The sequence below is a fragment of the Thrips palmi genome, unplaced genomic scaffold, assembly GCF_012932325.1.
Source record: "Thrips palmi isolate BJ-2018 unplaced genomic scaffold, TpBJ-2018v1 HiC_scaffold_19, whole genome shotgun sequence".
Lineage (NCBI taxonomy): Eukaryota > Metazoa > Arthropoda > Insecta > Thysanoptera > Thripidae > Thrips > Thrips palmi.
Window position 1 is genome coordinate 13,229,447 of NW_023144628.1, and position 71,328 is coordinate 13,300,774.

General features: G+C 45.9%; 4 protein-coding genes across 4 annotated transcripts in view; 3 read left to right on the plus strand and 1 right to left on the minus strand.

Moving 5' to 3' along the window:
- Window positions 1–5,559: 5,559 nt before the first annotated feature.
- Window positions 5,560–6,709, plus strand: LOC117646562 (lysine-specific demethylase 4D-like). Its single transcript, XM_034387602.1, has 3 exons — window positions 5,560–6,034; window positions 6,114–6,221; window positions 6,355–6,709. The coding sequence occupies exons 1-3, from the start codon at window positions 5,726–5,728 to the stop codon at window positions 6,505–6,507; spliced, it is 570 nt and encodes a 189-aa protein (XP_034243493.1). The 5' UTR covers window positions 5,560–5,725; the 3' UTR covers window positions 6,508–6,709.
- A 24,710-nt stretch (window positions 6,710–31,419) lies between these two features.
- Window positions 31,420–39,406, plus strand: LOC117646563. The gene is made up of 4 exons (XM_034387603.1): window positions 31,420–31,463; window positions 34,759–34,900; window positions 37,537–37,822; window positions 38,984–39,406. The coding sequence occupies exons 1-4, from the start codon at window positions 31,427–31,429 to the stop codon at window positions 39,404–39,406; spliced, it is 888 nt and encodes a 295-aa protein (XP_034243494.1). The 5' UTR covers window positions 31,420–31,426.
- A 14,777-nt stretch (window positions 39,407–54,183) lies between these two features.
- Window positions 54,184–57,169, minus strand: LOC117646380. The gene is made up of 2 exons (XM_034387265.1): window positions 57,045–57,169; window positions 54,184–54,963 (listed from the first exon to the last, which is right to left on the minus strand). The coding sequence occupies exons 1-2, from the start codon at window positions 57,074–57,076 to the stop codon at window positions 54,678–54,680; spliced, it is 318 nt and encodes a 105-aa protein (XP_034243156.1). The 5' UTR covers window positions 57,077–57,169; the 3' UTR covers window positions 54,184–54,677.
- A 13,652-nt stretch (window positions 57,170–70,821) lies between these two features.
- LOC117646564 overlaps window positions 70,822–71,328 on the plus strand; it is an 11,243-nt gene continuing 10,736 nt past the window's right edge. Inside the window, exon 1 of the mRNA XM_034387605.1 lies at window positions 70,822–70,895. The gene's annotated coding sequence lies outside the window, so the exon portion shown is untranslated. The remainder of the gene's footprint in view (window positions 70,896–71,328) is intronic.

Below are 71,328 nucleotides of genomic sequence, written 5' to 3' on the forward strand. Positions count from 1 at the left end.
GTTCCGGAATTGAGGTTATGTCGGCTCAAATCATTCCCTGTTGTTTCTTTACAGAAATACTTGTTTTAGTGGGCGTTCGAGCTTTGCAATAGTCTCTCTACCAGGGAAAAAAATGTGATCTTTCGATTGCAAGTGACCGTTTTCCTCTAGCTGCTTCAGTTTGTTTACATTAACACTCGGCAAATATGAGACGAGCTGATACGAGCGAGCCGACGCCGTAATATGAACATAATCCGTGATTATTTCCGCAATCCTTCGTCTTTTTGCAAAAGTGCAGAATCATAATCTACGTGAAATTTTACGTTGCCCTGATGTACTCGTTATGTGGCAATCAAATAGATTCTATTAGCTTTATTCGTTTAAAAGTTGGAAAACGGAGCCACTCCGCTTCCGAGCCTGGTTTCAGCCGGGCAAGGGGAGTTGCCACCGGCTGGAAAGATCCATCTCATCCTCATCGGGAAGTCGTCCATCTGGAGCAGAGAATCATCCTTCATCCGAAAGACGTCCAATACCCATCCAGAGCAGACAACACATCCAACAAGCATCCCTATCATCCGTCTCATCAACAACACACCCGAATCACATCTGATCACATCGGATGTAAAATGGATGCGATCTGGACACGATTCGAATCTTTTGGACGTGGTTTGGATGCGTTCTGAATGAATACTGTCATCCCCAAAATAATCCACCTAAGATTTGAGCTTTTGCTTTTGTAGCTTATGTGGAACTGTTGCACCTAGGGACTACATATTAATTGTTTATTAGAGAAGAGGAAGTGAAATGAGACCCACCAGGTTCAAATCTCAGGTGGATTATTTTGGGGATGACAGTTTCGATGATTTCGACAAAATTCCTTGAGTAGCCCAAACCAAGCAACGTTCAAATCTTGGTCGGCACCATTTTTCTTCTCTTTTTATGACTAGAAAGAAGAAATACAATCCAGTACTGAGCAAACAACTTAAACTATCATAAGATCAAAAAGCGACATTTTCCCACTAAATTTGTCAAATGTAGAAAAATGTAAATATCTCAGGTGTTGTTTGTGCTGGCCAACCTCCCTCTTAGTGTTGATAGGTCCTAATGGTAACTGTTGAGCCCACAATGTTTAAACCGATTCCGTGACCCAATCTCTCACCTCAGACCACCTTGGGCTGTAGATATTTTGACAAGAGCGGCTTTGTTGCAGGGTTTGAACTTCGCTGAGATGAGTGATTTTTCAAACTTAACCAAATAGACATTACCTTACAGATTTAGATTCGTCTCGAGAAGACCAACAAAAAATGTCAACACATGTTATGGGTTAAAATAGAAAATGAAAGAGTTATTGGACTTTTAGAGTGCAAAAATGGTCAAAAAGACATTAGAAGTTCAATAATTCTTTCATTTTCCATTTTAACCCATGATATGTGTTGACATTTTTTGTTTGTCTTCTTGAGACGAATCTTATTCTGTAGGGTGATGTGTATTCGGTCAAGTTTGAAATTTGGCTCCAGGCGCTGCCCTGCGGAAGTCTGCAGGGAGTTCCCCACCACCTTGCGCTGTGTTCCTGAAGCAGCGTGCGCCGTTTTGATAGGGTGTACTTGTTTTGCACTCCGCATCAGACCCGCGGCCTGCGCGCGCTTTGCACACCCTATGCCCAGGTTAGGGGTACCGTGTGGGTTCTCTGTCGTCCGGGCGTTCTGATGGACGCGGGTAGGGCGGCCTCGGGCGGCCTGCACTACGTTTGCGCTGCACGCGCTGCGAATGCACTACGCTAGCGCTAAATCGCTCTACGAATGCACTGCGCTTGCGCTGCCACTGCACTTCATTCGCACTAAAATGCTCTACGAATGCTCTATGATTGCACGAAATTGCACTACGGCGGCTCCATGTTCGCAATAAAACGCACTGTGAATGCCCTTCGATTGCACGATAGTGCACTACGGTCGCACCAGAAAAGCACGAGAACGCGCTAAAATTTTTTTACAGGGGTACTGCTGCTGCGCGTGCGCACTGCGCCTGTGCCTCAGTCTCTCACTCACTCCATCACTCACTCACTCCGCTCCAGTCCGCTCTGCTCCGCTGCTCCGCCGCGACGGACTAAACTGGAAGGGAGCAACAACTTTGGCACCTGGAAGCTGCAGGTAAAGTTTGCGCTCATGGGCGTTGGTTTGTGGGAATGCACCAAAACCACACCAACGGTATCTGGTCTTGACAACCGGGCTCTGGCTGTCATTGGGCTGAGTCTCAAGCCCCAATGCAGCCTTGTGATACAGTCTTCGGAGACTGCCAAAGAGGCCCTGGAGTTTGCTGTGCAATGCTTACGAATCGAAAAGTGGATCGCCTAGAAGTGCATTGACCAGAAGACTGATTAACATCCGTCTTAGTCAGTACAAGAGCCTCACTGACTATGTTAATGCAGTCAAGAATTTGCAATAAATAATTCACAAATGGAATCATTAAAAGCTACTATTTTGCATCAGTTGGCTAGACGAGATTATTTAAGAAAAAGAATTCTAAAAATGAAGGAATGGGGTGCTGCAACTTTAAAAAAGTGAGTTCATTGCGCGGGATTTTGGTGTTTTGTTCATTTTGAGGGGGACATCAACAAGCCAGTTGATGACGAATTATTGGCTGATATCATCATTAATGGTCTGCCAGACAAGTTAGAGCCCTTGTTGATGGGTCTGCAAGGAGCTAATGAGGAGATAAAGAGCCAGACTGCACACTAAATTACTATGTAGGTTTTTCTGCGCGCTAATGCACGAAATTGTACATGCACTTCCTAACGCACGAATTTGTGCGCGACAATGCACGATTTCCTGCATACTTGCGCACGAAATCGTGCATTATCGCGCACAAATTCGTGCGTTACGAAGTGCATGTACAATTTCGTGCATTAGCGCGCAGAAAAACCTACATAGTAATTTAGTGTGTGCTGCAGCTTAGTCCTGTCCTCAATCTCAATAGGAATGCTCTGAACCCTACTTAATTTGAATAAGGGAGGGTGGGGCACCATGACCACTTTTTTTTTGTGCCTCCCTCTACTCCACCGTGTGGTTCGAACAGTTAAGTTTCTAGCATGAGGGGATTCTTTGGACCTCCAAGGACCTCTTCCACCCATTGGAACTTGTCTGCAATGCACGGCAGGCTCACAGAACACTTTGGAAAATAAAACGCAAAGTGGTCATGGTGCCCCACCTATGGGGCACCATGACCACCCCGTGGGGCACCATGACCATAGTAATTTTTTGGCCCTAAAAAGTGTACTTTCTACCAGTATTCTCATTGAAATTGTTTATATCGCTGTCATTACCATCAGGCCAGTCAACTAAACTAAAAAACACTGTAAAAACCTTCGAAGTATCAAACGTTCTAAGATGCCTTGAAATGGACGGTTTAAAACAGTTAACGCTCTAAGGCTTTCAAATTTCACATCCAAAGCTATGACATGTGTTGACATTTTATGTTTGTCTTGCTAAGACGAGTCCAAATTCGTATGCAGATTTCAATTTGGTAAATTTTAAGAAAATTATCGCGGTTACTACACTGCAAACAAGTGAATTAAATGCTGTTTCTCATAATGCCAGAGCCATCTTGGTGCAAAGTAGCCACGGATCGCCTTCGCGGCCAACTTTTGCGGTTTGGAGCTCATTTAGTGCAAGAGAAACCACCATTTCAAGTCTCAGTTTCAGAACCATTCTTAATCATCTTGGTGATTCACAAATTATCACAAATTTGTGATAAAACTATCTATTCTGCAGCAATTATTCAACCTTTATACATTTTCAGAAGCAAAAAGCAAATTTTCGACGAAAATAAATCATTATCAGGCCAAAATATGAGAAAAAACACTCAAATATGTGTGGTCATGGTGCCCCACTAAAAAGTGGTCATGGTGCCCCACAGTGCAGTTTACGACTCTAAGGCTCCCCGAGCAAGCAAACAACTACTTAGAATTAAATGTGAAGTTGGATATTTTGCCGAAGAGCCGACATTTTGAGAAAAACCTAGGACATCGAACCTATCTTCTCAAATGTGAGAGTGAGAAAAAATATCCCAGATTTGAAAAACGCCCAATTTAGCCAAAACGCTGTAACAAAAATTTTGGCGAGGTGCTATGGTCGTACCCTTGAAGCTAGAAGGTAGGGCTCTGGCTGAAAATAGTTAGAATTCTATTCTCTCGAAAGTCCGGTCGACCGGTTGCCGTCGGCAAAGTAGTTCCCGAGAGCGAGGGGGGTGGTCATGGTGCCCCAGTGGTCATGGTGCCCCACCCTCCCTTAGATGAGGGTGCCCGTGGCTTTGAGATTATTTTCTGAAAAGCTTGGACATGCCATGATCACTGCGTCAGACCAGGGTTTGATTTCCAAAGCTGCAAAAACAACTGGGTGGTTTATTCTTGCCGCCGCAGAATCGTACATTAGAAAACACTGGGAATAGATGTGAAAAATATTGTATTTCAGTGATGGCTGTGCCGCCCAATATAAAAACAAAAAGGCTGTGGCTACTATTGGGTTCCACCAACGTGATTTTGCTATTGTTACAGTGGCATTATTTTGCAACGAGGCATGGTAAATCTGCCTGCGACGGAGTTGGTGGAATGATAAAACACCTATGCACGTTGTGTCGCTTGCGCCTTTCTGCAAATGACCCACAGATAACAAGTGCCCGAGCTTTTTTTGAATGGGTAGATGCTGGGTACATTTTGAGCCATAGAACGCCTGTTTTGATTCGGGTCGAAAAAGGTAGTAGCCATAAATGAGCAAGTGTCCTACATCTTTGCAAATATGAAGGTTGGCAAAGCTGACTGGAAGCCTGCGTCTTATCTGAACACGCGGTTCAAGCCGTTCGAGCGGAGTTTCAGACCACGAAGAGGCAGGAAGAGGCCCCACTTCTACGAGATACCGCTCCCCGACGGCAAACTGAGCGTCACCCTCAAGAACGTGTCTGTGGCCTTCCCTGGGTGGTCGGGCCTTGATCCTGCAGCGCGCCGACAACAGCTGCAGGAAAGGCTCGACGACCGGTGTCCAGGACAGTGTGTCGCAGTGAACGAGGAGGGCTCCGACGAGAGCGACGAAGCGGAAGACGTTGTTCGTCGAGCGAGGTTCGACCGCTGCTGGTCGTGCACGATGTTCAGGAACCGCCATGCTGTGCCCGACGAGAGGGGCCCCACCGACCTGGAACAATTTTAAATCCACCCAGGTTCCAGCCAGTGTCTTAGTTGGAAGAGGGTGGGGAGACGGGGAGTGGGGAGCGCGTGTGCAGTGCAGTCGCCCTGTGCTGCTGTGGCTGTCAGTCACGTTGTGTTCACAGTACATGCAGCACTGACACAAACTCAGCCAGCTACAGCTCCGTGGCTGCTTTAGACATGAAAGTAAGTTTACAAAAGAATCTCCCTTTTGGTATGATAATGTCTTGATTTTGACCAATTTTTTTTATAATTCAATAGGTTAAACTGGCTGAGGGAGTCATGTGCGAGGGCTTCGCTAACAAAACACAGCGAGCCCCACCTCAAGCCCTTCCCCAAACGTTTTAGGGGCGTTGCTGTGTGTAAGTTCTTTCTCTCTCTTCTGCGCTGGATCTTCAACAACCATGGTAACAGGAAAAATAGATTTTGTCAAAACCGGTCCTCACTAACTGTGCATCGTACTTTGCAGTACTTTATGGGGACTTCCTCGCCCGGGAGAAGGGAGAGAGGCCCAGCCAGAGGGAGGCAAAGAAAGTTCTTAGGGATAAGAGGCCGATGGTGGAGAAGGACAGTGGCTGTGGCTGTGCTAATGACAGGGAAGCATCACAATTGGATCTGCTGAAGGGCCAGTGTGGCGTTGTCTATGGCAGTGGCATTCTAGTGACAGGAACCACTCTTAGCATGGCACCACATTTTGGACTGTACGCTGTTGCTGCTACATCCCTACTGAGATACCTCCCTGCAAAGTTCGACGGGGTAACTGCGCCCATGCTGTACTTTGGAAGCACATACAGCTTCTTTCCTGCACATGTAGAGGACAGCTCATTGTTCTCGGTGAATTACCTTCACTACGGTCAGCCAAAGGTTTGGTGAGCTGATGTTGCCACCAGGCACTGCCACCCTCAGTGTATTTTGCAACTGATAAACCGTCTCTTTATTGCAGGTTCGTTGTGCAGCCGTCAGCTGTGAGGACCCTGAGCTATGCCCTAGGCTACGAGGCACGAGTAGTGGGCACATTCCACGGATAATGCAAGAATGTGTTGGGACACAAGTATTTCATGCTGCATCCGGAATACCTCACTGCCAGAAACATCCCATTCACCACTGTGAGTGCTGCAGCATAGGGGTGCGAGTGATTACCTTATATAGGCACACACTGACTGCCTGTTGTTGACTCACACCAGGTTATACAGAGGGCTGGCGAGGCAGTTGTTGTGACTCCAAATGCTGTGCATTTCGGATTCAACTCGGGGCACAACTGTGCAGAGGCCATCAACTTTGCAATAGAGTCATGGATTCCCTACGGGATAGTGGCTGAGATATGCAACTGCTTGTGAGTACAGCATAATTATGCCGCATTTGGAACTGATAAGTCCATAGCCATGCCTGTACCAACATTGTCTGTTCTGCCAGGGGCCAGGATGTTCACATGGATCTCGGAAGAGTTATCCAGCTGTCAAGACCAGACCTGCTCCGATCGTACATTGAGGGCAGGATGCCTTACGTCAAGGATGACAGAGACTTTTATGACTGCATCGTGAGGACAGGACAACGCCCTTGTGCTGATGAGGGTGATAACCAGGCTAGCTATGGTGACCAGGAGCAGTTACACCAGGTACGGATGTCACTTCATACATGAAGGGGGAGAAGGTGTAATATTGAGTTGTACCCTTTGTACGTGTGGATTTTCTCCTAGAAGTTGAGTCAGTTAATTTGGTGTAGTGATGTTAACCGTTCTGAGGCACAGTATTATAGATTTGGGGATAAGTGACGTGATTCCTCTCATCCGCTTCTTAAGATTATATTTATGTGTGTGCGATGTGATTATGTGTTATACATCTGTTCTGTATATAATATATGTTATCATTCCTTGCAGGACGATGGAAGCATTGATGACGCCTACCCTGAGGTACAGCAGCCAAGCAGTGAGAAACCAGATCGCAGATGCCCACAATTTGGGTGCAATTACTTCACGACCAGACGTTCGAAGATGGCCAGGCACATCAATGCAGTGCACAACAGTGACCAGGGCCTTCTTACGAAGGGGAGCCAATTGTTTGGTCCAGAGAGGGTGCCCAAGGGAGAAAGCCAGAAGTGTCCTGAGTGCAGCAAGGGCATCATCAGTGGATCTTCAAAGATGAAGCGACACAGAGCTGCAATGCATGGGGATGGAGGAGGAGGAGGAGGGGGAAGGGGGAGCCTCTCGGTAGAGTGTGTGTTTTCTGCTACCTACAATACTTATAAGTGTTTTGTGTTTCCAGGGAGTGAATGGGATGTTAAGGGAAAGAAATGTGCCCCTTTTGTGCTTCAGGGCAGATGTTTACGTTGTTTCATCTGCCAAGCCAAAGTCCAGGTCGTTTTGGCGACTGGACTTTATTAAGGCATACCCAAACCGGACCAATTCATTACCTGAAACTAATTGCAAAATGACCCAGAAGTTGAAGAATGCTTTGTCAGTAAGTTGGTAATCCTTAAGCATTCACTACGATACATAGTGTAGTTCTCCTGGTTCTTCTGGATTATAATTATTAATCTATCCACATTGCAACTGCTTGAACTCTTATCAGTATGTACACTGTGCAGTGAAGCACCTCAGTGGCTTATGGTGGCTTGTTGATGAGTTTTAAAAGTGGGCTGTGAACACCAATACAACACTGTGGCAAAAAGCTACGGAAAATTCTGTAAGCAGCTTGTGGTAATTCTCCGTAGCCCCCTTATCAATATTCTCTGTAGGCTCTTACAGCATTTTCCGTAGGATCGCACAGTATTCTCCGTAGGACCTTACAGTGATCTCCGTAGGACTAAACAGTCTTCCAGGTCCTACGGAGAAGACTGTGTGGACTTACAGAGAATATTGTACGGCCCTACGGAGAATACTGTAAGAGCTTACGGAGAATATTGATAAGAGGGCTACGGAGAATCCTGGCAAAAAAATTAACAGAATTTTCCGTACCTTTTTGCCACATCGAATGGCAATGGGATGCGATAAATATGTCTACTTGCCACACTGAAACCTCACTTAACATGTACTTGTCCACATTGCACCTGCATGGACTACATGCACTTAGTTTAGAGTGCCATAAAGCACTTTGGTCTGCTGGTGTGGCTTGTTGATGGGTTTTAGTCGAGTGCCTGAGGAAGGGACTGGGATGGTAAGAGTGTTGCAGGTCGTAGTCTGTATGGGCTTCAAACGTTGGTGACAATGCACATTGCGTTCTGTTGCACCTTTGATGTATAGTCTCTGCGTAATGTTATGCCGCTTTCAATTAACAACATGGGATATTTGTGGGTTTACGGCAAGGGGCTGCACTACTGTTCTCTGAGCCAACTCATTTTGCTGCATGCTTTGTATGTCTTTACCTGCCAACACGGACCTCAAAAAACAAGTTCTCTCTCTGTGCACAGAACCTGCTGGCTGGTGCTTCTCTGGAAGCCACACAATCAGTCGGCTTTGCCCCCGCCGAAAAAGTGTTATTCGCTTCCGTGGAAGTACCCTGGTGCGTCTCTCTAAGAGCAACAACACCCAGAGCTGCTGGAACGACCCGTGCACCTGGGGTTCGCGGACGACGTCGCCATAGTCGCGGAGACCAAGGAGGAGCTGGTGGAGGCGTGCGCGAGGTTAGAGGACAATGCAGCGAAGTACGGGCTCAAGATATCGCCAAAAACGGAGTTCATGGGGTGTCGAGGAACCACACGGGGACGGCCTGCAAGTGGCTGACACAACCTTCCGCCGGGTGGAGAACTTCAAGTACCTGGGCTCCACCATCAACGAATAGAACAGCATCGACCTGGAGGTCAGGGCACGCACCATGGCGGGGATGGCGTCGTACTTCTCCTTGGACGCAGTCTACAAGTCGAGAAGCGACGCCAAATAGTATGCGCAAGGAGATTTTTTAAGATACAGCCAAATTAGGCTCAAAAAGACTCTTCGACTGGGTTCAGAGCCTGGGATGTGCTTTCAAAAGTCAAATTTTAGTCTCCTCAAAGAAAGATTTTATATTCCGAACAAATTATGACAGTGGGATCTATTTGGAAAATGGCAAGATTTTCACCAGAACCTCCCCTCAACTGTCCCTTCCGCTTACGCAGACGCAGGTTTAACGTTGCGGTGGAACGGGAATGTGAACTGCTACTGCTGGACCTGCGAAAGGCCGTCATCGCTGCGCGATCTGGAAAGGAAAAGTGAGTGTCCGGTCAAGAATGGGCGACTCCCTTGATGGTCGGCGCGGCGGTCAGCCAATTGGCCAACCGGCCCCGAGAAAGCGTATTTCAACTTCCTTTTCTTCTTCCAGTGTGAGGCAGACTCATTCCCGCCGGTTCGCTCAAGGCTGCGCACGCGCGGTTACGAAAATAGAGGACCTGTGCCGCGAGGTCGAGAGGTGAGCTGGACTGATCGTTTGCTAGCTGAATGTGTGAGGTCTTTCTGAACTTTGTGAGCTTATTGCGCTTCTTCCACAGGGCGAACGCACCGCCACCACCACCGCCAGGAGGTCCCCGCGGCACCAGCACGGCCGACCAGCCGCGGCAGGAGCAGGCCGAGCCTAACAGTGGGATGTTGTCAGTGGGATGTCGTATGAGGGCAGGACCCTCCACACTGCCCTGCACAAAGGGGCACTGCCTGCTCTCCTAAAAGGACGGAAGGGGGAAGGGCAGAGGGTGCCCTCCTTCATCCGAAACTTGCTCATCCACTGTAGGATGACTTCTAGCCGTACTCCTTACCAGGCCATCATGAAGGGGATGGCCCAGGAGGGATTTTATGAGCCCAAGGAGTTGCTTCAGAAGAAGCTCAAGGGCCTCAAGCAGTACTACGAACAGTTGAGGGACAACTGCATGGAGCGACGGACTGAAACCTGGCCCCACTATTATGCAATGGCCAGGTTTTATGAGGATGATGTTGATCCTGACATAGATGGTAGTTGTTTCTCTTCATATTTTCTGTGATCTTGCTTTTACACTGGGTTCCTATTCATTGACAAATTTATTTTTCAGATGAACTATGGTCCAGTGTGGCAGTCCATAGGCTCATAGACGCTTATGCGCAGAAGAAGGAGATGAAGGCTCACCGGCCTCAACAGTTTTGGGTATTGATCAAGCAAGAGCTGAACGACATACCGAATTTCAAATGGACTCAGTGCCGTGGCAAAAGGCAGAGGCTGAAGAAGGCAGAGGCTGAAGAAGACATAGAATGAAAAATGTGATGAGTTAAATCAGTTTGGTAAGGTCTTTCTTCGTCATTGGCTGCCCTTTTAGGGCAGCCAAGTTCATGGCGATCAAGCCCTCGAATTTGGAATAATTTTACTTTTATCCTACCTTAAGTGTACATTTATTGTCTGACTGTTTTATTATTTTTTAAATGACAACGAATGTTCAACTTAATTGCTCTATTAGTTGTTAAGTCTGTAAGTGTTAAGAATATCTTTCATGCTCCATTAAAACAAATTTTACTGTCAACAAATTATCATTTAAGAATAATTCCTCATACGCTCTGTGAGTATTCGCCAAATGATCGGCAAATGATCAAGACACACCACAGTACCTTTATGTTGTAGTTATTTAGCAGTTCTCCACTGACAGTTTTGTGGATGTTGGGCGATGAAGGCAGAGCAAGGATAAATAAGCACGTCTACACACAGCAAGTACTGGAGAGGAAGTGAAGAGTCTTTTATTTTTATCAATATGGCTGGAGTCCAGTTTCCGTGTGCACTGCTAGAGTGCAGTGATGCATGTACCAGTATTTACAGGCGGTGACTATGATAATTACCTAGTTACTCTATTTACATGGTATGAGAAATATATACAGCGGGAGAATATGAATGAGAGAGCATTATGTTATGTGGTAGGATTAAATTATTACAACACTCCCCCTTAATCCGGGAACATAAAATTTCTTACATTTGATAGTTAGCTTCTTTTTCTTTTTTCTTTGCAGCCAATTTTTCTTTCAGAATTTCGATCCTCAATTCCCTTTGATTTTGCTCGGCAGTTTCTGAATTATCTGAAAGAATTAAGCATTTGTCATCAGAGATAAAAGTAAATAATTCCCTAATTGAATTATTAAAAGGTAGTATTATTCATCAAGTCGCTAGACGAGATTATCTCAAAATAAGAATTCAAAAAATGAAGGAGTGGGCTGTTGCAACTTTAAAAAAAATCGAAGTAATGCACTACCCAAACGTTTCCATTGTGCCCAAGTTTCACTACACAATCCACCTTCCTACTCAACTTTCAGAACTTGGTCCAACCCGTGACACCTAGACCATTCAAGATGAGGCAATGCACCCGTATTTTAAACGACATATGCTCTATTTTAAAGCAGTTCTTCGGACATCTCGAAACGAAGCGCTGTCGCAAGCCTGTCGCCAGAGTTGGTCAAACCCCAACTTCAGCGACGTGCGACAGCCTTGCGACGAGTTACGGCTGACTAAATCTTACCACTCCCCCACCACACACTAAGCTTACGCTGAGTTGTTTCGTGCGGTTGTGTCTGTTGTGGCGTGGTATTTTCGTATTATTTTTCGTATTATTGTTATTGCAAATAATCGGAAATCACCATAATGGGTGATGATGAGGTGCTGTACGCAGAGGGTGACGGAGATGAGGACACTGAGTTAGACGATGCGGATTACCTCAATTCTTTAGAATTAGTGAGGTTAGTGGAGAACACTCCCGCTGTGTGGGATACTCGTCATTCATCCTTTTGCAAAAATAAGAATGATAAGATGCTGTTATGGACCAGCATTGGAACAACCCTCACAGCGGAACTTGATGGTAAGTTATGAATATTGAATTTAGTCCCATGCAAATGTGTCCTTGTTCCTCACTTGTAACGGAGTTTCCTTTCAGGCGAAGCTGCGCAAACAAAATTCAAGCACCTCCGCACTACGTTCTGCAGACTCAATAAAAAGATAAAAGAATAAGAAAATGCTGCGAGGATCCAGAATAACAATTAGAGAGGATTTAACCAGGGCAAGACTCTCTCTCTTCTGAAGGAGGCTGTATCCAACTACACAACGAAAGCGGTTTGGTCAAGTGATGGGGTGATCCTAGTCAACGTTGGGAAAGCCAGGCCTTTCAAAGTCAACACGGAAGGGGACCTCAAGAATCTGCTGGACATCCTCCTGTCAACAAGTAGCCTTGGCTAACTATATAACTATATAACTTTTACTTTTCAATACTTTTATATTTTTTTATTATTCTTCTCATTCTCCTGGGATGGCTTTACTGTATCCCCGTGCGCCTGAACCAAATCGTTCTTTATCAATATTATCATTAACACAAAATAATCATCAAAATTACAAAAATATCTGAAATAATTAGAAAATCTTGCTAATTAATTGAAATGAATCACTATTCACAAGCCCTCCTTTCAGGTGATTTGGATTACAAATGAATCTTTTTTGTTTCAGCTTGCCCCCACCATTGTTGTGAGTGCAGCTATTGCTGCCTCAATGCACAACACCAGAGATCACACAGAGTACGCCAACCTCCTGCTAAGGGGGGTTTTTAAGGAAAAGGCTGCTCTCCAGAGGCTGAATCACAGCTCAAAGGAGGGGGTGCAGACAGAAGTCATGTCGGAAGACTTCAAACATGATGCCAAACGTAAGCAGCATTTGTAGTGATGCACTTCTATTGTAAGTCAAACAGGAGATGAGAGGTAGCAATCTCACATTCTGAAAGTTTGAATCTGTGAAGGCGTAGCAGTTTTATGTTAACTGAACTGTAATCTTATGTGATGCCGCAGAATTTGTTCATACTTGCAGAATAATAGAGGGTGTATCTCTACTTTGTTTTCTGTTTGATTTAAGGTAGAAACGTTCAAGTAAAATTAACTAACTTTGTTCTCCGTTTACAGTTATCTTCAAACATTGGCTGAAACAATTTAAAAATGAGCAGGGTGAGCCCCTCCACTCAAAAGAGGAAATAAGGGCGTATGTCGATGCTTTTCCACGACAGCTGCCGTCGAAATGCATCGACATGCAACCTAGGGGTGTAAACAGGGCGGTCCCGAAGGCCCGACAGGAAGAGCGCTCCGTCAAGGAGGCCATATGGCAAAACATGCCGTGGAGAGACAGGCCGCGAAGGCCAAACAGTTGCGAGAAAGCGGTGGGGTTTCTGAGTTGGCACCCACAACACCAAAAACTAGGCGCCCGTACACTAAGCGAGGACCGCCGGGCACGATGCTGAATAGGAATGCAGCTGTAAGGGCTGCCAAGCTCCTGAGACAAGAAAAGGAAACTGAGACAGCGAACGAGCTTGCAAGGAATGTGGCTAAGCTAGAGGAGTTCGTTTCTGTGGTGGTTAGCGGCTGGATACTCCGACCCTCGTCTTCCCAGTTTGTCTCGATTCGCATTAGCTGCAGTATCCTACATTGAGGGATACGTCGCCACGGCGGTCTCTCAAAACTACAGTGGCAGCGATCTGTGTTAGTGCTGCACGCGGCCCACCAGACTCTGGCTGGAGTGGTTCGCCCAGCATCCTCATGTTGTCCGCGTGGTGTCTCCGCCGAATTCGCAAGATCTTAATCCAATTGAGCACGTGTGGGCGCTAATGGTGCGCGAATGGAACCCTCGGAGAGAGAGGACAAAAGAGGCCCTCCACGTCCACGTCCAAGAAGTGTGGGCTTCCCTCCAGCGCAGGCCTGTCATGCGTCGCCTAATAAAGCTGGTCTACCGGATAAGCAAGTTGTTGTTTGGAGACGACGAGGTGAAAGCATTTATCATGCTGGTTCAAATGCTCCTGATGTGCACTAATTGCGAGGGATACACGAAGGATGAAGTACATGACAAGCCTTTCCCGGCGGAAGGGACCTGCGTCGCCTTGTGGCACGTACGTAATTAACCAAGTTTCAACTCGACTAATTAACCATGATGTACCCTACCTAATTAGTCAGATTGACTTTTATTTAATATCCGTTTTTAATTGCACTAAATTCTGTTGACAGTTGTGGCCTGAAGACTACTTTCTGCACAAGGACACTATCTGCCGAACAAGAGTTCGTAGATTTCCCTATGAAAACATCTATTTCGGGAAGAAGACGCTGGCCCCCGTGGACGTAAAGGGGGAAGATTCGGAGCTTCCCTCCTCGGTCAATGGCCCAAACTTCTTGGCAGTACGTCTCAGCTACGTGTTGGCATGTCTGCCATGTCTTCAGCCCAAAGATTTAGTCTAGACGGAAGCGTGTCTTGGAGAAGAGGAGCATGAGTTCTGGTGAACACCGAAGGCAAGCAGAACTGGATGCTACCCTCCGAGAAGACAACCATGAAGGTAGTTATAGAGTCCAAAAAACAGATACAAGAGTGGGACGGTAGTAGCATGACTCTAACCCAAGCTGTCATAGCGATGCTTGCTGCCCATTATGTGTTTGACCTTTACTTTGGAGATAAAGTAGCGCAAACCTGTAAATTTTTGGGAGAATATGTTTGCAAACTGACCAGACCAACGGCTCCGGCTATCCTGAAGCAGGAAAAAAGGAACAAGGAAACGTACCGTTACATTGTCAATTTCTTAGAGGAAGGTGAAAATCAAAATTAGTTGGTGTGGTGGTAGTGTGTAATTTGGATTCAATTTATATTTCAATGTGGAAATACTTTATTGTCATTGTAACTAAAGCATTTTACTTTATTGTCGTTGTTTATATCTAATATGTTTCTGATGGGTCACTTTATGTACATTATGTGATGCGCCCGGGCAGAGGCGGCCGCGGCCAAATCTATCTATATGGCAGGGCCGTCCGCCTCGTGATGGCCGTGTGTGTTTTCGGGCCCTTCAACACAGTTCGACCATGGGTTAACTGCTGACGACTCCGTTCTCCAGCAGTCCCCGCACGCCCCGCGGGTGTCTTGTCTGGGACCATCTTATTATACATGTTTGTTTCCAGCACCGCATTACTGGCGCTTCCGTGTCTTAAGTGGGATTTGGCGACCAGGCGCCACAGTGGCGTATTCTGAGACAGTGGCCTGCAGTCCTGCGCAGCCCCACTTACAAGAGGGTCCCCACCAGGGTTGTTAATGTTAAATTCGTAAAAATTCGCCATTTTTCAAATGGATGCCCCAAATATAATTTGTTCGGAATTATAAAATTTTTCTTGGGAACTAAAATTTTGAATTTTAAATGGCCACATGAGCAGGCTTAAAACGTTAAGGTCGAAAGTTTTTTTGAGCCTTTGTGTGGTGTATCTTACAAAATCTCCGAAGGGGGGGCAAAAAACTATGAAAAATGTGGGTAAAGAGTTGAGTATGACCATGGTTTGCACTCACATCGACTCAAGTTCAACAACATTCCGGCCATAACATAAACTAGAAACAATACGATTATATTATAATTATTTTATGCATCTTAAGTGAAAGTCCCCAAAATTTGTCTATTTTGTACATTTTGATCATTTTAGTGAACGGTTAGAAAGCTTGCGAATAAAAATGCAATTCACATTTTGAGATGGGCATGCCGGCATTTTTAAAAAATGAATCGAAGAAGTGAAAAATGTCTAAGCCAACCTTTTACGACAAAATAGTATGCGCAAGAAGATTTTTAAAGTTACAGCCTAAATGGGACAAAAAGGCTCTGCGACTGGATTCAGGGCATAGAATGTGCCTCCCCAATGAAAAATTTTAATAAATACTTGATAAGACATCAAATTTTTAACAAATTTTCACAGTGGGACCTATTTAGGAGAAAATAGCATTTTCACCAGAACCTCCCCTTAAATTCAATGAAATTGCGCACATTTATTCAAAATGATGAATGAAAAACACCAAATATAACTTGAATGTTTGTCTTTTGGTTGAAATCTACTCACAAAGGTTCAAATATTCTAAAACAAAATTCAGTCCCATGAAATTTGTGATGCTGTGGTCCACAGGAGGACGAGAAGTCAAAATTAACTTTAACGTTTAACGGCGTTAAAGTTAAAGTTAATTTGGAATTTTTGTCCTCCTGTGTGTAAGTGTCAGCTTACACCAAGCGTCTAAACGAAGAGGCAGAGAGGAACAACAAAAACAATGACAAAAATGACGGTAAGAGTAGTAGTGGTAGTAGTGGTAGCCATGGCGGATCGAGAGTGTGGCAGCTCAGGGCCAAGATAGCGAAACTAAAGGTCAACAACACCCCTGCGTCTTCTGCTGAAACCAATAACAAAAACCATAAAGACAATACGATGTATGGCATGACATCATCTACTCTCTTATTGCACTGCCAATCCAAGTGTGAGACAGTCTCACACTTGTAGGTGTGGGACAATTTGTCTCACACTTGAAGGTGTGGGACAATTTGTCTCACACTTGAAGGTGTGGGACAATTTGTCTCACGCTTACATGTGTCAGCCACGCTTGTCTCACGCTTGCAAGTGTGAGACATCGATGTCTCACGCTTGCAAGTGTGAGACGCAGTTTGTCCTACACTTGCAGACGTGGGACCCGTGGCATTGAACCACTGAGCTAGAATAGGCAGCAAGTGTGGGACAAACCGTGTCTCACACTTGCAAGCGTGGGACAAACCGTGTCTCACACTTGCAAGCGTGAGACAAACGCGGCTCACACTTATAAGCATGAGACAAACGTGGCTCACACTTATAAGCGTGAGACAAACCGTCCCACACTTACAAGTGTGAGACTGTACCACACTTGGATTGGCAGTGGGGGTTTGCCGGTTTGCTTGCTGCTTAGTTTGACTGGTTGCAATGTCGAACGTCTTCATGAGTCGGCCAGCCGCGCTGCCATGGGACGGCGCCAAGGCAGGCAACACAACGCACACACCTGAGTGTTGTCAACTTTAAGAGTTTTATTAAGTGTATGTAACTACTATAATTTTGAGTTAGAACAGTTAGATGTTAAGAATGCATTTCTAAATGGAGATCACAATGAACAGAGCCTGTTGCTTGTGAGGCCAGCAGCAGAGCTGCAGTGCAGAGCAGTCAGTCGTCATCGTCGCCAGCCGTTTGACTGTAGCCGCGGTTCCGGACCCCAACGCGGACCGTCGCAACGACGCGGGGCTCGCGGGGTACTGCCCCTGAGCGTCGGAGAACGGCCACGCTCTTTCGCGAACGGAGGTCAAAAGGTTTGCTTCTCATCTGAACACGCGGTTCAAGACGTTCGAGCGGAGTTTCAGACCACGAAGAGGCAGGAAGAGGCCCCACTTCCACGTGATACCGCTCCCCGACGGCAAACTGAGCGTCACCCTCAACAACGTGTCTGTGGCCTTCCCTGGGTGGTCGGGCCTTGATCCTGCAGCGCGCCGACAACAGCTGCAGGAAAGGCTTGACGACCGGTGCCCAGGACAGTGTGTCGCAGTGAACGAGGAGGGCTCCGACGAGAGCGACGAAGCGGAAGACGTTGTTCGTCGAGGTTCGACCGCTGCTGGTCGTGCACGATGTTCAGGAACCGCCATGATGTGCCCGACGAGAGGGGCCCCACCGACCGAGAACAATTTTAAATCCACCCAGGCTCAGCGGCAGCTTTAAGTAAGTTTACAAAAGAATTTCCTTTTTGGTATGATAATGTCTTGCAGGAAAGGCTTGACGACCGGTGCCCAGGACAGTGTGCCGCAGTGAACGAGGAGGGCTCCGACGAGAGCGACGAAGCGGAAGACGTTGTTCGTCGAGGTTCGACCGCTGCTGGTCGTGCACGATGTTCAGGAACCGCCATGATGTGCCCGACGAGAGGGGCCCCACCGACCGAGAACAATTTTAAATCCACCCAGGCTCAGCGGCTGCTTTAAGTAAGTTTACAAAAGAATTTCCTTTTTGGTATGATAATGTCTTGCATGAAAGGCTTGACGACCGGTGCCCAGGACAGTGTGCCGCAGTGAACGAAGAGGGCTCCGACGAGAGCGACGAAGCGGAAGACGTTGTTCGTCGAGGTTCGACCGCTGCTGGTCGTGCACGATGTTCAGGAACCGCCATGATGTGCCCGACGAGAGGGGCCCCACCGACCGAGAACAATTTTAAATCCACCCAGGCTCAGCGGCTGCTTTAAATAAGTTTACAAAAGAATTTCCTTTTTGGTATGATAATGTCTTGATTTTGACCAATATTTTTTTACAGTCCAAATGCAGTGCACTTTGGATTTAAAGCAGGCTTCAACTGTGCCGAAGCTGTCAACTTTGGCACTGTTGATTGGGTGCCATATGGTATGGTGAGACCACCTCCAGAGAAAACACCGGGGGTGCAAATTTTAGACATAAACTTGTGTTCAAAAATTTCAGGGTGGCAACATATTTTTTTTTTTTTTTTGGAAACTGTAAGGCTTTGCTTGTACTTTCATTATTTCAAACTTGGTTATATTTTTTCTGTTTTCCGTATTTTACGACGAGTGGCTTCAGAAGCGTAGGGTGTTGGATCAAGGAACTGGCAGCGCGGTCACTCTCCCAGCTGAGCCAAGCAAAATACGCTGCAATTTTAGTGCTACGCCGCTCAATTCCCTGGCACACTACTCAATACATGTGCGTCGTGGGTGCCAGCGGTTTGACCGAAACAAGTTAGTGACCTGTAAGCCGGAAGATTACAATAGTGTTGTAACTTCAATGAGAGCAATAGCCTCGACCAGTGCTTTGACGGTCATAGATCAGACAGTATATTGAAGAATTTGAAAAACAGAGACCAACAAAGAAGACAAGAACAACAAACTTCCAACCTTCAGATGTCTCTAGACTCCACGGGAGAAGTCCTTGAAAGAAAGGATCTTTTTTTTTCTTGGCCGCCTCTGCACGCCTTTTCAACTGTTTTTATGAAATACTTGGAACGACCGACTTGTATGATCTTATTCTCCAGAATGCTCCGAAACTGAGACTCCATAAAACTGTCATTTGGGGCATCTAACATGACGGAAGCAAACACTTGGCATGTCTTAATGTTGCTTCATGTTCCAGTTTCTGATGAAATAAGGAAAAAAATGGCTAGAGCTTCAATTTCTGTATAGAGAAGCTCCAGACAAAAAAAGCCACTTGGTCGGCGACATCATAGGACCGGACACCTTTGGTGTTTTATCGGTTCCTTGTATGCATACGAACTGCCGAAAAGACATTTGGACGAAATTCGAACCCCCCTCTGGATTTGGCAGGGGTCAAAACACCCCAAAAATGGCCGTTTTCGACGTTTTGGGACTAGATGGGTTCTCCTAAACCAAAGCCCAAAAAAGTACCCAAATGGGTCATGGGCATAGAAAAAAGTGCGATCTTTCGATTGCCGGTCCGCAAAATGAGCTTGGACAAGCCGTTTAGGCGCTATGGGACGCCAAAGTTGACAAATTTCACTAATTTCGCAAATTTTTCGAAAAATATATTCTTTATCCCCCTTAAATGCAGTTTTCATGGTCCTGATGTAACAGAAATGTGTCCTTACCCTCCTTTCGTCAGTATTTACTTGATACAACCCCGCTTCTGCTAACTTTTACACTCATTTTCACGCTGTGCAAGCTTTTAAGCAACTTGAACGCTTGGCCGTTAGAGGCGTTACACCAAAAAGGCCACTTGGCCGGCGACCATCTCGGATCGGGCTCAAACTTTTTTTCTGGATTCCTTTCACCCATGGACTAGTAAAACACCATAGGAGCGACTTCCGACTCGAACTCCGGAATTTATAGCGGTCGAAAACCCCCAAAAATAGCTGTGTTTGGGGGTTTGGGACTCTTTGGGTTGGTGGAACCGGCTGGCCAGAAAATCTACCCTGTAAGTTTTGCTTGAAGAAAAAAATGCGCTCTTTCGAATGGCGTGCCGCAAGAGGCTCTACGACGAAGGGTTAGGACGCTACAGGCTCTCATAGTCGCTAAGTTTCACTATCTTCACTGAATTTTTCAGTATAGGGGCCGTTTGAGGTAGACCATTGGCGATTTCGCTCCTCTTGGGCTTAAATGGTGCCTACCCATAACACCCCAACAAAATTTTAGTCATCTCAGGCAATTATTAGAAAAACGGCGAACAATCAAAATTTACGAGCATTTCATCACTAAGCTTAGGTGGAAGAGGAGCGAAGTCGCTGATGGTCTACCTCAAACGGCCCCTATGCTGAAAAATTCAGTGAAAATAGTGAAACTGACCGACTTTGAGAGCCCGTAGCGTCCTAACCCTTCGTCGTAGAGCCTCGTGCGGCACGCCATTCGAAAGAGCGCATTTTTTTCTTCAAGCAAAACCTACAGGGTAGATTTTCTGGCCAGCCGGTTCCACCAACCCAAAGAGTCCCAAACCCCCAAACACAGCTATTTTTGGGGGTTTTCGACCGCTATAAATTCCGGAGTTCGAGTCGGAAGTCGCTCCTATGGTGTTTCACTAGTCCGTATGGGTGAAAGGAACCCAGAAAAAAAGTTTGAGCCCGATCCGAGATGGTCGCCGGCCAAGTGGCCTTTTTGGTGTAACGCCTCTAACGGCCAAGCGTTCAAGTTGCTTAAAAGCTTGCACAGCGTGAAAATGAGTGTAAAAGTTAGCAGAAGCGGGGTTGTATCAAGTAAATACTGACGAAAGGAGGGTAAGGACACATTTCTGTTACATCAGGACCATGAAAACTGCTTTTAAGGGGGGATAAAAATATTTTTTTCGAAAAATTTGCGAAATTAGTGAAATTGTCAACTTTGGCGCCCCATAGGCCTAAACGGCTTGTCCAAGCTCATTTTGCGGACCGGCAATCGAAAGATCGCACTTTTTTCTATGCCCAGACCCTTTTGGGGGATTTTTTTGGGCTTTGGTTTAGGAGAACCCATCTAGTCCCAAAACGTCGAAAACGGCCATTTTTGGGGTGTTTTGACCCCTGCCAAATCCAGAGGGGGGTTCGAATTTCGTCCAAATGTCTTTTCGGCAGTTCGTATGCATACAAGGAACCGATAAAACACCAAAGGTGTCCGGTCCTATGATGTCGCCGACCAAGTGGCTTTTTTTGTCTGGAGCTTCTCATAGTTGAGACAGTGAGAAACTAGGCGCAAGGACACTATGTCTTGTGTATCAGGGTAGCAACAAGGCCACGGCAAAGCAGAAGTTGCCATTGCTTTGCTACAATGCTCGGTTTCAACAAACTGGGAAAGTGTCGAAGAAAGTGAGAGGGCGATGGCGCCTCTCTTTCAAGAATGCATTCCCCGGGGGAATGCTATTTGTTTCCAACTCTACTTAGCTTTGGTTACCTCTCTGCCATTTGTAGACTACTCTTCAATTTTCCTTTTTTTTATACTTACACAGGGTTGTACCAGTGGTGGGATTCTGACGGACGTGTGCGTTTGTCCAGACCCATCACCAGGGTACAAAGTACTAAAAAAGTTCTCCGCCCCTTTTGATGAACTGCGCCACAAGAAGGTATGGGAGATGCGAAAGGTTGGGTGGCACTGGAGGTGGCCTCCAACTCTTTCGATAACAGGGCGTACTTCAAACAGGTCGCACTGTGGCATATGCCAAAAAGGATTTTAAATTTAAATCGTGAATAATTGTTAGTATTCTACCTTCCTCTGGCCTGTTGTTCACATCGGCGCCCCGTGGCGCCACCATTCGGAATCCCGACGAACTACTGGGTCATTCCACACTAATTCACCGAGGTCGAGGGATCGACCACCTCAGAACTGTCTGAATTTTTGTGTTTCGCCACCAATTAGGGTCCTTATGAACGGTGTAAAACGGTTTTGGTCTGAGTCAAGTGGTTTGGGAGATATAGACATGGCTCTTTTTGGTACTTTTAAAAAAAAAAATTCTTAGTTTCACAAAAGTGCGCATAACTTTTGAACCGTTTGAGATATCAAAAAAACCGAGCAAAGCGCGTGAAAGAGGGTAAAATTCCGCTTCGAATGACGTAAAAAACATGCACATCGAGTCAAAATTCATTTTCTTGTTATTTTTCATTTTAATTAACTTTTTTAAACCCCAAAAACACCAATTTCGTATTTTTTGATATTTTTGAAACTTTGCACAGACCTTCCCTTAACATCCCTAAACAACCCCTTAAAATATTGAGCTGTGTATTTGAGAGGCCTGGGAGATATGGAGGGGCATGTCCACATCTGCACCCTTGGACCGCCCTGAGAGCCCGTTTCTTTGCGGTCCTGATCAGCCCGCGGCGGAAGTAACCCAGATCGGTCATGAGGAGTTGGCATAGTGAATGAATATCAATGACCACTGCGATAAGAAGCTTCGTTTAAGTCACAGGTGAACGGAAACAAACTATTTTCTTGGCCGGACCGGGTGCGCCTGCACCTACAAGGCTGCATAGGCAACCCACAGCGCGTGCACTAGGTGTGGCCACCATCTCCGGCCACAGGCGTCCCGTCCTCGGCGTGCGGGCCCGGCAGTGGCAGTCTGCAGTAGTACCGTGCAGTAGTACCCCCCGGGGGAGGAGGGGGGGAGACCCTCTTCCCCCTAAGGCACTGGATAGATGCCTGGTAGGCAGGCTATTTGCGGCACCCTGTTAGTAGGGCAAAATGGGTCGCCTGACACCCCCTCCCCTTTCCAAATTTCTGCTCAAGCCAGGGCTAGAGGGGACTCAACTAGGTGGTGAAACAGACCTGATAACATCTGATATCAACAAGTCTTACTCGCTGGGGCGCTAGGAGTCACTAGGTCAATATGGTGGCATTGGTCAAAACTAACCTCAAACGAATTAGGATAGTCTGCCGGCTTCCACGCGAGTGAGGATGGCCTCCTAGCGCCCCAGCGAGTTAGGATTGTTTCCTTGCGCCCAGGCCAGTAAGGATGGTTTTTCCCCGGAAGGGTTGAACCCCAAATAATATTAAAACTGATCTTTGTACACATAGGAAGTAACAAGTTGAAATCAGGTCTGTTTTACCACATATGTAGTTAAGTTTCCCCCAGCCTAGTGGCGTGAGCAGAGATTTGGGGAAAGGGGGGGGGGTTGCAGGCGACGCATTTTGCCTACTTGCAGGCTGCTGCAAATTGCCCACGTTCTACACTCTCAGACTCGTATTGACTATTTACCTCTTGCCATAAAGGTTTTTGTGCAAACGTAATATGTACTATTTTCTCTTTGGCTATGCACTATTTTTTCCATTGTGTAATGTTTTTAGTCCATTAAACCGGACTTTTTTTCATTTGCAATGTACTTTCCAATTTCTACGTAATCTATTGACAATCCTGAAAACGATCAAAATTGTGCATAGTTAAGGATAAAATAGCACTTTTACGTTTGCTCAAAAAATGCTATAAGCAAAAGAAAAAAGTCCATATTTGGGCTGAGCGTGTACGGAGCTATCTAGTGCCTTGGGGGGGGGGGAGTATCCCCCTGTACCACTTCCGACGCGCCTAATGTGAAAACTTAAGTCCATGATCAAAATTTCACTTTGGAGGTTCAAAAAAACTATGCAGAATTCAAATCCAGCATCGGTTTCCCGATAGAGAGCTTCATCTATTTTCAGGAAGGCTCGATAGTCTAAGGTTTCATTTTTCTGTTGCTTTCCCTTAAAATATTGTGGACTTTGTAATTAAAATGTGCTTTTCGCTGTCCACGTAAAGAAAAACTGAGCACAGGTCCGACTAGAGCACTTTCTGGCGATTCTAAAACCGTTCTTGGATTGTATTTTGGCCTACAAAGACCAATATGCAGCCATTTTGGGAAAGGCGAAAATCGTAATTTTTCGGTTTCTCTCGGCGGCATCAAAAGCCCTACAGAGCTCCCTCCGCACTAGGCTGAATCGATAGAAAAAATGTGTCCCCCTTTACGATGGAGCAAAAATTAGATATTCCATTCCACTCTGCCCTTTTTTGGGAACCTAATTTTTATCTGTTAACAGAGCAAAAAAGCAGTTATTCGCCATTTTGTCGCGCGTGCGCGGTGCTTCGCATGGCTGTAAGTCTGTCATTTTCCATTCAAACCTATAGCATGCGCAGACATGTCTGGTTTGTCTTGTCAAGACGAATCCATTTCTATAAAGAATTGTCGATTTGGACGATTTTGAAAATTCACTCCAACCCCTTGCAAATATTTAAAAAGGCATTCCATTGAATTATAAGACAGATTTCAATGAAATTTATTTCAAAGTATGAACGACGTTTCTAGCTGCCCTCAGAACCTACGGGATAATTTCAGACTTGCAAAGCAAAAACAAGACTCTTTCACGTGGAAAGGGGGTTTCCGCCCCGGGGTGTGCCGGGCCCCCACGCCGAGGACGGGACGCCTGTGGACGGAGATGGTGGGCCACCCCACCCAGACCGACCTGTCACGCCTTGGGTTCCAATATTTAGGGCCCCCCTCCGGCGAAAATTTTTTTTCCCTTTATTACAAAAACCTTGGAGATTTGATGCATGGTTTGGTTTCCCTTTCCCCCCTTTGACCGACTTTTTTTCCGCCCGGGGGCCGGGCCGAAAGAAAACCCTCGGGCGGTCCAAAGGGTAATGGGACTGCCCCTCCATTCTCCCAGGTTAAATACACGCTCAAATTTTAAGGGGGTTTTTAGGGGGAAAAAGGTCTTCTTTCAAAAAAATCAAAAAATACGAAAATTTGGTTTGGGTTAAAAAAGTTAATTAAAATGAAAAATAAAAGAAAATGAATTTTGACTCGAGTATGTTTTATCGTCCGAAGCGGAATTGTACCCTCTTTACGGCTTTTCGGTTTTTAATATTTAAGGTTTAAAAATTAGCGCACTTTTTTAAATAAGAAATTTTTTTTATTTGTCCAAAAAAACTATTCTTATCTCCCAAACCCGACTCAGACCAAAAAAGTTTTCCCGTTCAAAGGCCCTTTTGGTGGGGAAACACAAAAATTCAGGCAGTTCTGAGGTGGTCAATCCCTCGACCTCGGTGAATTAGTGTGGAATGACCCTCCTCTATTTGGTCGCCTTCACATGTCGCAGCAGTGGCGTTTCTCTTTGAGTACTGGGAGAGGTATGCAGAAAGCCAGTCCTGCACAGATGCTTTGTATGAGATGTTGCCACCTGCGCTGAAAGTGGGCGCCATGAAAGAGATTAGAGATGTGGATTTCACATCTGCAGTAACCCGAATAAAACGTATGGGCTCTGCTGTAGAAGCTCAAGATGTCTTCCTGGGCCAATTTCAAGCCTCCTGCATCATTTGCCAACACAAGAAGAGTTCCAAGGGACACCGGAGTGACATGTGGGGGGAGCATTGCGTGGGAGGGGTCCCCGCTCCCTGGTTTCTCCCCATGCCACCGGTGTCTCTTAGCATCCACCAATGCCAGCTGCGGCGGCGCCTGGTACGGTCCTGGGTCATGGTGGCCCGGGACCACGACGGCTGGCCGGACCAGCTGGAACTACACTTGGAAGAAGGGGAGGAGAGGTTTTTGTTCGAGTGGGCCCGCCGCCGAATGAGGACGGCGGTTACGACGACGTTCGACGAGACGCGGTCCTACAGGGAGGGCTGCGTGGTTTACTCGTGGAGGGGTAACTGCTGCTGACTGTGCGGGCGGAGGGGGGGTGTTATTGTGAATTATATTGAAAATTGATGAATTTCTGTTGTCATTTCTTTTCCTTCCATGTTGAAAAATTGAGAGAGCAAGAGGCGGCCGGAAAAAGGCGGTAATGATCCAGTCCGGGTCACTGTCACAAATGGGCTACGTCACAGATGGCACGGACTGGCGTAACCACTTGACATACGGCGTCTTCGGTGATAACGCCAAAAAATACCGCTTGAAGCTGCCCAAGGATTGCATCAAGTTCTCTGAGCAATTCAAGAGAGCGGTACGAGGTGTGTAGTGTCTCTACAAAGTGTCTGTTTGCAATGTATATATTTGTTTCACTAAGAGGCGTATTAAAAATTTTTTGTTCCATTCCTTTGAAGCACGATTTCGGCAGTACCTCAAGAGGCTGGGCACGGACCCAGCACTCATGGAGGGAGAGGTGGCTTCTATCCTTCCTTACGTGACGCGTGAAGCGTTCTGGAACGCAGTAAGCGCGCCAAGAAAAACGCCAGGGCAAAGGTTGCAAACGAGGAAAGTCCGGTTACGGTCGGGCCGAGCGGCCGAGCCGAGCCGGGGAGACCACTGGCTCGCGCAGCACGGCAGACCACTTCGACTGGCCACGCGCACGCACGCACTCGCTCGCTCACCACGCACCGTGACCACCAACCACGACGACCAGGAACGACCTCGGGGCACCAGCCACCTGCCAACGACCGGTTCCTGCTGAGAGAAGACATCCTCTGCCAAAGGCCGCCCTAGGACGGTTTACCGCCACCCTGAACCTGTACTTCCGGCAGACGCTCTCGGGTGCCCGGGTTCATGGCGGTGCGGGACGACCGAGATGGACGAGCCACGCCGAGGGACCGGACGTCTTCGCCCTGGAGCTGCAGAAGCCCGTCCGTGTGTTAGTCGACTGGGAAGACTGGACGCCGCTCCAGCGGGCTGAAGGACTCCGTCTCTGGTGGTCGAACATGTACATGGAGCAGTTCCGGCCGGAGTTTCCCGTTCATCGGCAGGTGAAGAGTCGCGGCACTGTGATCAGCAAGTTCACGTTCTGCCGGGGATGCGTCAGGATCGGGGAGAATCCTGGGCCACCCGACTCTGGCGTACCCGAACCCGACCTGGATGACGAGTAGCAAGCAGCACGGAACCTCGCGTCCCTGCTGGGCGTGCCTGTGCCCTTCGTGCAGATGTGGCATCTGGTTCACATGGAGGAGCTGCTCGTGCGGAAGGACGTCGTCGACGCATTCACCCGAGAGGCTGCCTTCAGGGGCGGCAAGGATGCGAAGGAGGCGGTGTCGAGGGTCATCGACTGGCTCCTCGCGATGCCGGTGCAGCGGCAGCTGAACCAGACTGGGTCCGGCTTCAGCAACGGCGATAAAGAAGACGGGGCGCAATTCACCAAACGTGAGTATCGCGGGAGTGGGCTGGTCGTTTCATTTTTATGATTGTCACCGGGCTGGGCTGAGCTTATTGTCTTTGTTTCAGGAAAGGACGGACTTGTTGTGGTTATGCCGTGGAAGCTGAGCTACAGGGCCCATTTTCCGAAGTTCCACGAGTTGCTGAGGACGGTTATCCTGGGCCTGAAGGGCTACGAGCACCCTGCGACGGAGGCCGCGGTGGACAAGGCGTTGCAAAACTACTTCTACAACACCCGGGACAGGGCCGAGACGCAGCAGGGGAGGGGCCGGGGTGGTCGTCCGCCACCTCGGGGAGGCGCAGGCCGCGGAAGTAACGGACCTCCTCACCGCCCCGCCCCCGGACACGCCCTTCACCACACTCAAGGAGGAGCTCATGGACCGACTCGCGGGCCCGCAGGAACAGCGCCTGCGGCAGCTGCTGGCCCAGGATGCAGCCCTGGGTGACCAGCGCCCCTCCGCCCTCCTGCGCCACATGCGCACCTTGGCGGGCAACGCCGTCGGGGACGTGCTGCTCCGGCAACTCTGGACGCAGCGCCTCCCGGCCATGACCAGGGGAGGCAACCCCGCGCTGCAACTCGACGCCGCCGCCGCCCTGGCCGACTCTGTCACCGAAGCAGCTGCACCGGGACCCGCCGTCTGCGCTGCCGCTGCACCCCACCCGATCGTCCCGGCAGCAGCAGTACAGACACACCAAAGAACAAGGACGACGGCCTCAGGGAAGACCTCCTGGGGGGTTCGCCGGCCGGCACGCTGCACAGCAAGCCCGCGTCGCCCAGGACGCCCAGTTCCACTGTTACGTTTCACTGTTCCACTGTTACGTTTCCGATGGGCAACTCCGGGGGCGCAGGCGGCTCAGCTGGCAGGGCGCCGCTTCAGAGTGATGGCTTGGGGGGGGGGGGGGGGGGGGCTTTCCACCTGGTGCGACACCGGTTCTCTTGTTCTCGCGGCGGATCCGCGGCGGAACGATTATTCTACCCGGGTAGGGTGCACTCCCAGAAGAATAAGCAGGCCGAGCAAAATGTACGGTTGAGGGCGTGTACTCAAGTGACCACAGACTCCTGGTTGTGTACTACACTGCCAATCCAAGTGTGAGACAGTCTCACACTATTTAGTGTGAACCACGATGTCTCACGCTTACAAGTGTGAGCCACGTTTGTCCCACGCTTGCAAGTGTGAGACATCATTTGTCTCGCGGTCTGTCCCACACTTACTGCCTATTGTTCCCCGTGGTTTAGTGCCACAGGACCCACGCTCGTAAGTGTGAGACAACCTGGGTCTCACGCTTGCAAGTGTGAGACATACCGTGTCTCACACTTGCAAGTGTGGGACACACGTGGCCCACACTTGGAAGCGTGAGACATCGTGGTTCACACTAAATAGTGTGAGACTGTCTCACACTTGGATTGGCAGTGTAGTGAGTGAGCGCTCCTATGATTGAATATGTGAGAACACTGCAGTTATGATCATCACTGTGTTGCGTTCCGCCGCAACGAGGCGCCGCACAGTGGGCCGGACGACCGGTGGGAACGGGCTCAGAAGTCCCTGAAAGCGACTCAAACCGAACGTGTGACGCCAACCCATGGACTCCTTGTTCGGATCGCACTTCACTGGTGGGGCCACACGTTCGGTTTGAGTCCAACTTAGCGACTCGGTAGCTCAAAACGCGTCGGGAGCTTTGGCCACCGGTGCCGGTCTTCCGGCCCACTGTGCGGCGCCCGAACCAAACTCAAAACTGACTCAGGCGGGAAGAATGCGCTGAGCAAACAACGCTGCCAGCGCAGCTGATCGAGTGGAGCTCGGCAGTCGCATAGCGCTGGCCGAGGAGCGAAGGGAAGCCCGACGGAGGCCAGAGAACGGACGAACTGCCGTCACACCAGATGATCCAGATCCACATGACACTTCCGCGAATCTTGAAAAGGAAGGACGAAGAACACAAGTGAGTGCACAACTTCCGCTCTCTCGGCTGTTCAAGGGGCAGCCATCCTCAGGCGAGGGAACGGAAGGTGTACACTCACTTGTGTTCTTCGCCCTTCCGTTTCAAGATTCGCGGAAACGCCTTACATTCCTACTTGACCTTAGAGCCTACAGGCCCCCCAGACCAGAACTGGGGCAACCTCTGCGAGCCCAAGCACCGTTTCCTGAACAGCCGAAGAGCTGCGCCTGGACTTGCACACCGGAAACGCAAAATCATGTTGGGAGAAATGTGACACAACGTCACGTTCCTCTTGGCACTCGGCCTCAATCGTTTGGACGTGCACTGTAAATTTTTATGTACAATTTTGTACGTGGTGATGCTTAATTTTAAACCTGCGTACTGTCGTGCATAAAATTGTGCGTGAACTTGCATCAATTTATGTATGCATCTTTACGCATGATATTATGCAAATTTGCATAATATCATGCGTAACGATGCATACATAAAGTTGCATAATATCATGCGTAAAGAGGCATGCACACCGCAGAAGATCCGTGTTTGATGCGGAGCATGCCACGGCGTTCCGTATACCCCTGAAATTGTGATGCGGGCATCTGCCGTACCACTCCTTCCATAGGAGCCTGTGCTTTGTAAAGCGTGCTACGGAAATTTAACTGTAAATGTAACGCTAATTTTACACCGGAGGTTGCCGTTTCAGTTTTCTGTCAGTGAAAAAGTCCAATGTGCTCTACGGACCGCGAGGAACGGACGCTCCGTAACGCAAATTTCTCTGCCGAAACGCATGAAACGGTCACTCCGTAGGGATACGGACTGGCCGTCATACAGTCCGTAGAGCATTTGGGACTTCTTCACTAACAGAAAAGCGAAACGGCAACCTCCGGTGCAAAATTAGCGGTACATCTTCCGTTGAAGATCCGTACCACGCTTTACAAAGCACAGGCTCTTATGGGAGGAGTGGAACTGCAGATGTCCGTATCACCATTTCAGGGGATATACGGAACGCCGTAGCATGCTCCGTATCAGACACAGATTTTTTGCAGTGCATACAATTTATGTAAACACAGGCACAATTTTAGGCACGGCAGTTAAAAATTATGCATCACCACGTTCAAAATTATCCATAAACGTATAGAGTGTGGACCAGCCATAAACAGCCACGGCCAAAACAGTGTCCGGGTTTCCCAGGCCCATCCTGGGAAAATGACCTGTTTTCCCAAGGTGCGCCTGGGAAACCCGGACACTGTTCTTGTAGTGCGAACACCAGTCGCCGTCGCAGTTTCTTGCAGTCGTCGTACAAACTAAACCATGTGCAAGGTTGAAGCGGAGTGCGCTTGCCAAGCAAATGCTTAGAAACGGAGATGGCGGACTCGACTGCTGCTGCCGCACAGTGGGCCAGAAGACCGGTGCAGGCGGCTAAAACTCGAGGCGCGTTCTGAGCTCGGGAGTCGCTGAACAGGGCTCGAACCAAACGTGTGACCCCAGCACTGGATTCCACGTGCAGAGAGCAATCCATTGCTAGGGCCACACGATCGGTTAGAGACCCATTTGGCGACTCCCGAAATCAAAACGCGTGCAGAGTGCTGGCCGCCTGCGCCGGTCTTCTGCTGGCCCAACGTGCTGCGTCCTGCGTTCCAGTGTGCACAGATTTAGTCACACGGCTGCAGCAGCCAGCAGCGCTGCTGCCTGGTTGAGCTGAGGAGACACTTCGAGACACTCTGACTGCTGACGCTGGCGACGCTGGCTCTGGCTGGACCGGACGGACGCGGGACGACAACTGCCGACTCGGCTCTCGGCCTCGGCGGCCTCGGCTGGGCTGGCTCGGCTCGGCACGCACGGCACGCACGGCAGGCGGCAGTGCCGAGCCGAGCGCCGAGCCGAACGCCAGGTTCGGCTGCGTAGAGGGCGCCCGAGCCGCGTGCCTTGGGCGCCCGAGTGCGCCCGAACCTTCCCCGAGCGCACCCGAACGCGGAGGGAGCCGGGGGAATCGTCCGCAGGGGAGGGGAGGGGGGTCGTGCAGGCTCGCTTGTTTGCCTGAGTCAGGCCTGGCCTGGCGAGGGACCTCTTTTCTGAGAAGTGCTGTCCCGGAGGGGAAAACGTGGAGTGACGGTGGAATTTTTACGGTGGGTGACCCCATGCGCGGTTGGAACTCGCGTCGAAGTCAGTGCGCCCGATAGGGCGACGGGTCGACAGATTTGTACCTCGGGCCTCGCAGTGAAAATTTAATGGTCGGCCACATGGCCAAATAATGAAACATTGCGTGACGTGTGCGTCACGGCGTCATCTGGCGTGAATGCACTATGTGCATTGGTGCGCACAGTGCGTCTTATGAGAAAAGTCGTGCTAAGTCGGCATGACAGGAAATTCATGCCGCTATTTGGCCGCCGACCAGGAGGGAGCGATTCCCAAATACATTCCCGTTTGAAAAATAAAATGCTCCGATTTGAACGCTTTTGGCCGGCGCAACTCCGGGAGATCCTCATGATTTGAACAACAGACACAAAATTTCAACGCGATCCGACATTAACAAGTGCCTCAAATCGCTATCTGGACGCGGTGCCAGGTTCCTGGCGGGCATGGCCGACTGGCCAGAATGTACCGTAACTCAAACTCGTAAGTCCAAAACCCAAATTTTTGCATGAATTTTTAGTTGACTGCCTATTTTGAAGCCAGAAACACGCCCCGCTAAACAGTTTGCCAAAGATTTGAACGCAAATTGAATTTTCAAAAAAAAATGGGCTTGGCCGGGGATTACGGTGCCAGGGTCAGCCGGGCAGCCGGCGGGTCCCGGACCCCGCCGCCCCTAAGTGGGCCAGAAGACCGGTGGAGGCGGCCAAAACTCTAGACGCGTTTTGAGCTCCGGAGTCGCTTAATGGGACTGGAACCGAACGTGTGACCCCACCAATGGATTGCTCTCCGAACGAGGAACCCATTGGTGGGATCACACGCTCGGTTGGAGCCCTGTTTAGCGACCCCGGAGCTCAAAACGCGTCTAGGGTTTTGGCCGCCTCCTCCGGTCTTCTGGCCCACTGTGCGCCCGGGCTCGCCTCGAGCCAAAGTGGTGGGGATAACTTTTTCCCAAATTGTAGCCCTTGAGAGCAACCAAATACAGCGGCGACTGACAGTGCTAAAATTTGCAATGCCTCCTTGGCGATGCTTCGTAGCCATGCTTCGTAGCCTTTTTAATGTGAGTCATCAAATCTAACAGTGCCTTCAGTGATTTCCACAGTGTAGGGTGCAGCTGTCGCCGAGGTGGCCGTGCGGGCCTCCCCAGTGTAGCTCCAGAGGCACCACCGGGCCGGCCCGCAGGCTTCCTGGTTCTCGGTACTGTCAGCAAAAATAGAGGCGGAGTGCGCGGGCCGGCCAAGTGCACAGTCAAAAAGAAAAACCTTCACTAAATCCCGTCAGTTTTCATGCTTGCTTGTCGTGCAATCTGTAATTTGTGGGCAGGATTCACTGCACTTTTTAGACAGTCACGTGTCACATATGCCGAAGCATGATTAAAATTGATGAATTACACCACAGTCAATTAGCGCTCACTGTATCGCGATCCCTACACAGTAAAAGAAAACTATACGAACACTGTAAAAAAGTTCCGTACTTTTGTACGGAAATGGTACAGAAAAATATAGTACGGAGGTACGGAGAAAAGTACGGAACGTTCCGTACTTGCTCCATGAACCCATGTAAATGGGTACGGCAAAAAAGTACGGAACGTTCCGCAGTTGGCAAGTACGGACGGTCCCGGCAAATTATTGACCAGACATGTTCCGTACTTTTTCCGTACTTTTTTCTCACAGTGAAGAAACGCATCGTCATTCGAAGAAAATGAAGGCATTGTGAAGTTTACGAAGAAATGCTTCTTATTGGTACACTGCAAGAAAAAGTGTGAATAGTAGTACAACAAAAGTACAACTAAAACTGTCCAATAAAAGTACATCAGGGATTGTATGAAGTACAACGAGGCCGGGACTGTCTAGCACTCGTCATGCCGCCGGATCCATTGTATTCTGTACAACAATTGTTGTACTTTGAAAGTACAATAAATTCCTGATAGAAAATATTCCAGTAATTTGTGTACTTTAGTTGTAGCTTTTCCTTGCAGTGTATGAGGCAAAATCATTCGTATACTGTATTACGAAGCATTTCCACAATGCCTTCCTTTGCTCTGTAGCTATGAAGCAAATGCTTCGTAAGCTTTTTCGAGTGTGCGTATTTGAAAGGGCTAGCCAAGCTGCCGGCGGGTCGGGCCCCGGTAAGCCCTGCCTGTTTCTCTTCTTCGCTCATCGCTCGTGCTAAAGACACAGAACTGTTGGTACGCTTTCATACATACTTGAGGTATTTTGAATCGTACTCCGGTGGAAATTGGGAACATCCGCGATACCCCAATGTCCTTTCTCTGCGTTGTTTTCGACTTAAGATTGCAATTGGTGGTTCAGGCATTCAGACACTGCCTTACAGGCATTGTACGAGAGAAACTAAGAAACGATAGTGTTTCTAAAAAATTTCAAATTATGGTTACAAGATGAAGTACTACATGGTAAAAACAGTACACTGTGGCAAAAAGGTACGGAAAATTCTGTTAATTTTTTTGCCAGGATTCTCCGTAGCCCACTTATCAATATTCTCCGTAGGCTCTTACAGTATTCTCCGTAGGGCCCTACAGTATTCTCTGTAAGTCCACACAGTCTTCTCCGTAGGACCTGGAAGACTGTATAGTCCTACGGAGATTACTGTAAGGTCTTACGGAGAATACTGTAAGAGCCTACAGAGAATATTGATAAGGGGGCTACGGAGGATTACCACAAGCTGTTTACAGAATTTTCCGTAGCTTTTCGCCACAGTGTACCTGGTTTTCGCAGGAAGCCCATGGTAGAAACACACTAAATGTTTATGTAGAATTTTGTACGTGCCTTATGCACGATTTTGTGCATGCGGGGAAATTGCATAATATTATGCGTGAAAATGCATAAATTTATGCGAATTTCTGCACAATTTTGTGCAAAACGTCACGCAGGTTTAAAATCGTGCATCACGACGTACAAAATTCTACATTAACATTTAGTGTGAACATAGGCGATTTCCAGGGAGTTCCTGGGAAAACCAGGAACAGTTTTTACCGTGTATTCCATGCAGGAGTTCTCTAAATAAGATAGTCGTCTTTAGGTATTTAGTTTTTTGAATTCAACTCTCTTTAAATATTTTCTTTGTAAACTATTTTCAATTGAGTGCTTCATGTTCTATGCAGAGTGTTGTGGCCTGACTTTCCCTTTGCTCAAATGTGTTTGATGTGTTAGACGTTTTTTGTGTGTCTGCGTAAGTTGACGGAAATAATTGAATAAAATGAATTTAATTACAATGCAGCTTTTGTGCATAAGCTATGCATGAAACTCTGCATGCGTATCAAAACGCTCGAATTTCATGCGCTAAAACGCACATTTACGAACGTAGTTGCGCATGAATTCGTGTCTTTTGAAACTTATTCACAGCTTCGTGCATAGCTTGTACACAAAAAAGAACATGGTAATTTAGTGAGTGGGCTCGAATTTTGTGCCTTTCCGCACGGCAATAGGGTTCCTTGTTTTCCCAGCAGGTTGGCGATTTCCAGGGCGTTATCTGGGAAAACCAGGAACCGCTTTCGCCGTGCGCTCAAATATATACCACGCTTCTGAAAAGATGCATGTTGGGGCCCAGTTTCCAACCTTTCCTGGAACCAGGGGGCCGAGGCCACCACACCGAGCACACCTGCCGGAGGAGACCGTGTTTACCTGGAAACAACGAGTAGCAACTGGAGGCAGTTCCGTTTCGCCACTCGACCTGAGCACACGGCCTGCGGCCCCGCGCTGCTTGCCGAACCTACCTCGCCGCGCTGCCGTTGCTACTTTGCTGCCCTTCTGTCACTTTGCAGATACGTACTTCGCCATGGAAGACCCCTGCAGGGCGTTCATCACAGTCAGTGCCACTGAACGGGGTAACCCGTGTCTCATCGTGGATAACTACCGGTTCTGCCTCCGCCGTCAAGGCTCAGGGGCAGGAATCCTGCGGTGGAAGTAAGTAAAGTTGCAGTGGTGCGTCAAGGTGTTTCATAGTGTCTGTGACCCGTTTCGGAGCCCTGCCCTGCCATGGGTGAAGGCATATTGCTCAATGATAAGTGCACCCCGAGCTCGGGGTGGCTGGCTACTCTACAAATCGAAGAGCGTACATTGTATGCTCTAACTGGAGCATGCCAGCAAGCACGCTCTAGCTAGCGCATGCCTGCCAAGCATGCACTTACTAGTGCATACATGCCATGTACACGCTAACTGAAGCATGCATCTAGTGCATAAGGGATAGGGAGTTGCCTGCATCAGGCATGTATGTATTATAACGCTCTTCGATTTGTGGAGTAGTCTAGACTAGGCGACGAAGGTGCGCAGAAACTCGGGCACATTGGTTTGGATGTGACAAGACATTTGCCAATGGGTAATACCACGAGTGACATTCGCTATTCGTTGTAATGTGACGGTTCGTCTGCTCATTTCGTATCACACCCGAAGTAATGTGACACAGCGGTGCGGTTTGTCACATTGGTTTCACCGTAAATTTTCACTGTTACGTTCAAAGGAATGTGATGTCACGTTCACCTGTGTCACATTCATTTGGCAACCAGTGTTCTTCTGAATTTCCTCGGGATCTCCAATCAGGATTACGCCAGACAGTTCGCCATAGAATTCTGAAAGTTGGTTGACTAATCCTCGGTTTCGCCCAGCAAATTTTAAAAATTTTAAATTGTTTTGTAGAATTTTTTTTATAATGGGTCAATGTTATTATTTTTTTAAGCATCAGCTCACTTACCAAGGTGCAAATGGTTGTCACTCCTTGAGTTCCCCTAATTTTGCAATACGTATAGTGCTTTGATTCGGCCCCTGGTCGGGGGCCCCGCCTAAGGTCATATGGAAGGTAGGTCAACCAACCGAGATGCATGCTGGGAGACCGGGCAGCTAATCCCTCCCGAATCCGTCGCCGGCTGCAGCGGAGGACCGCCTGCCTGCCGGCTTGCCCGGTCGCTTATTTGCATACCGTGGGCGATTCAGCGCGGTATGAGAATTATGGCGATCGGAGCATTCCCGCTCCAGGGGACTTGGACACGGAAGGTAGGACAGGTGATAGCCACTTCTTCCGTGCAGTAGACACTAGCGTGTGTCAAGAATGCTGCTGAGTCCTCAAAATATATTTTAGATCAATGAAAAATCAACACATCTTTACATGTTCATTTTAAGGGGTGTTAAGCCTGTTGGTGGTCAAAATATGACCTTTTATCCCGTTAATGGTCCGTTAACTATGAATAATTTAGATGTACTGCTCCAAAATTGCAGCTCCACTTTCTTGGAAGTGAGGATATCCTCTATGAGAGAGATCAAATGAAAGCGACAAGTTTCCGTAAACTGACTTGTCAAAAAATCTTGTGAGCCTCATTTTTAAAGTAACCATTAGGTGAACATAATTGAACATTGATTGAACATGATTGAACATAAAATGTTTTTGAACTTGTCTTTCGGAGAACTCCAAGTGTAAGCAGGACTATTTTGATATTGTTAATGGTCGTTGAGATCAAGAAAACTAAAAAGTTTTAACTTATAAAATTTTTAGGTGTTGATCACTTTCAGCAATATCAAAGTAGTGTGGTGTACACTTATCGTGCACCTACAAAGAAGGTAAAAAACATTTCTGCCTATTAAATATTATCATACATGGTTTAAAAAAAATTGGGAACTTTTTTCCAACCTTTACGACAAGTTAGTTAACGTAAACTTTTTGCTAACTTTTGAACAGTTAATTAACATTAACTTGTCGCTAACTTTTGAAAACTTTTTCTTAAGAAATCCGCAACTTCCTCTAAATCAGAGAAGATGAAACTCAAATTTTTATACAGAACCACTATATTCCTCGAAGTTTCTGATGTGTTAAGTTTAACGTAACAAATTTAGTGGTTTCTCTCATCACTCCTTCTAATACCAAAATTGAGTTTCCACCCTTCCTCCCCAAAAAAAAATAAGTCTAGAAGGACATACAAATTGGATTGCAGCTTGTTGCACTATCCCTTTTAGTCAGTTAACAAGAAAATATTAATTATCTTGACATTTCAACAGAATTTCTTTTTCTAATCCTTACAATTTCAAGTCGTTTTGATACTTTTTTCGGAAATGACTTCAAATTGAAATTTAAGGACACATTGGGTGTGTGGTACATGGGAGTCCACTAGAATAGTGGCCAAATCACATGTCCCGTAAAGCGGGGATGCTCCGACCGCCATAATTCTCATACCGCGCTGAATCGCCCACGGTATGTAAATAAGCTGCCCGCTTTCCCAGCATGCATCTCGGTTGCGCAGACCTATCTTCCATATGACCTTAGGTTGGGGGCCTGGCTGTCCCAAATTTATTCGTGTGTTTTTCTTCATCTATAGAAAAAAAATTGGGACCTTACAAAGGTACTTCAGAAAAAAAAATTGCCGAAGGAACCTTTGTAAATTCACGAAGTTTCTGAGGGAACTTATGACGAATCTTCTGTTTGATCTATGGATGATCGAGGACTTATGAAGAATTTTAATTTCCGTGAATTCACGAAGGTCCCTTCGGCAACGTTGAGGTACCTTCGTACTTCAGAGAATTATTATTGTCATCTAACAACAATTTTATGTTTCCAGGTGTTCTGCCAGCCATTGCTATGTTGCCTTCATCACCGATGAATCGTACAATTTCATCAAGTGGGGTGGCACCACTCAACACGTCATGGGGACGGCTGCGCCTGACGGCTCACGCAGAAGCCACCGCATGTCTGACGCCGTGGCTATGCGGCAACTCGTACGGGCGAGCGCCAAGCGAAAGGCACTCGACAATTTGAACATGCTTCCCTCGAAGGTCATAATTGACGCGTTGATGGAGGTCGACACGGGTCCTGAGGAACATCTAGTGGATCACGACTTAACTTTGGTAAGTGCCATCGCTTCACTTCATGAGCTAAAACTTACTGCAATTCATAAAAGAAAACCTTCAGAAATTGTGACATATAACTCCTAGTTTTTGGTTGAACATTTCCTTGAAATAGAACCTTTGACTTGAGTGCATCTTTAACTTTACGGGAAGAAAAGTTGAGTTTTCACAATAAACAGTTTTGTTAAAAGTATGTTAGCACCAACAGTTTCAGCTCGTATGAAGTTCTAGGACTGATAATGGACGAATATGAGTAAGAATCAATTAAATTAGAAGAAAGGAGTTATATGTCAATATTTCTGAAGGTATAATTATATGAATTGAAGTTTCACACAACCAGTGGTTTACATTGAAATTTCTATCGTTGTCTCCAAACTTGGCTAGCCATTAAGCAATAATGAATGCATTTTTAAAAAAGTGACGTATGACTCTTACCTTCTTATTGAATTGATTTTTATTCGTATTCATCTCATTTTGGGTCCTAGAACTTCATAAGGCAAGGAACTGTACGTGCTCATATTCTTTTTGAGGAACCGTTCATTATGAAAAATCAACTTCTCTTCTCGAAAAGTTGAAGATGTGCCCAAGTCAAAGGTCTTATTTCAGGGATTTGTTCGACCACTCACTTTCTTTATTTGACCCAAAAATGAGACAAATCCAGGACTACCCATTTTCAGGAGCGCAAATATTTAGTAATTTAGATAAGTGTGCGTAAGTAAAAATTGGAAGCACCAGAGTGCTTAACCCACTAAAAACCTTCTTCGGACCTATCAGAAAAGAAATCACGCGTCAAAACCCTCACTGGCGTTCAAAAAAAATTTTTAGTGAAGGTAAACTAAAACTTATAAAAATTGAAGTTTAAAATTGAAAATCCTAAACTGCTTGATAGTTTTCAAAATCCTTTGGTTTGGGTATTCAGGGTGTCGGTCCCTACTGGTCAACCAAAAGAAAGTGCCATGTGAGATAGGTCAATATCGCCTTTGTTAGAAAACGACCAGACAAGACCTTTTGAACGGAAACGGTCAATGAAGGTATTTTTAATAGGAACCCTCGTTAGCCTTTTTAGCGCGAGGGGCAACCCCTTGGTTGGTCCGTGCACGTGCACTTTTCCCAAGTCATTGAAGTGTGTCCCTAACAATATTTTTCGTATCAAAATTGCAGTGCACCAGAGCCATAGAACGTGTGAGGTCCGTGAAGAAAAAACGCCGCCAGTCCAGCGTGGCAAACACACCACCACCATCGTCGTCGTCATCATCATCATCATCACCAACACTGCTAGACCCGATACGTCTGACTTATCCGCAGACGTGGTCCTCATCACCTCTATCACAAACACCTTACAACTTTCACCACGAAGCAGCATCAGTTCAAACACCTAACAATTTTCACCACGAAGCAGCATCAGTTCAAACACCTTACAATTTTCACCACGAAGCATCATCAATTGGAACACCTTACACCTTTCACCACGACGTAGCACCAATGGCAGCAAGCACGGGAGTGCCGATGTGTTTCACCTTCCATCCGCAGACGTGGCCCTCTTCACCTCTTACTCAAACTTGTGATATTCAAACGTATAAATAGTAAATTTTACAACTTTAAGAAAAAACTTTGTCGAGTTCTTTTTCAGTGGGAAGATAAGATACCAATCTCCTGAAAATTTTTGTCACCCAGTTCCTTTTGATTTAAAACAATCTGTCATTATTACATGAATTTATTTTTAAAGATAGAAGACACAACTCTTATTAGTTTCTGACAAGTAAGTTACGAAGTTTTACAAAAAGTTAAAGGATACTGTAAAGTGAAATTGGTATCGATGAGAAATATTTGATACGTCTTGTGGTTTAAATTCAACGTTAAGATGAATGTATTCCCAAAGCTGGGAGACCCATTTCCTGTGAGTCTCTGAGTTAAGGTGGTTTCCAGAAACTTTTAGTCGTTTCTCCCAAATTCTTGTCACGACAAAGGAAAAGGATTTATACCTCAGATTCTAGCAATTGAACCTTCAAAGACATAAGAAAAAGAGCTTTGGCTAATTTGAATATATCAGCCCAGTATAGGCTATTTTACTAGGCAAGTTTCATTTTTCTTCCAATTCAAGCACATTTTGGCCTTAGTTTGGGAGTTTCCAGGAAAGTTGAGGGAGATATTTGAAAAAGGGCAACGCTATCTCTTACCTATTCAAAACTGATACATTTAACAGAATTTAAAGGGTGGCTACCTTTTGCCATGTCCGAGGAGAATTTGAGAGAAATGACTATAAGTTTACGTAAACGTCCTCAACTCAGAACGTTTAAAAATATGAAAACCCTGCACTGCAATTTGTTAATGAGAAAGTAAAATGCCCATAAATTATGCCCACAAATTGTGACAGGAGTATTTGAACAAATTAAAACACATGTTAAAGACGAACTTTAGCGTAAGCTCCCGCCGAGGTACAGAAGTTCATTTATCTCTTACCGACGCAGAACAGTGAAAATTATAACATACCTAGTATATATATATAATATATTGAATGAATTTGGAGAGAGCCTTAATTTCTTGGAAACTGTTCTTCTGTTTGGACTCAAAGCTACAATTCAGAATAAGGGAACTCAAGCTACTCCAGCGAGCGAGGGAAGCGAGCCAGAAGCCAGATGAAGTTGCAAGTGTGTTACTATAGCAGGCAAGCATCTGTAAGTGTGAAGTGTGGACACTTACGTTTGTAGTGTGTAGCGTAACTTTCAAGGGTGTGACATGTTTACCAACGCCAACGAAGAGTCAAGACGGTGCACAGGCAGCCTTTCCGCAATTTCTTGCGAAATAAAATTGGAGAAACGGTGGAAATCTTCCGACGCATATAACAAGTGAAGTTGGGGCCTAGGACAATTCGTCCCCGAAAATTGGTGCCCGGACTATTCGTAACCCCCATTTCGTCCCCGGGACAATATGTACCCCACACTGTTCGTCCCCAAGTAAACTGATTTTCCGAATGTAATAATCAATCAAGAACCTATATAGCCCCAATCCGACTGACTCACTCACTCACTCACTCATAGAAATGTTTGGGGTGAAGGAGTGGTCGTAGAGACTTGCGGTTTTTTCCATTCGATTCCAAATTTTAGGGGAAAATTGGGAAAAATCCCGAAAGTTGAAAATTTCTCACCGTTTCCGAGCAAACCTACTTTATCTTCAAAAAAAGGGGACCAAATTCCTCACCGTTTCAGAGCAAACCTACTCAATCTTCAAAAAAGGGGACCGACCGACTAAAAATTTTTTATCGCCCCATCGGTAGGTCTGGTCGAGACATTTCCGAAACTGGGCCGCAATCGGGTCCTCGTCACCGGCAACATCCTCAAAACGATTCAATAGGCCTAAATTCAACAAAATCCACTCAACCTTCAAAAAAGGGGACCGACTGACTGAAAATTTTTTATTCGCCCCATCGGTAGGTCTGGTCGAGACATTTCCGAAACTGTGCCGCAATCGGGTTCCCGTCACTGGCAACACCCTCAAAACGATTAAATAGGCCTAAAATCAACAAACTCCACTCAATCTTCAAAAAAGGGGACCGACCGACTGAAAATTTTTATTCGCTCTATCGGTAGGTCTGGTCGAGACATTTCCGAAACTATGCCGCAATCGGGTCCCCGTCACCGCGAACGTCCTGAAAACGATTAAATAGGCCTAAAATCAACAAACTCCACTCAATCTTCAAAAAAAGGGGACCGACCGACTGAAATTTTTATTCGCACTATCGACAGGTCAAGTCGAGACATTTCTGAAACTATGCCGCAATCGGGTCCCCGTCAACGGGAACGTCCTCAAAATCATCAATCAAGAAACTATATAGCCCCTAAATCCAACTGACTGACTCCCTCACTCACTCACTTTGTTTGGGGTCAAGGCATAGTCGTAGAGACTTGAGGTTCTTTCCATTCGATTCCAAATTTTATGGGAAAATGGGATATAATCCCAAAAGTTAAAAATTCCTCACCGTTTCCGAGCAAACCTACTCAATCTTCTAAAAAGGGGACCGACTGACTAAAAAATTTTATTCGCCCCATCGGTAGGTCTGGTCGAGAATTTCCGAAACTGTGCTGCAGTCGGGTCCCCGCCACCGGCAATGGGGTAAATCATCATCATCAATCATGATCAAGAACCTATATAGCCCCAATCCGACTGACTGACTCACTGACGCACTCACTCACTCACTCATAGAAATGTTTAGGGTCAAGGGGTGGTCGTAGAGACTTCCATTCACCTCTGTCCTTGTCAAAGCAGTCTTCAATATTTTCCGGACCTGACTGCCACAGTAGCCAATGCAATACAAGCTATCTATTTGGGCAGTAAATGTTGTAGTCTAGGTTGAACAGAGTTCTAATTATCCGTATTTGTACGATGTTGGGCGATAGATGGGCAGGAGCAAAGAAAGGACACACACACGGTGAAGTCTGGACAGGAAGTGAAGCGTTTATTCTTTTTCTACTGGAGCTGGAGTCATGACACTTGCACTATGAGAATTAGCTAATGAGACTAATTACACAGTATGAGGGATATATTCAGCGGGAACTTTAAAAGTACAGTATAGGTATAAGATAGGTAATAAGTGTGAGGATTACAGTATTCACAACACTCCCTCTTAATCCGAGCACATTGATGAGCAAGGCTCCCTCTTAACCAAGGTACCTTGAGACAAAAATAGAATTAGGTTTTTATATATACATCTTCAGGAGGTTACAACCCTTCTCATGGCCATCCTCCTTTAGAGCTTTTGTAAGGACATCAGCTGGCATAATTTCAGTTGGCATGTACTCAATGTCAACCATTCCGTCCTGGAAAAGGTCTCTTAGAAATTGCATCCTGCATCCAAAATATTTTGTCCTAGCAGTAAAACTATGTCCTTTCACCTCAGTGATGGCGCTCTGATTATCGTTGTGCAATTTAATGGTTTGCAGGCCACAATTGAAAATAGCATTTACCAAGTCGTTCAGGAACACCGACTCTTTCCCAGCTTCAGTCATGGCGATGTACTCAGATTCCATCGAAGACTGGGCTGCCAGTTTTTGCTTCTTGCTGCTCCAGGAGATAAGATTCCCATCGAACATGAAGGTAAACCCACTGTACGAGTAATAATCGCTTGGGTTGCCTGCAAAGTCGGCGTCTGCAAAGGATGTCAAACACAGACTCGGACTCTTGTTTTTGGTGTACAACAAACCCCTTTTGGGTGTCTCCTTCAGGTATTCCAGTACCCTCCTTGCTAAGGTCCAGTGAACAGTGGTATAGGAATTGTTAAATTGGCTTAAGAAACTAACACAATATGCAATATCTGGCCTGGTGTTCATGCTTAAATATAACAAACATCCCATTAGCTCTTGGTATGGTAACGATTTTTTCTTCCCAGGTCCCATAGCACTGAGTTTGAGTTTGCTTTCCATGGGCGTTTTATGTCCCTTACAGTCAAGACTATTAAATCTTTTCAATACATCCATTACATAATTTTCTTGGTGCAGTATCATTGATCCATTTTTCCAGTCTCTTTCTAATCTTATTCCCAGACAATTTTTAGCAGCACCCAGATCCTTAATCTCAAACTGAACCCGCAGGATTTTTAGCAATTCATCTTTCAATTCTGGATGGCTAAAGAACACATAAAAATCATCTACATACAGGGCGACCATAATAATAGACTTACTTGTCTCTTTAATGTACACACAGGGCTCCTCTGGAAAATTCCTGTAACCATTGTCCTTTAACACACTGTCTGCCTTCTGGTTCCAGCTTCTGGCTGCCTGCTTCAAACCGTACACAGCTTTGCGCAGTTTGCAGACTTTGTTCTCCTGGCCACTTAAAGAGAAACCCTCTGGTTGGCACATATAGACTGTCTCCTCCAGGTCTCCATGAAGGAAAGCTGTCTTCACATCCAGATGCCCTATGTGCAAGTCAAAATTGACAGCTGTTGAGAACAATAGTCTGAGCGTTTCTCTCCTTACAACGGGTGCATATGTCTCAAAACAATCCACGCCTGGGGTTTGGGTGAAGCCCTTGGCCACCAGTCGTGCTCTGTGAATGACAGTTCCGTTTGAATCTATTTTTCTTTTAAATACCCATCTGCACCCCACTAGTTTTGCTTCGGATGGAAGGTCCACCAGGGTCCACACCTGGTTGTTTTCAAATGATTTTAATTCATCAAGCATGGCTCGTATCCAGAAGTCTGACTCAGGGCACGAAGTTGCTTCCTCGATACAGCCTGGGGTCAAGTCCTCGGTTGGAACCACAAGACATGCACTAAATTTTGGATCATATTTTGGTTTCTTTGCCATGAACAGCACATAATCCTCATATTGTTTTGGCTGTCTCAATCTTTTTCTAGTTGGTGTCTCACTGTTTCTTGATGACGTGCTGCAACTTTCAATGTCAACATCAGTGGGCGTTTCTGAATACATACTTGAGGGAACTCCAGTGGTGGAGTATTCTTCTGTGGTCGAGTGACCATCCCAGAAAGAGCGCTCACTGTTTGACTCCCCATTTTGCGATCTGATTTTTTGTTCAAGCTCGGTCTGGAAGGACACCTTGTAGTCAGCCATCTCCGGGTATCTGATATGTGATTTGACAGCATGATCTGGGGCTCTCGGTGTCTTGGCAGGGAACCTGTCTTCGAGGAAGGTCACACTTCTCTCCACAATAATTGTTCTGGGCTTCGCCAAGTCCACCAGTCTGAAGCCTTTCTTCTCATCATCATAGCCCACAAATATGCATTCTTTACTTCTGTCTCCCAATTTCTTACTTATGTCTCTAGGTACATGGACATAAGCACAGCAGCCAAATATTTTTAGATTTTTTAGGTTTGGCTTGTCTCCAGTCCAGGCCTGATAAGGGACCATCCCTTGAACAGCCCTGGTGGGACTAAGGTTTTTGAGGTACACAGCAGTTCTCAGAGCTTCCCCCCAGAAACTGTGTGTGAGCCCTGCCTCTTTCAGCAGTGCCCTTGTCTTTTCGAGCAGTGTGCGGTTTGCCCTCTCTGCTACTCCATTTTGCTCCGGAGTGTGGGGCACAGAGAATTGCCTCAGAATTCCCTCCTGCCTGCAATATTGATTGAAGTTATTCCCACAGTATTCTCCACCATTGTCAGATCTTAGAATTTTTATGCGTTTTCCAGTCTGGTTTTCCGCAACTGCTTTATACTGTTTAAATTTCTCAAGGACCTCCTTTTCCGTCTTGTTTTTCAGTAGTCCAACTACTGTGAATCTGCTTTTGTCATCTATGAAGGTAACAAAATATCTATGATTTTCCCATGTGTTTGTGTCTGTCACTTCACACACATCTGAGTGTATGATTTCCAGCAAGTTTTTAGCCCTCTTGGCTCCGTCTCCAGGAAACGATGCTCTGGTCTGTTTAGATTTTAGACATGATTCGCAGGATCTGAGCGAGGATTCAGAACTGTCACCCATGCCATCAGCCAATCCATTTTTGAGACATTTTAAGGCTTCAAAACTCAGATGGCCCAACCTCTTGTGCCAGGTATCAATGCAATTTGGATTAACACTTGTTTTTAGAGCCACATTATTTTCTCTCAACTTTAAATTTAATTTGTATGTCCCATAACTTTCCAAAGCCTTGATAAGAGGCTCGCCACTAATAGTTACTTGGTCTTTTGTATATATACCACAGTAGTCATCTTTGAAGACTGAGACTAGACCATTTTTGGACACACTACTGACAGATAAGAGATTGGAGGACAACCCTGGCACATAAGTGACATTCTGTATCTCGGACAGTCCTGAGTCATTATTTTCAATTTTTAAATCTCCTACTCCTTCAGTATACAGTGTTTGATCCCCTGCACACTCAACTGCCGTCTTCGTTGTCAATTTGTAGTTGTGGAGATACTTTGGGTCATTTATAATTGTCTTAAAAGCACCACTATCAATATAAATTTCAGTAGAGTTTTTATTATTGTTAGTTACAGCCATCTCACCACCGTCTCTCGCCATCTTCAACACCCAGTTCCCAGGCGCCTGACCATCAGGCTTGTCACCGTCTCCCCGTCTGCTGTCATTCCGTCTCCCATCATTCCGTCTGCTGTCTTTTGGTCTCGGTTTTTCGGAATTATTTTCATCCGGCACGTAACGCCTTTTTAAGGTGTCAAAGGATACATCTTTGAAGGCACAGTCTTCAGACTTGTGGTGATCCACCTTTTTACAGTGGACACAAGTCCCAAGGCGCGCCGGCTGCTTGGGTCCACGCCACGTCGTCTGCTTGTTGTGATGATGCTGCTGCTGTTGTTGTTGTTGACCGCCGTGCTGCCATCTTGGCACCGCCTTCCAGTTGGGGCCGGATGTGGACGCGCCGTCGCCGCGTGGTCGCCATCTCTGCCCGCCAGGTCCGCCATGTTGCCCCGACGGTTTTGGCGGGCGCGGTTGAAACTTCATGGCCATGGCGGTCCCGGACTTGCCCTCGATGGCTTCCTTCTTGGACTCCCGGAGTAGCTCCTCCACCACCACATCCAGGCTCATGGTGACGGTTCCGTCGCGTTGGGTGGTGGTCGCCGTCCTCTCGACCAGGGTTCTTAGCCACTTGTACTCCGCGTTCATCCCGCGTAGTATGACCATGGCCGCGACCTCGTCCATGGTCGGTGATCCGGACGCATTGATTTTGGAGAGCGCGTCCTTGACCCCGAAGACTAGGGCCTCGAGGGAACCGTTTCCCTGCTTGGCGCCAAGGAGCTCGTCAAGCAGAGAGAGCCTTCGGTGGATTCCGGTATCTTCGAACGCCTTGCAAAGGCAATCCCACACTCCCTTCGCCGTGTTCGCCTCCCGGACATATTTCAGGAGGTTCGGTTCAATGCTGAGGACCAGCTTGGTCCTCGCCTTGTTGTCTCGGCTCACTGCAGCTTGGTCCATCGGGTCTGGCTCGGCGGTCAGACAGCCTCGAATCTCCTCGAGGCCAAGGTAAAGCTCGATGAGATACTTCCAGTCTGCCCAATTCTCCACTCCTCGAAGTTTCTCTATTTGTGGCAGCATGGTGTTAACGGTGCTCACCACCACTGGCTCACTACCCTCAGCACTCTGGCTGCCTTGCCCGCGCCTGGTTTCGGGCATGGTTCTTAAATTTCACCGGAACGAAAATAAACTGCACTTATATTCACTGCACTGCACTGCACTTGAAGATGGCGTCCAACACGAGATGCCGCGGGTCTACACTTTTCGATCACTTATCAGCAACAATATTGCACGGAGTCCGTTGCGCAGTTTTCAGCGTGGAGCTGGGCCCATAACCTGTTGTAGTCTAGGTTGAACAGAGTTCTAATTATCCGTATTTGTACGATGTTGGGCGATAGATGGGCAGGAGCAAAGAAAGGACACACACACGGTGAAGTCTGGACAGGAAGTGAAGCGTTTATTCTTTTTCTACTGGAGCTGGAGTCATGACACTTGCACTATGAGAATTAGCTAATGAGACTAATTACACAGTATGAGGGATATATTCAGCGGGAACTTTAAAAGTACAGTATAGGTATAAGATAGGTAATAAGTGTGAGGATTACAGTATTCACAACAGTAAAAGTATAGCTTAATTATATGGTCCAAAGCTGTTAAATAGACCTTTCAAAGAAGCAGTACATTTACTTCCTTAGAAAATTTGCCTTTGGTCACCACGGACTTGCTGAAAATACTTAGGCACGCGCCCCACACATGCGGGGGTCTGGGGGCGGAGCCCCCAGCGAGCAGCGCGAGTGAACTTATTTAAAAAGCAATAACATTTTTATTGCATTAGTAGCGCCATGAAAAAGTTATTGCATTAAAAGTGCAATAATTATTGTATTGCATTAGCGCATTTATCGCATTATTTGTGTAGTTATCATTTTATCACGCCGAAACTGTGATAATCTGGGCCTAGACCGGCCAAAACCTAAGGGACTTATTGCAATTTTAGTGCGAAAATTTTTTATGGCTGCCACAGATGCGATAATTTGAGGGAATCACACTAGCGTTTTTATTGCAGCAAATTGTATGAAACTTATCACATTAGAAATACCAGTGTATAGCTGGTCCCTAAAGAATTTGCCCCTAAATAATGTTTTTCAGAATTTTAATTCGTTTATTTCAAAACTGAAAGAAAGAACAGGTGCAGTCAAAGATTTTTAAATATTTCCCGTCACGTTGAGGCCGATGGCGCGAAGGGAGGACAGGATGTCGCCTTCCTCCTGGTAACTGTCGTAGCGATCTACAACCCTCCTACACTGGTAGCCAACGAGGGACGTCACTTTCGTTTTCACGTGAAAACGGCGATGTTAGTTTAAGCGTGACAAACGGCGAAAATTTACAGACAATAACGAATGTGACACGCGGCACCGCTTTGTCACTGGTATTTCTTATTATGTGATAAGTTTCATAAAATTTGCTGCGATAAAAAGGCAAGTGTGATTACTTCAAATTATCGCATCTGTGGCCGTAATGAAAAAATTATCGCATTAAAAATGCAATAAGTCCTCTAGGTTTAGGCCGGTCTCGGTCCAGATTATCACAGTTTTTATGTGATAAAACGATAACTACGCTAACAATGCGATAAATGCGCTAATACCATACAGTAATTATTGCACTTATAATGCAATAACTTTTTCATGGCGCTACTAATGCAATAAAGATGTTATTGCTTTTAAAATTGGGGCATGTCACATTGAAACGAATGTAACAGTTCACGTGTGTCACATTCGTTTGGATGTGACACGACATCAGGAGGTACCATGTGTCACATTCGTTTTAATGTCTTGGTCCGGCATGGGGACCGTCCCGGCTGGGACCACTTTTGGGGACAAATTTGAAAGGGGGACCAATTTTGCCGGGGGCGAATCGTTTGCGGACCCGAAAGTCCCTGGGACGAATTTTCGGGAACGAATTGTCCGGATCCCGTGAAGTTAATTAAAAACAACCTAGCCACCTTCTGGCGACAACCGAAGTCGTGCGGCTACCTAACACGATTCGCGACTCTTAATTAAGTTTTCATCCACGAAACGTGCGGACTACGTTGTCACGTCGTGTTTTTTCCACGAAGGCTGCAAGCGTCAGGTGGCACCCACAGGTGGCACCTTTAAAAGACCTTCGTCTCCTTGGGCCGGCATGCAATTCGCTACCATGTCTCGTGCTGTGCTCCTTCTGGTCGCTGTGGTAGCCGTGAGTATTTCATCCCCAGGAATCATTATGTACCAAGCAACCAGGTTGTGCGTCTGACATTACAAAATAATGGATTCATGTTAAGCGTAAATCCATATTTGGTCATTTTGAGTGCCATGAAAGTAATTGGGCCCTAACAAGGTGGTATTCAGGTGGTACACTCAGATTTCGGCCTAATTTTTTTTCGCTAGAATAACGTATTAGATTAAGAATGCAACCCAAAGTTGGTGCCAAGATACATACCCGCACCTTCCCCGAATCTTTATAAACCTACAAACGGGGTAAAATACACATATTTTCTGTGTAGAGGTCATTTTCGGCCATCGAGTTAGTAGAGTCCTTAATGCCCTTAAGGATTCTACGAGTTAGAAAATGTGAGGTCGAGATTTTCATCACTTTCGACAATGCTTGGTTCCCTTTCAACGAAAGAAGAAGATTGTTTGGTTACGGATCATATTTTGTTAATATTTAGTTCAATTGCCCAATTAAAACCGAAAATTTGCTGTTAGCATGTCAAAACAACTTTTCCAGAGAACAACAGTTCGCAAATCACTAAGTATTTGCTTTTTCAGCCCATGTAGGCACAAACTAATTTGTTATACCAAGCTACTTTTCTGTCTGAAATAGTTCGTAGAGTTTTCAGAGTGCGATGCTGCGCATACTTTTTTCAACTGGACCCTACTCTCACTCTAAAGATGGATGCCTAAGGCCGCGATTGTTGCTGTTGCAGATGTGCGCCTTGGCTGAGGGCTTCTTCAGGCACGACGCGGCGGCCATCAGGCACGGTCTGAGCAAGGCCAAACATACGGTCGTCGGCGGGGTGACGAGCACAGTCGGCAAGGTTACCGGAGGGGTGAAGAACGCTGCCGACAAGGTGGTTGACGGAGTCAACAACGCGCGCGAGCACGTCGCCGACGTCATCAGACCGCACGGCCACTGAGACTCAATCCAAGTTAAAAATAATAAACAAATAAAACGAACTGAAAAGTATATCATGCATTCCAATTTTAAAAGCAATAACATCTTTATTGCATTAGTAGCGCCATGAAAAAGTTATTGCATTATAAGTGCAATAATTACCGTAAATTATTGCCACAGTGCACGGAGAAATCATAGACAATCATATATTATATATATATATATATATATATATATATATATATATATATATATATATATATATATATATATAGTTGATATAGGAGAAATTCATGTACAACTTTTGCTAGGTCTCCGTACCAGGGGGCGGCAACGGCCTAGGAAGCGCGTGAAGCCATGCGCGAGGGAGGTGCAGGGGTTACTTATTTTGCTTCGATTGGAAGATGTAGCCCGTTGATTGCAAAACGCTTTGTGCAGATCAAAAGAGTACAAAATTTAAGGTGCATTAGGCCTAGTAGACTGCCCGAAACTTCCAATTCAACCGAACACAAGGGCGGAATCATTTACATTAACATGGCGCATTCGAGTTTTTCCTGAATTTTATGATTTTTCGTGTTTTTCGGTGTTTTCACTGCACCTTAACATAAAGTCAGGGGGAGTTTCGAGAAGAGCAATAAGCCTAATGCACCCTAAATTTCAAGCCCTTTCCATTGGTGCAAAGCGTTTTGAAAAACACTGTCTACACTGGCGGAAAAAATTAAGGGGACACTTTTTCAAAGTGACCTCAAATCTCGAGTTTCAGAGCTAGAAGGCTGCAACTTTGACACAAGTTGCCTTCAAGTGTCCTGAAAACGCGTGCAACGTTGCACTGACGAGGTTGGACCGGGAGGGGGTGATTCACCCCCAGCAAATTTGAAGTGCAAAAAAACGCAACTTTAGAAGCGACCAGCCTGGCTCTCGGGGGTCAAAAGAATCGGAAACGGTACAGAGCGATTGCCCTTGACGTCCTCTACAAAATGCGACCCCCGGGAGACCTCTACGACAAACCCACCCCCTACAACCCCCACCCCCCTTCAAAATCCACATTTCTTGAGGTACAGCCCTGAGATCGGGCTGGCGTCATCCTCTTGGTCACCCTGATCAAGAGGATACCGCGTCTGAGCCTGTGCACCCCGTTGTCACCCTCGGAGAGGCCGAAACACTTCACCCCCTTTCAACCCCCTGTGATTTGAGGAATTTCTGCTTTTCGGATGGGGGTGAAACTCACCAGGGTTTTGGTAGACGTGACCCTGAACAGCGTCGAAAAGGTCCCATGTCGATAGCTGCCCTTGGAACCACGCAAAGACACCCCCAAGTTAGGGGTGCACAACCCCCAAGCGGAGGGGTTGAAAACAGCCGCGCCGCTGGGTGGGCCTTCCAGACAGCCAAAGCCATCGGGTACATGCTGTTTAGCCCTTGAATTAAGGTCTCTTCACAATTTTTAGCCTAAAAGCTGTGTTTCGACGAAAAAACAACCCCTGTGTTTGCGCCCTTGTAGGGGCTGAATCAGCAGGGCTACGGCCATGCCGACCGCGGCATTGGATGCGCCAAGGCCTCCTAGTCAGACACCTAAAAATTCAGAATTTTCCAATCACGCGTTTCCAGACAGTTAGCGCAAGTTTCGAACTCCAGCTCACCGCCCTGCCGGGAAACGCTCTCAAAAGGTAGGCAACCCATCGGGCTTCGATTTCAGTTTTTCCGCTTTTTTCATGATTCAGCGGGTCGGATTCGATTTGCTGGGTTAGAGATTGATCACAAACACAAGCTGAACCAATCTGACCAGCTAAATCATGAAAAAAGCGGAAAAACTGAAATCGAAGCCCGATGGGTTGCCTACCTTTTGAGAGCGTTTCCCGGCAGGGCGGTGAGCAGGAGTTCGAAACTTGCGCTAACTGTCTGGAAACGCGTGATTGGAAAATTCTGAATTTTTAGGTGTCTGACAAGGAGGCCTTGGCGCATCCAATGCCGCGGTCGGCATGGCCGTAGCCCTGCTGATTCAGCCCCTACAAGGGCGCAAACACAGGGGTTGTTTTTTCGTCGAAACACAGCTTTTAGGCTAAAAATTGTGAAGAGACCTTAATTCAAGGGCTAAACAGCATGTACCCGATGGCTTTGGCTGTCTGGAAGGCCCACCCAGCGGCGCGGCTGTTTTCAACCCCTCCGCTTGGGGGTTGTGCACCCCTAACTTGGGGGTGTCTTTGCGTGGTTCCAAGGGCAGCTATCGACATGGGACCTTTTCGACGCTGTTCAGGGTCACGTCTACCAAAACCCTGGTGAGTTTCACCCCCATCCGAAAAGCAGAAATTCCTCAAATCACAGGGGGTTGAAAGGGGGGTGAAGTGCTTCGGCCTCTCCGAGGGTGACAACGGGGTGCACAGGCTCAGACGCGGTATCCTCTTGATCAGGGTGACCAAGAGGATGACGCCAGCCCGATCTCAGGGCTGTACCTCAAGAAATGTGGATTTTGAAGGGGGGTGGGGGTTGTAGGGGGTGGGTTTGTCGTAGAGGTCTCCCGGGGGTCGCATTTTGTAGAGGACGTCAAGGGCAATCGCTCTGTACCGTTTTCCGATTCTTTTGACCCCCGAGAGCCAGGCTGGTCGCTTCTAAAGTTGCGTTTTTTTGCACTTCAAATTTGCTGGGGGTGAATCACCCCCTCCCGGTCCAACCTCGTCAGTGCAACTTTGCACGCCTTTTTAGGACACTTGAAGGCAACTTGTGTCAAAGTTGCAGCCCTCTAGCTCTGAAACTCGAGATTTGAGGTCACTTTGAAAAAGTGTCCCCTTAATTTTTTCCGCCAGTGTAGTTTTCATGATCTCGAAGAAGTGCGCAACCTCTGCTCTGACGGCGCGAGCATCGCTTCACGCTCTCCCTACGCCGTTGCCACCCCCTGTCCGTACCTAGGACCCTACATTCCTGCGCCTGCGGAGAATATTAACAAAAGAGCTACAGAGAACATTGGCAATAAAATTAACAGGATTTTCTGTAGCTTTTTGACACAGCGGATACAAATTGTACTGATGTAAAATTACATGTTCCAAAATTGCCAAAAACATTTTTAAAGATCATTGACAAAATGTGCATAGAAGGTTTCAGATTCAATAGATTAAGCACCTTTAAGCCAGGTGGGTAGCTTCTTTATCATTTGGAAAGAAATAACATTAAGACCAGTTGTTGTTGGCTAATACGCTCAACCTTCACAGCTTTACTCAGTCAACAAAAATTTTTGTCGTAGAAAAACTTCCGGCATTCCTGGTTGACACATACGAGTTGTCTTGCATGGACTCAATTCTTTGATGACTTTACAACAAATTTTAGTGACGTAATCTTGACACATTTAAAAAACAAAAAAAAGTTTGAAAAATAAGTAAAAAACTCACTATTTAGACATGTTAAAATGTGAAAATTTGTATCCAAGAACAGAGTTGAATTTGAAATTTCCGTCACGAAAATCTCTTCTATACATCTATAGGTTAACCCCAAAAAATGTTCCCTATAACTCCCTTAAAAAACACTGAAGTCACACTTTTCTCAGAGACCATTTAACAGTTCGTTTGAATTTTGTTTCGGGAACCCACCATAAAGACCTAGTATTTCAGCAAAGTTTCAACTTTCTGGGATTATTTTAAAACCTACTTGAAAGTTTCACCAGGGTCACCCTTTAAAAACTAATTTGATTGCATTGTTAAGTATTACTTTGCAACTTGAAAATAAAATGCTTCGCAACGTTCCAAACTATTTCTTTGGAAAGCGGAGAAAAAAGTTCGCAGAGGAGTTCATAATGCAAAGCCAGGCGAAGTACTTTTCTTTGCAAGCTTTTAAGACTAAGGATACAGAGAATCGCAGCAAACAAAATTTACTTACTTTTTCTGTAGTATCTTTTGCTACCCTTCATCGCCCCCTTTTATCCTAAAGATGTGAGGTTGTCCAAGCACGCTCCAGTAGGTATGTACACTTTCACAGCTGAGCACTAGGCAAACATTAAATCTTGTTGTATAACAGAAAAATTACACAAAAGTGTGTTTTTGGCAAAGTAATTATTCAGCTTGTATTGTCCCTGCAAATCACGTAAAGGGTCCAGAGGAGACCAAATGCTGGAGTCCCTGTACGAAGTTTTAGTTAAAACATTCCGCATTTCATGGTTCAACTTCGTCTAAAATTTATTTTCATATTTTCATCTTGAACATAACATAATGCAGGTTTCGGTAAAAATGTTGAGGGAAACCGTCATTATTTCCAGTCTGTTACTGTGATCTAGAAGCATGCTAAGGTTTAAATTAAAGTGAGGCTCGCTTACAAATTCAGAAAAAAGCAATTTCTGCTTTATTTTACGAAAAATGTGTCAACATAATTGATTCCAACTCGAACAATTAACACGAAGCCCTGCACATCCCACTGGCCAACATCAGAGCTGTACATTGTACGGCCCAATGTACGGCTCTGGCCTACATTAGTCACATATGCACAGCTAGTCAAAAATGATGGTTACAGACTTACAAGTAAATCAGTCAAAGCATTACAATTTACCAGCTGGTAAAAGACTGGGTACAAAGCAATCTGCAAGTACGACATCAAAAAAAAAGGTTAGCTTTCTGCATCAGCCATGACACGTCGCAAAAGAAATTATTGTCTCAGGCAGATTTTGTCGTTCAAATAAAAAGAAGAAAAACATTAAAAATAAGTGAATTTCTTGGAAAACAATCATGTGTCCTTGTATTTAAGGTGTCCACATAAGTGAAGAGGTCATCTAACGGATGTGGTTACTTAGCAAAAGGGGACAAGTCTATCTAAAGTTGTCCATCTTCGTGTGGCTCTTCCAGCTTGGCCCACACTCTGCGTCCGGTGTGCAAGTCACACGGCTCGTCGCTGTCGTGGCTGTAGAGCCCGAAGAGGCCGACACTGCTGCCTGGGTAGTCCCGCCTGCGCACCGGGACCTGGCGGCCGTCGACCCAGCACGAGGCGCACTGCAGCTTGCGAAAGCAGCCGTTCTGGCGGCACTCGTCGCAGACCCTCGGCCCGGCCACGTGCAGCTTGGGGTTGGAGCGCAGCACAGCGCGGAGGTCCGCCACGTACCTGAGGACAGAAAATTACCGGCGATTCAGACTAAAATTTAAACCCAGTACCCTGAAAATAAAAATCCGTAATTTGGTACAGAAAAGGGTACGGAACTCCCGTGCTAGAGAATATTGACAAGTGAGGTCTACGGAGAATATTAACAAAAGAGCTACGGAGAACATTGGCAATAAAATTAACAGGATTTTCTGTAGCTTTTTGACACAGCGGATACCGGCGGATACAAATTGTACTGTTGTAAAATTACAACAAAAAAAATCAGCGTACGTTTTCACACTCTGAAAACCTTTCAAGCTACTCTGCAAACTGAAGTGCGTACATAGTACAATCTTATCAAAGCATGCTTCCAAGCACACTCTTACAGCATACTTGCTAGGCACACGCTAAAGTAGAGTGTACCTAGCATGTACACGCTAAATAAGAGTGTACCTGGCAAGAACACGCTAAAATACGCTAGATTAGTCCTACCTAAAAGCATGGGCAACTTGCCAGGCACACTCTTATTTAGCGTGTACATGCCAGGCACACTCTAGTTTGATGTGTGCCTAGCAAGCATGCTGTAAATAAGAGTGTGCTTGGAAGTATACTCTAATAAGAGTGTACTATGTACACACTTTAGTTTGCAGTGTATTTAAAACTTAAGAAGTAAAGTAGCTTCATTCAACAAATTAATTTGAGCATGTGTACACTTGCAAAGGAAATAGTTCGCAATTGATCCAGGATAGTTGAAGAAGGAAATAACATGACTTATCTCCAATTTGAAATTTTTAAATCTATTATTGTGGCTTAAAATGATTCGCATCATTGCACTAAATTATTTGACTGAATTTCGAGCAGAGAAGGAGAAAATCCAGATGGTAAAAGAATACAACTCAACCTTGGCCCCTTTTACGATCTCATTTTATCAGGAAATGGAAACAACTCAGCCAAAGTCAACAAGACCCCCTTGAAAATATTGTCGATATGAGAAAACTCAAATTGTGTTTTCAGGGATCCAGTGTAAAAAGACTCAAGTCAACTTAACCCCCTTCATTTTAAAAACCTAACTAGAAAAAAGGGCTAAGTTCAACGAATACTTCGAAATAACAAACACTTTATGTTTGCCTATAGTTCCTCTTCACTGCACTATTAAAAATCCGCTATAATATTACAACACAGTCACATACAGTAATGCTGTTAAATTACAACAGTATTGTTTTGTGTCTGAACGGGAAACCCATCCGGAAACAACACTTTTATTTCATAACAAGTTCCTTGTCAAGTAACAAAAATGTGTTCGTGATTCAAAACAGTTGTGTTGTCGTTGAACAGGTTTCATGTTTTGAAACAGACTTAGTGCAATCTTAGAACATATATTGTTGTCAGGTTACAAGGGTCTTGTTTAATAACAGCACGATGAGATCAACACAAATGTTGCGAAGACATCATCGAAGACTCCAAAGAAGTATTGTTTTATAACAATCAAACTGTAAGAAAACAGCACCGAGGGCTACAACATGCTTGTAATAAAACAAGCCGTGTTGCTATCAAACTTAACAGCATAAGTGTTGTTTATTTAGAGCCCTTTTTTTCCCAGTGTGGTCTCCAAATTCCACTTGGTCTAGGAACTAAAGTTTTAGATGACTCCATTTTCCATTTCAACGGAAAGCGATAAGTCACAAAAATCCTCTAAGGAGTGACCTGAATCTTGTGATGTTTAGCTAAATATTTAAACTTATGCTTCTTGAACTTATTATCGTTCATAACATTCAATTGATTAATTTTAGTTTCTCCTGCTCACCTCACAGTCTTTTGTTCCTCCTGAGAAATGGGCAAAATGGAGTTATTCCCTTCTTTCACTCGCTTTCTGGAACAATTTACAAACTATTTCTTTGTATTACAGACAAACTAGTTCATACCTTACATATGCTCGATATACTTCGTAAAGTTTAAAGCGTGCGTACCGGTTAAATAACTACACAGTAAAAACGGTTCCTGGTTTTCCCAGGAACTCCCTGGAAATCGCCTACGTCTCTACCATAGGCTTCCTAGGAAAAACAGGTACCGTTTGTACCGAGTAGTGTGCATGTCCCTTCACGTACCGCCCGGTGCTGTCCTCGGGGTCGGGGAACATCGGCCAGTCGCAGCCCGCGTCGCCGGGGCAGAGGGCCAGCCCGTCCAGCTCGAGCAGCCGCAAGCGCGGGGCGGTGGCGGGCGAGACGGCGGCCAAGAAGCGCTCCAGGTCCGGCCAGCAGCGGCAGGCCCGGCCGAGGCCGCGCAGCCCGACGGTCGTCAGCCGCGGGAAGGCAGGCAGCAGCGCGCCGAGGCGGCGGTAGTCCACGACCCTCGTGGGGAGATCGAACGCGTTGCACAAGTTGACCACGGACAGCGTCTCGAGGCGCGGCTGCGCGCGGCCGAGGGCCGTCAGCAGAGACAAGCTCACGTCCGCAGAGCCGTCGTTACTCGGGCCGAACACAAGTTCCAGGGACCGCAGGTTGGTGGCTCCAGAGAAGAAGTCTCGGGCCGACTGCAGCACCGCCGGCCGCTCCAGCGGGCCGCGCTCCACGACCAGCCGCAGGCACTCCAGGCCCCTGCACTGCAGCAGGGCGGCCAGGCCCAGCAGGGGCGGGCACTTGAGCTCCCGGAGGTTCGGGCAGCCGGTGAGGAGCGCCACGGGGAAGTACGGCCCCACGTCTTGCAGGTGGAGGCACGTCAAGGTGGCGGAGTGGTTCACCAGCAAGTTCTCCAGTGCCAACAGGCTGGAAGGCCAAAGCTCGCGACCTGCAGGCCCAGGTTAGAGAATGTTAATGGGGATTTTGTCGAGTCACAAAATCCACTGAAAATCTACCGGCGTGACTTCGTGCCGCTGCAGGGGCGTGAATAAAGTGTCACGCCAATAAACGGCATGACATAAAAGTCACGCCAAAAATCGGCGTGACTCAAAAATTCACGCCAATTTTTGGCGTGAATTTCTTGTCATGCCGCTTTTTGGCATGACTTGTATCATAAAACTCGTTGCCATTCACGCCAAATGAGGGCGTGACTCACATGTCACGCCGGTTTTCGGCGTGAATTTCGTGTCACGCCAATTTTTGGCGTGACTTGTTGTCACGCCATAATTTTGACCATGTGTCCGACCATTACGTTTTCAGTGTCAAATTTACCAGTAAAAAGCCCTGTATCAAGAGACTTTCTAGGCCGAAATGACGTAAGAAACATATCGACATGTCATAAGAGAAGTGATTTCTTTGTGATTTCAGACATAACACAGGACATGCTGTCGGTAATAGAAGAATATTGTACATTTAAATAACAAGTGAATTAAATTTATCATTTTAATCAACTTTGGTACCAATGTTCACCTACACCTCACCATGAGAGAAGGGCGCCCTTCTCTCATGACCTCACCTTAACTAGAGGCTGCCGCCTGGGAAAGCCAGGATCCGTTTTTGTCGTGCACATGAAAACTTAAATTGGCCTCTGAAACGCCTATTCTCACCTGGGGCAGTCGGCGCGCGTCCTTCGAACGAGTACCGCAGCGTCTGGAGGGTGGCACGGTTGCTGCCGCGGATCACCAACGGCTCGGCACTCCCCACGGGTCGGTACCCTCTGCTGAATCCGAGGTCCAGCGTGGTCAGGTCCGCGTCCCGGATGGCCCTGAGGAACAGCCTGAGCGCTGGGAGGTCCGCTTCTAGTAGGTTCCGCAGAAAAAGGTCTTGGCAGCCTGCCGAGAGCAGGCCCTGCAGGGCGGTCATGGTGCGGGCCACGTCCTCGGTGTCCAGGCTCCACACGTGCACGTGGCTCACGGCGCACTTCACGTGCCGCAGGGGCAGCAGCCCAACGGTGCTCCGGTTGAGGTGGAGTTCGGACAGGCACGGCGCCAGCCGCAGCGCGCGCTGCAGGCAGCCCGCGCCCTGCTTTATCACATACCGCACGCGGTCGTCGTCGCTGGCCTCGCCGGCCACGCTCCAGACCAGCAGGAAGCGGTGGCGCCACACCGCGCGGCTCAGCGCCAGGTCGCGCCAGCGCCTGCAAACGCCGCGCGCCGACAGCAGAGACGCGTTGTCCAGATATTGGAACACCATGACCAGGACGTGGTCCGGCAGCGGCGGCATGTCGGCCTGCAACATCCCCATTGACATTTCAATGACTTAGAGCAAACAAAAGAAAGGGAAATTACGAGTCCGGTGCTTTACAATGAGATTCTAGTTTATGGTATTGAGAATAACTCCACCCCAACAAACAGTGTAACAAACAATCCAAAAATGCGAAAAAAATTATTTTATGATTTTTAATTGACAAAATTACTTTTAAAAACATAAAAGAAGGTCATGAACGACAGTTTGGTTACCCCAGGTGCCCACTAATAACAAAAGCCTACCAAAAATTAAAAAAAACAAAACAAAAAAACGAAACATCTTTATTTGGAGGAAACGTGGGGATAAGAAATACGAATTGGAAAAGGAGCAGCCAAACTTTTAACAGAACACAGACAGGTGCATAAGTAAGGTCCATGAATGTATAATATGGACTCAATCGAAGATGGCGTCACAGAAATATCGGCATAAATATGAAAAAAAAAGAACCAGCTGAAATCGACCATAACTAAAACAAAATGACCACTGGCCTCACGTTGGGTGTAACGAGCACCTAGTTTCTGTCCTAGTTGACAGTCTTAAGGAAAAGGAATATTATCTGAGGATATGGAGCCGATATAGACTGCACTGCGAGAAAAGATCACGGTAAATCCTGTACTGATTACTCCAGACTTCACCGTACTTTTTTTCACAGGCAAAACCGTCGTTTTTTTACAGGCAATACCGTTCTTTTTTAACAGGCAACACCGTACTTTTTTTACAAGGAATCCCGTACTTTTTACCCGGCAATCCCGTACTTTTAATACCTATCAAAAACTGCTATAATTTATTTCAGTCGGTCGACCCTCGCTTTTCAAGATTCTGATGTACATAACTGCTGAAGTCGGACTCCTGGACCCCCCTTCCGACCACTCGTTGAAAAGGTCTTGACGAGACCTATCGAAAGGTGCAATAAAATTTTTCAGTCGGTCGACCCCCTTTTTTCAAGATCCTGATATGGACAATTCTTGGGAGCGGCCTTTGTTGGGACCAGATCTGGTCTTTCCTACGGGATGCACTGTCCGAAAGAACGGTAACGACTGTTAAAAAACTACGGAATATTTTGTAAAACAAGTACGGAAAATACTGTAGACTGTACGGTGGATACTGGTTTTTGAAGTACGGCAAAGTTTGGCAAAAAAATTATCCAGGATTTACCGTCATTTTTTCTCAGAGTGATGGGCTCTCTCAGAAATCACTTAAAACTTGCCGTCTGAAGGTGATATTGTAACTGATGAAAGAGGTGAAGAGGAATAAAATGAAGAGGTAAGGCATTCCTTTGACACTGATTTCTTAAAAATATAATCTATTTTTATTCATATTGTCCAGAGATTTTAAAAGCTTCTACTCCGTTTTTCCCCTCATCAGCCAAAGTCATCTCCTGACATCAAGGTTTCAAAGCGACGAAACAAACGTCCAATTGGGAAAGAGCGAAAAAGTACTCAGAAAAAATCAGATGCACGGGTAAGTTATTAGATTTTTAACAAGAAACTGGACCTTGTCTGCATTTGAGAATGATCTCACCAGCTGCCTTCGACTTTCTGAGTGGTGTCCTCTGCCTGCCATCTTGATGGCACCTCTTTTACTACTCACAATTTACAGATATTGGAGAAGGTCTTCAGCAGTCCACTTTAGATGAACTTAAAAACCTGTCCCGCTGAATAAGAAAAATATTTTTCTTTTCCTCTTGATGAGATATCAATTAGGTCTAATCTTGTGTCTGTACATCAGCACACTTAAGGGGAGGTTCTACTGAAAATATTGCATTTTTCAAATTGAGCCCCAGTGTAAACATTTGTTGCACATAGTACTACATAGTTAATAGTCAAAAATGAAATTTAGAGCCCAATACCTCCCTCCAAATCCAGTCGAAGAGGTTTTTTCAGCCTTTTTTAGCAATATCTTAAAAAATTCTCCTACGCAAAGTATTTCAACATAAACTGATGATCTGGACATTTTTCACTTCTTTGGCTCATATGCAATAAAGCGTGGCATCACCAAGACATGGGACCCAACAAATTAATTTTGACATTGCTTTTCAGAAAAAAAGACACTAAAATATCGGGATTTTTACCATTTTCTTGTAATTTTATTGACATGCTTTCTTAAAAACACAGCTTATGATTTCGTTATGGTCCCAGTGTCTTACTAATGCCACGGTTTATGAATTGTGAACCAAAGAAGTGAAAAATGCCCAGAACATCAGTTTACGTTGAAATACTTTGCGTAGGAGAATTTTTCAAGTTACGACTGGAAATAGCAGAGAATTGCTCTTCGACTGGATTTAGGGCTAGGTATTGCTCTCCACACTTTAACTGTTTACTATGAAATACTTAAATTTACAATGAATATTGGTAATGGAACTCAATTTGAAGAAAGCAAGATTTTCAGTAGAACCTCCCCTTAATCATTAAATAAATGAACTTGAACTTGTACCCCCCGGCGTACGGGTGTGTGGGACCAAGTGTCCGGCACTTCCGGTTGAGTTCATTTTCAAGATTTCTAACAGAAATCTTAGGAAAAGTGGTCCCGAAGCCCCAATGCCACAGTTCTTTCGAGACAAGGTACTTTCGCAACAACTATACGCCTGTCCCACAGGTATCGCGGTTACCAGCGCGCCAAGCACACCGGACCTGCACGAGGACACGTGACTACACTGGTAAAATAAGGGCATGGAAACTACGACCTTGAGAGGGAGGAATGTTGCATTTGTTTCACCAGCGCGACGAAAGGTGATTTACTCACCATGATGACGGACTAGCTCGTGATAATCGCCGAATCTTCCAACAAGTGCACACGTCACAAAATCTCGAGGGAGAAGCGCTAACAGAGGTTCGGTGGAATACAGGACCGGTCCTCAGGCCATGGTATCGAAAACCAAGAAGAGGAAGTTACCAGGAGTCCCGAGCTCAGCGCACAATAAGCATCAGAAGCAACGCGCACTTGGCACTTGCGAGTAACCCTGTTTTCAGGACCCTGCGTACTGCGTACCATCACGGATATATTATCGGGACGGGAAAGGGGGGGGGGGAATATGCCACGTGTCGTGCCTCTGGTGGCTGGTTCACGATGAAGGAAACAAGAGCGTGTGAAAGCGCTAGAGTAGTTCAGCCAAGGTGAAGAAAACTACTAGAGCATTTAAACGAATCCCCGGACCGGAAGTCCAAGAACAAAAGTAAGAACTACAACCGCTTCTGCGCAGACGCCAGCGCAAGTGGAGGGGGTACGTCTGCGCATGCGCACAAGCGGTTGTAGTTCTTCCTATTGTTCTTTGACTTCCGGTTCAGGTAATCGCATTACTCTCAAAATCTAACCAAGGTGAGTACTGACTTGTTGGACACGTCTGTGCCTCTGACTCTTTCTCTCTCATGTTTGTGTTCATTTTTTTCAGCGTATCAGAGCTACCAAGGATTTGCCGTCTCCGTACCGCAAGCATGTAGTTTAGAGCGTTTAATGCGCTCGCATGCATCACTCCATCTCTGGTTTCCGATGCATCTGTGGAACTTATCAGCTACGCGGACTCACGCAGCAGGCCTCTCAACAGCACCGTTCTGGACCGTCTGGAAAGATAGATGGATGATCCGGGGCCAATGACGATTTTACTGACAATGTGCTCAGAACATACGTAGAATCTACCCGGTAAGTTTTGAAGGACACATTTAAAGAAATCGTTACGTTTTAAAGTAATAGTCCATCTCTCTAGGCTCGAGCGCCGTCCGTGGACGAACCGACAACGACAAACGCGGCCGAGAGCTTCCACAGCCGGTACAACGAAGAGCATACAGCCGCTCTATCTCAACATCCATGTCACCGCACGCACTGCAATCGTTGTTGGACCAACAGGAGGAGATGTATCTCATTGAGAGAACATTCGGATCTGGTGTAGGTGCATAACTGAGAGCAGATAGTGTCAAAAAAAGAAAGCAGACAGTTGAGAAGTGGAACGATTATCTGGAGGGTCATACAAGTTTGCTTCAGTATTTGTATTTTGTTGAAAACACAAACTTTAAAAAATGATGAGTCTGCAAACGAATGAATGTGTGTGGTGTACGGCTCGTCTCATCTCTGCCCGTGAGCATTCGACCTGGGTCGACTCTGCTGTATTGACTAATATTGTTCTTCCTGGCGTTATTCCCTGTCTTACAAAAACCAAAGTCTGATCTATTAAACTCCTATTTGATACCGCGCACTACCTGTGTTCAGTTATTTCATTCCAGTTCAACCTGACCACGTGCTGTGCCTGACCACTACAGGCGAAAATTTGGGTGCCGGCCGTGAGGCCTGTCAGGTTTGCGGCGGGATCAAAGAAAATCAAATATAACTTTTCTGCCCATACTTTGAACCCTTTGACCCATTACGCAGTCCACACACAAAACCTGAGTGTGTAATCAGTACACTCCTCGAGTTACGTGCTTACATGCACGCACTTCGAGGCGTGTGCTTGCCTAAGAACGCACCTAGAAGTGTGTATATGAATGAGTACTCACTTTAAAGTGTGTACTTGAATGAATACTCACTTTAAAGTGTGTACGAATGAGTACTCACTTTAAAGTGTGTACTCATATAGAATTGCATGCTTTTTCCTTATGCCACGCAAGCACCCCTTAAGTGTGTACTCCTTGAATAAACACCTTAAAGTGAGCAATAACAGGAAAAGTAGCGATACACATCGAACTTTGGCCCGTCCCGTACATTTATAAATGTGCGAATTTTGCCAATGTTTAACCCTAACGGAGATTAAACCTAAGTCTGTGGTCATAATTGTTATTTTCGTCATTAGCTCCCTCGAAAACATGAGAAACAAAGTAAAAGCTGCATCGTAAAAAACTATATCAATTTACAGAAATGGAGTCCGCGACAGGAGACTGACGCTTTGGTGGTGTAACTGTTCGTACCTTCGAACACAGCCTTGTGTTCATGAGCCAACTAAATCATCATTGGAGATAATATTTTACATCTAGCTTCGCACGACCCAAACGGTTGTGTATACATGCCCAAACCAACCTAAGCTGGCCCCAGCCTGGTCGTCGCCAAATCAAAATGATTTTAGACAATGCACACTGCCAATTATTTCAAAAGATTGGGGAATGACTTGGAACAGGTGCGTGTATCGTTTGAGCCATCCCCCAACCGTGCGCCGGTTTCTGAGATGTTTTTGTAAAGAACAAATCTCTTTTCAATTGTTCTAAATATCATTTTTTTAAAATTATCCTTTTGTCGTTCTTTTCAAGAAAATAGTGCGAGCATCCAATTTTTTTCGTAAAATTACGACATGTGTTGTACTCCAAAAACAATGAGATAATCCAAATTTTTTTTTGTAAATTTACAACATTTTTTGAGAGTGCAGCACGCTTCCCGAAACTCAGAAGTGTTGTTGTGTTTGGCACGCGTTCAGAGACATAACCTTCGTCACCTCAGTGGTCCTAGGAGTAATGAGGTGAGCATAGAACGCGAAACCGTGATGAGCTGGTGCATTTTGACCCGACCCTGGTTCAATTGAACGAGACTCAAGTCTCGATGAGATAAGGCAGTACGGGTTGGGCCATTACAGCCGATTTGTATCGCTATTTTTCCTTTTTATTTTACCCCAAATCAGCCTCGCAGCAAACGTGTCATTCAGCCTTGTCATATGTAAGTTTTTTTTCCGCAGTAACATCAGCAGGAAATTCCTACAAAACCGTAACGAATCTTGCACAAGAAAGATAAAGGCCAACTTTCAAATAAGTAGCCCCCCACTCCGCCGACAGGCTCCCCTTTAAAAGCGGTTGCCGCGGCACAGAGCTGGTGTCTCGAGCTGTCTTTCTGAGACGCGCAGACCTGTCTGTCTGAGACGACGCCCAGCACCATGAAGACAACGCCCGCGTCTTTTGCCCTGATGGCGCTTCTAGCCACGCTCGCGGCCACCAGCCCTGCAATGGTAAGACCTAGAGCCCGTGCCCAGTGTTGGGAGGCGCCGCCACGACGCTCCTCACACTGTCAATTAATGTGTTTTGAGTTTACGACGGAATATTTTCCGAAGGTTTTTGGGAATGTCCAAAAGTGTTCTGTCAATGTTTTTCTCCTACATGACTTTTTGTTAACCAGCGGAAGTTCGTCGTTAATTTACGAAGGTTCATAGTTAATTTACGAAGGTTCATAGTAAATTTACGAAGGTTCATAGTAAATTTACGAAGGTTCATAGTAAATTTACGAAGAAAAAATAGCAAATTCAAAACGTCTGTTGTAAATTTACGAAGGGCTATTCGTAAATTCACGAGGGGCTTCGTTAATCTACGACGGGTTTTCGTAAATAAACGAAGGAACTGTTGGCAATTTTCATGCCGAAGGATCCGTCGTCACCAGACCTTTATTATTACGTACGAAGGTTCTTTGTATATCAACGAAGGTTCTTTGTTTATTAACGAAGGTTCCCTGTAAATTTCCGGAGGATCTTTGTAGATTTATGAAGGTGCTTCGTAATTCTCCATTGTGGTTGTAAAATCGGCACAGGTCCTTCAAAAAATTTACGAAGGATTTTGTAAATATACGAATAGCTTCGTAAAGTAACTACGGAACCGTCGGCAGTTTTTTTTGCCGAAGGATCAGCTATTAATTCCGAACATTAATTTTTACAGCGTAGACTTTGTATCCTACTCTGCGTGTTGCAGGTTCAGGGATTGAAAACAGAAGAAGACGTTCGGAGAGCCGTCGATTGCGGCTCGAAAACCGGGATTTCATCAGGCAAGTCTAGTTCGTTGCATGCAGCGGAGCCTCATTGTCCATCAAACTGCAAACCACTGTCTTTTATATTTTGCTAAGAAAACATCAATGCTTTGAAAAAATGGCTACTGAAAATCTGCAATAAAAATTAGAAGCAACATTTTGCAATTAGAGTATTACAATTGCCATGATGCTTTCTAAGGTAAATCCAATAAAACATGGCAAAAACATTTGCAATAAAGGCACTACAAAACGCTCTTTAATAGCAAAAATTAAGATGAGGTTATAGCAAAAAATGCAATAACGAGGCATCCCTCGGATGCAATTAATCGTGGGAATCGCAAACTCTGTTTTATAGCAAAAATACTACAGAAAAAGTAGGGCAATTTGAATGACATAGTGCTCGTCACGCGTTGACGATTGACGTAATGTTGTTGCTGCTGCAGGAGACCTGGCCGTCATACTTGCGCAGGGCAAGGTGCCTCAAACCCGCTCCGGGCAGGTGAGTCCGTGGTTCTTAGACGCATGTCAGGAAAAAGCACGCAGTAATAGCGCTGAAGTCTAAATGGAACACAGTTTGCCTTCCGCGATCCAAAAGAGGCGCAGTTTGCCGATTGCGAACAGGGCAAACTGAGCGCCTCGATCGTACACTGTAAAAAAATATCGTGAATTTACGAAATATTACTACACGATATGTTTCATTAAAGAAGGTTATTGTTTTGTCAATTTACAAAACGTATCGCAATTATACAAAATCATAACAAAATGTATCGTAATCCTACAAAATCACTTCGTAAAGAGAGGGAAATCTTCCCAAATTGGCGAATTTACAGACAATATCACTACGAAATGTTAAGTTCAGTGAGGCTTTACGAAATATTGTCCAAAAACAACGAAAATTTTTTGGGTAATTATCTTTTGCGAAGTTGTCGTTTATATATGAAAACATTTCGTAAACTTTTTGAACTGAAACAGTTGTTGTTACGAAGAAAAAAAATATTTTTTTGGAAGATTTTTTACAGCACGCTTGTTGAAGCTGAAAATCTTGACAAAGGGCCGAAAACATTTCGAAAATATACGACATGTGTCGTATATAAATGACATTTTTGTAAAATTACGAACAGTTCGTAAAAGAAAATTACCCAAAAAAATTTCGTTATTTTACGAGGAATTTTTTTACAGTGTAGGGCTTCTACTGACGAGTCTGCTAAGCTAGACAGACCGCCTTTTGGATCGCGCGGCCGCTACTGCGTGCATTTTCCTCATAGATATCATGAAGGAAGAACGATCAGTGGGGTCTTTAAAAGGGCGAAGTGGCCACTGTCATTTGATCAGTGCAAAGCGTTACAACGGCCTATATTTTTCAATATCGGCAGAAGTCCGTTACCACTGCACCTCGTCCCAGCTTGGCCGTTCACCTCATTGCTCTACAACGGGCGTACGGAGAATGCCGAAAGCCGCACGGAGGTTATTGATATGAAGCTACGGAAAATGTTGGGTTTTGCGTACGGAGAATCATGGCAAAAAAAAATATATTTCCAGACTTCTCCGTAGTCTTTTAATGTGCGATCCTGCATTTTTGAAGGGTTTTTAGTTTTGCTTCTAGATGGAAGTAAACTATCTAGAACTCCGTTTCAGGCCTTAACTAGAAAATGTGCAAAAATGCAAATGGGACGTTTTTAACTGCACCTAAAAGTGCAGACATTTTAATCGGACGTTCTAATCAAGCGCCCTGTAAACCAGCCATTTCTTACTGGATGCATTGACGGACTTTTGCACTTTTTTCAGTACCCGTTTTCATGAGTTCTTATGGAAGAAGCAGGGACGTCACGTACTTTTTTCCTCACTGCCGCTCAATCCAAAGGTCAGGCGTCTCACCACTTCAGTGGTGAAACATAAAGTCTCCCCAAAACTTGGCGAGATTCCATGCCTCGCCCTCTTTCGGCGCAATGTCTTTCCAAATAATTTGCAGAATATGTTCTTAAGTACATTTTCTCTACAGTTTCTGCACAGTTTCTGCACAGTTTCTGCACAGTTCAGTCAAAATGGGTCCTTTGCTTCGCATTCACAGACTCAATTGTCAATTACTTTGTACTATTTTTAAAAGTGTTTCTTAGCTTCGGCAGAACATTGAGCATGCGCGTGAAAGGCACGAATTCATGCACACACTTCAGAGAATTATCGAAATCGTATGTTTTTCTCGTTTGAGCTGCAAGTTACACTGGATGTAAGGAGCAACAACGTGTGGAAGGAAAACGCCTTTATCTTTAAGTTTCCGGACCGCGGCTGTTCAATGCTCGTCAAGAACATCCCCGATTTCGCCCGTCAAGTTTTCAGCTACAAGCCAAGTACACCATGCGTCATACCAGCGGTAAGAGATAAACATGAAAACTGTCAACTTAAACGTTCCTGATATCTTAAAACCTCGCGAATTTTGTACGTTTTCTTGCCTTGGATTGGTTGGGGGTCAAAATGGTTGTCACTTTCGTCGTCACCTCGGTACTCTTTACAGGCCATTTTTTTCTGCAGGCTTATTACGAGGTGGTTGACAAGCCCGTTAATATTGTGTTTCCCAACGTTCCCACCATGATCTACGGACACTACCGCTTTCGGGTGTTGTCGGGTTACCGCGGTTCGCCTGCCGAAGCTTGCTTCGCGGTGGATGCCCACGCTGTGCCGAAGCCCGTGTAGAGCACACTGTAAAGCACTGACGGCGCGGCCCGCCAGTCCCTGGCAGACGAGAAGCGTGACACCGCGTTGCACCATGTCTTGCAGATGTCATTAAAACTTGGCTGACGGTTGCGCCGAAAGAAATGCAGTGGTTGCTGCATTGGCGCCTTCAACGTGATTCCCGCACTCTAAACCTTCACGAACACACACTTCAACCACCATTAGATGAATTTATTCCCAAAGTTGGGGGCCCCAACTCCTATTAGTTTCTGAGTTATGGAGGTTTACGTAAACTTTTAGCCCTCCCAAATTCTCTTCACGACAAAGGATTAGCTACCCAGTCTTCAGATTTTAGCACTTTAATCTAATTTTAGATAGGAATAAGATAGCGTTGGCAGATTTGAAGATGTCAGTCGAGAAGAGGCTGTACAAGCTATTTTATCAGGCCTATTATTTTCATCAAACTTGTGAGATTTTGACCCATTTTGGTTCTGTTTTTGGTTTTTCAGGAAAACTAAGACAGATATTAAAAAAAGCAACGCTATCTTTTTCCTATTCAAAAATAGATAAAATTTCCAGAATCTGAAGACTGGGTAGCTAAATCTTTGTCGTGAGGAGAATTTGAGAGAAATGACTAAAAGTTTACGTAAACCTCCATAACTCAGAAACTAATAGGAGTTGGGGCCCTTGTCTTAGGCATTGAGTTTATGTAATGGAAAGGAACTTTAACCCCTAAATTGAGGCATCTGACACAAGTATTTAAAAATGTCATGCAGCCACTTTTTTCACTCTACAATAACCTTAACAATTCTTTGTGATATCACGAAGGTTCATCTGGCAGTATTTTCATAGGTCATAGGGTTTCCTTCGTAAATCCTGCATATTGAGTTTTACAGTGCCGTGCTGGAAGGTCTGTATGGGCTCCGCGAGGCCACCCTGCTCCCCCGATTCATGAGCCGCGGAGCTCTTTCGGCTGCGATCTATTTTCGTCGTGGTCCGCAGCGGCAGCAGCCCACCCATTGGCGTGTCTCTCACATTGAAATAACCTATGGCGTGTTTAACTCTTAGTTTTTAATTTGCCATGTTTTGCAACAATGCTAACATTTTACTTAGGGCTAAGTTTGCCCTCGTTTGATGGCAATGTCAATTCTTAGTTTTCTTAAAAGTTTATCATCAAACCTGCACACTAAATGTTTAGGTAGAATTTTGTGCGTGCTACCCACACGATTTTGTGCATACGTGGAATATGCATAATATCATGCGTGAAAATGCATGAATTTATGCAAATACACGCACAATTTTATGCACGACGGTACGCAGGTTTAAAATTATGCATCACCACGTACAATATTGTACATAAACATTTAGTGTGTGTTCATGACATGGTTCACAAGCAGTAAGAACATTTTCATATAATAACTTGGTCACATTTACATTCACTTATTCTTTGTGATACAGTAATGATAGTTTCTTAGGGTGTCAAGGAATATAAGCCGATATTTCTTGTCATACTGTGAAACGAATTTACTTTGCCAACCATTTTGTAACTTGTTTTTGGCCCGTCCCGTTTATTTTTTGTAAAAAAAATGACGGAGGGACGGGCATATAGTATGATCCCTGCTGTGCGTGCGTCCGTCCGTCCGTCCGAGGACTTCCCGTTGTCCGATCTTGACCAAATTTGGTATGCAGCCTCCTTGGGTGACCCTAAGAACCGCCCGGTGGCAGCAAATCCGATCCGAGCCCCGGGGGCGCTGCTGCAGGTGCATCATGGTCTACATGGGGTCGAGGAGGATTTCGGCAACGGATACAGCTAGGAGGGCATGTAGAGGTATTTTTGGAATCGGGGCGACGAAACAAAACCAACGGTGCCAGTTTCAAGCGAATCGGAGAAGTTTGGACCCGGGTTCAAATCCCAGTAGGGTATATTTTGGACATTCTTTTTATTCAAATTTTTGCATTGTTTCTGAGGTTTTTGAGGGCGCTGATGACGAAAATAACATTTATTTTGACCCCAGACTCAGGTTCAAATCCCGTCAGGGTAAAACATAGGCGAAATTCGCACATTCCCTGATGAACGGGACGGGCCAAAGTTGCCGATGTATATCGCTACTTTTCCTGTTATTAGTGTATACCACACAAATCGCGTGATGGCCCATGGCAGCCCTCTAAAACGCTACTGTTTCTCTCTTTTATTCGTGATCTTTTGTCTGCCAATCGACAACAAACCGGGCATCCAGTGAAAATCGCACGCCGGTGGTGGACAGCTCGCCTTTAATGTAGTTTGTGTTGATGGAAACCTCCGCTTTCATGTGAGGCTTTCGTAGTGTTCCATCTCCTCTGTGATATTGCATGGCAGTGCTCTCTCTGTCCCTGTCGGCCGTGCATTTCGACTGTTCCTTCCAAGCGGACAAGGTGCATTTTAAGCAGTGCTCTGAAATAAAAATCGTGGTAATTTTTGTACTGATTAACGCAGGCTCGTATATTTAAAAAAAATACGATTTCAAGAAATCCTAGGAGTTATGAAGTCAATTTGATTATTGTGTCAGAGTGTGGAGAAAGAAAAGAAGTGGTGTTGTGAAGTTGTGGCTCAGGGGACTACCAATGGCAGTGGTACCAATGTGGTCGATGTGCCACCCGTCGAAATTTAAACTTCACAATAAAAAGAAATCAAAATGCTGGTAAATTCAAAAAATTCCAATGCTAATGTATTCCGCAGTGTTCTGACAATGGAACATCTTTAAAGTCCATCCATCATTATTAAAATGTTCTTAGCAGAAAGAAGGCACCCTTGCGAAAATCGCGAAGCTGAAAGCACCAGCAGTCGTGCATTAAAACTGCCCCTCTATTGTTGCTGACGTTGAATTGTTTGGCTTGTTTCAAA

What these genes read in the sequence shown, in the direction of transcription:
- LOC117646562 (XM_034387602.1), top strand. Translation starts at nt 5,726, where the DNA reads ATGGTGGAGAAGGACAGTGGCTGTGGCTGTGCTAATGACAGGGAAGCA. An exon ending in TTCACTACGGTCAGCCAAAG is followed by an intron (nt 6,035 to 6,113) that starts GTTTGGTGAGCT and finishes TCTTTATTGCAG; the next exon opens with GTTCGTTGTGCAGCCGTCAG. An exon ending in AAGAATGTGTTGGGACACAA is followed by an intron (nt 6,222 to 6,354) that starts GTATTTCATGCT and finishes GACTCACACCAG; the next exon opens with GTTATACAGAGGGCTGGCGA.
- LOC117646563 (XM_034387603.1), top strand. Translation starts at nt 31,427, where the DNA reads ATGGCCGACTGGCCAGAATGTACCGTAACTCAAACTC. An exon ending in GCAGGAATCCTGCGGTGGAA is followed by an intron (nt 34,901 to 37,536) that starts GTAAGTAAAGTT and finishes TTATGTTTCCAG; the next exon opens with GTGTTCTGCCAGCCATTGCT. An exon ending in TGGATCACGACTTAACTTTG is followed by an intron (nt 37,823 to 38,983) that starts GTAAGTGCCATC and finishes TCAAAATTGCAG; the next exon opens with TGCACCAGAGCCATAGAACG.
- LOC117646380 (XM_034387265.1), bottom strand. Translation starts at nt 57,076, where the DNA reads ATGTTCCCCGACCCCGAGGACAGCACCGGGCG. An exon ending in CCCGAGGACAGCACCGGGCG is followed by an intron (nt 54,964 to 57,044) that starts GTACGTGAAGGG and finishes TTCTGTCCTCAG; the next exon opens with GTACGTGGCGGACCTCCGCG.